This window comes from Colletes latitarsis, unplaced genomic scaffold (genome assembly GCF_051014445.1).
Source record: "Colletes latitarsis isolate SP2378_abdomen unplaced genomic scaffold, iyColLati1 scaffold0025, whole genome shotgun sequence".
Classification (NCBI taxonomy): Eukaryota; Metazoa; Arthropoda; class Insecta; order Hymenoptera; family Colletidae; genus Colletes; species Colletes latitarsis.
Window position 1 is genome coordinate 4742668 of NW_027488375.1, and position 72089 is coordinate 4814756.

The window sequence follows — 72089 nt, forward strand, 5'->3', positions numbered from 1 at the left end:
GGCGGAACGCCCGTCTGCAGCTCCTGTTGGAGGAGGAGCGACAGGGGAGGAGGAGGGCAGAGGCGCTGTGGAACAGCGCGGCCCTCCCTCCCATCCTCCCTCCTCCTCCACCGCCGCGTCCCTCGGCGGAGGTAAATAAGCGGAGTGCGGCGGCAGTGGTGCGGGGCACCGCGGGCCCCTCCACCCGCACTCCGCCCGTGAAGAAGTCCCCGTCCTCCTCAGAAGACGATCTTCTGAGGAGGATTGGGGACATGATTGATGGCAAGCTGGCCGCCTTCCGGGAGGAGCTCCTCGCCGGAAGAGCGGTCAGCAGGAAGGCGGTGCCTCCCCGACCTGTTCCGGTACAGTCGGGGAAGGCAAAGAAGGGCGGAGTGAAGGCTCCGCCCAGCGTTGCGGCACCAGGGCCCCGGGTCGCGACCCCCAAGGGGGGTGGTGTACCCGTGGTCGCGGTGGTCGCGTCCTCCACAGCACCCTCCCAAGGGGGGGTGGCGTGGAGTGAGGTGGTGGGGCGGAAGGCGAAGCGGGCGGCGAGGAAGGCCTCGCAACCGCGGCCTCCGCCTCCGCCGCCGGCGGCCAAGGTAAAGGCCGCGAAGGTCGGGAAGGCACGACCAGGTCGTCCCCCAAAAACGGCAGCGGTGACGCTGACCGTTGCGCAGGGGGGCGACCTGACCCTCGCGGAGGCGATGCGGCTCGCCAGGGAGAATATCTCCCTGGAAGAGCTGGGCATCGCCTCCGTGAGGGCGAAGAGGGCCGTGACCGGGGGTCTCTTGCTGGAGATCCCCGGTGCAGAAGGCGGCGCGAAGGCGGATCGTCTCGCCCAGAGGCTCCGGGAGCAGCTGGGCGAGCGAGGTGTCCGGGTCGCCCGGCCCACGAAGCGCACGGAGATGCGCGTTTGTGGGCTGGACGACTCGGTCAGCGCACAGGATGTGTCCCGTGCCCTTGCGAGGGCGGGGGACTGTCCTGTGGAGGACCTGCGGATCGGAGAGATCCGCAGGTCGCCCTCCGGCCTCGGGTCGGTGTGGGCCCGGTGCCCCCTCTCCGCCGCCCGTAAGGTGGCGGAATCCGGGAGGGTGTTGGTGGGGTGGGTTTCGGCGCGAGTAGAAATCCTCGCGCCGCGCCCGCTCCAGTGTCACCGCTGCCTCGAATTGGGGCACGTGAGGCAGTGGTGCACCTCGCCGGTGGACCGCAGCGGTCAGTGTTACCGCTGCGGTGCCAAAGAGCACCGTGCGAGCCAGTGCTCGGCGGCCCCCCACTGCCCGCTGTGTGCGGACATGGGGAGGCCAGCCGATCACAGGGTGGGGAGCAAGAAGTGCTCCCCCCCCTCTCGGAAGGAGAGGAAGAGGCGGGCTTCACCGGCTCCGGTGCCGAGGGCGGTGGCATCGTCCTCCATGGAGGTGGACGGTGCTACGGGGACGGACGGCCGGGAGGAGGCTGGCGCGGCCATTAATTAATGCCGCCCCGCCTCCTCCTCCAGGCCAACCTCAACCACTGCCGCGCGGCACAGGACTTGATGTCCCAAGTCCTCGCGGAGTGGGGGGTTGGCCTGGCGGTCGCCGCCGAGCCGTACCGCGTCCCTGATCACCCTCATTGGGTGGGCGACGCGGACGGCTTGGTGGCGACGGTATGGGGAGGGGGCGACGGGTCCCCACCGTTCTCCTTGTTGGAGCGCGGTCGGGGATTCGTCGCCGTGGACTGGGGGGGAGTCGCTGTGGTGGGGTGCTACATTTCGCCCCGTAGCGGTCACGCTGCGTTCGAGCTGTACTTGGCCGAGGTCGCGGCATGCGTGCAGCGCTACGCGGCCCGGCCGGTGCTGGTCCTGGGGGATTTTAATGCCAAGTCGGTGGCTTGGGGATCCCCCAGGGCCTCCGTTCGCGGCGGGATCCTGGGCGATTGGGCGGCGGGGCTCGACCTCCGGGTATTGAACCGGGGGTCGGAGCACACATGCGTACGGCGATATGGGGGGTCAATCGTGGATGTTGGATTCGCGACCCCCAACGCCGTGCGCATGGTGTCGGGTTGGCACGTGGTCGCGGGGGCAGAGACACTCTCCGATCACCGGTACATCCGGATGGAGGTCTCTGCCGCCGCGAGTGCATCCCGACACGGCCGCCTGCGTGGCACCCCACCACGCCGCTGGGCGCTTCGGCGCCTGGACAAGGACGCCCTGATGGCAGCTGCCCTCGCTGCAACTTGGCCGCAGGGAGCGGCCGAGTTGCCGAGCATAGAGGAGGAGGTCGCCCGGCTCGGAGCATTGGTCGCGGGTATTTGCGACGCGGCGATGCCTCGGGTCGGGCGGGCTTCTCCTCGCCGGGCGGTGTACTGGTGGTCGGACGCGATCGCGGAGTTGCGAGTCGCGACTGTCCGCGCCCGACGCCAGTACACCCGCGCGCGCCGTCGTCAACGTACAGGCGACGGCGTGGCGCGATCGAGGGCAGCTGATGACCTGTATGGAGCATACCGCGTGGCGCGGGTTGCTCTGCAGGTCGCCATCAAACGGGCCAAGACCCAGGCATGGAAGGAGCTCCTCCAGACCCTTGATGACGATCCATGGGGGCGCCCATATAAGGTGGTGCTGAATAAGCTCCGCCCGTGGGCGCCCCCCGTCACCGAGGGTCTTGACCCCCGGCTGCTGGAGGACGTGGTCAATACACTCTTCCCAATTGGGGAGAGGGGACCGCGTCCTCCGGCGGCGGCGGCTGTCCCAGTGGAGTGGACGGCCGAGCTGGGGGTCACGCAGGAGGAGCTGGCAGCGGCCATCAGACGGCTCGGGGTTCGTAACACGGCCCCGGGTCCGGATGGTGTGCCCGGCCGGGTTTGGGTCTTGACCCAGGGCGTCCTTGGGGCCGACCTCAGGCGGTTGTTCGACCGCTGCCTGAGGGACGGGCGATTCCCCCCCAGTTGGAAGGTGGCGAGGATGGTCCTCCTCCGGAAGGAGGGTCGGCCCGCGGAGTCTCCCTCCGCATACCGGCCCATTTGTCTCCTCGACGAGGTGGGCAAGCTCTTCGAGCGTGTGATTGCTGCCCGCCTCGTCGAGCACCTGTCGCGGGGTGATCCCGGTCTGGCCGACTGCCAGTTCGGTTTCCGGGGGGGCCGATCGACTATCGACGCGATAGGTCGTGTGAGGGCCCTCTCGGAGGCGGCCGTCTCCCGGGGAGGGGTGGCATTGGCAATATCCTTGGATATTGCCAATGCCTTTAACACCCTCCCCTGGGAAGGGATAAGGAGGGGGCTCGAATATCATCGAGTCCCCCCTTGTCTCAGGGCGGTCGTCGGGGATTATCTCCGCGGCAGGTGGATCGAGTATCCGGGCCGGGATGGTGATATGCGGAGGGAGGTGTACTGCGGTGTTCCGCAGGGGTCGGTCCTCGGGCCACTCCTGTGGAACATCGCGTACGACTCGGTGTTGCGGGCCGGCCTCCCCGACGGCGTCAGCACGGTGTGTTATGCGGATGACACACTGGTGCTGGCCGTCGGGGCGCACTGGGGGAGGGCCATGCGTCGCGCGGAGGAGGGGTCGCAACGCGTCGTCGACCGGATCAGGGGGATGGGGATGACGGTGGCGGTCCATAAGACCGAGGTGATTGCGTTTCATTCACCTCGGCAGGATCCGCCACCCCCTCTGATTCGGGTGGGTGGGGCTGACATCGAGGTGAAGCCCCAGATCAGGTATCTGGGGCTGATCCTCGATAGCCACTGGCGTTTCGAGAAGCATTTCCGCTGCCTGGTCCCCCGGTTGGAAAGGATGGTTGCGGCTCTGGGCCGGATCCTGCCCAACCTGGGGGGCCCGGCGGGCCGAGTTCGTCGCCTCTATGTGGCAATGGTCCAGTCGGTGGCCCTATACGGGGCCCCCGTCTGGGCGGACGACCTGGCTGCCTCCCGGCGCAGCATGACTATGCTGCGTCGGGTGCAGAGGCGCATGGCGCTCAGGGTCGTCCGCGGGTATCGGACCATGTCACATGAGGCGGCGACGGTTCTAGCGGGGATGCCGCCCATGGACCTGCTCGCGCGGTCGCACGCGGCGATGTACCGGCACCGCGTCGACCGTCGCGCGGGGGTGGGGGCGGTCCCGGGCGGGCAGGAACCTGCTTGGGGCGATTTGAAGCGCCAGGCCCGGCAGTCCGTGTTGCTCGCGTGGCAGGAGCGGCTGGCTCTGCCAACCGCGGGGCACCGGACTGTCGGGGCTGTTCGGCCACTCCTGAAGGAGTGGCTGGACAGAGGCCATGGCAGCCTCACCTACCGGATGGCACAGGTATTTTCCGGGCATGGCAGCTTCGGAAGATACCTGTGCCGGATAGGGAAGGAGCCGACGGCGCGTTGCTGCCACTGCGACGCTGAGCAGGACACGGCGGATCATACCCTGGAGGTATGCCCCGCATGGGAGGGGGAGCGCCGTGTCCTGGTCGGCGTCGTCGGGCGGGATGTCTCGCTGCCGGGCGTGGTGCGCGCCATGCTCGGCAGCGAGGAGAAGTGGAGGGCCGTGGCCTCCTTCTGCGAGAACGTAATGTTGCAGAAGGAGGCCGCGGGGAGGGAGCGCGAGCTTCAGCGGCGCGCTGAAGCTCGCGCTCGTGCGGTGGCCCGAGGTCGTCGCCCGGTCGCGAGGCGTCGCGGGCGGCTGCCTCGGCGTGGCGGATGACCTAGGCTGGGAGGGGGGTCCTGAGGGGACCCTCCTCCCGCCAGGCGGCGCCGGGTCGGACCGGTTGGGGGTAGGAGTGCCTCCCCCTACCGGTCCGACGCAAGGGGAGGCACCCTCGGCGGTCTGGTGCGGCCATGAACGCCCGGCCGCCGAGGGGTGGAAACGGGGTCGCGGGCGGTTGCGAGTTGGGGCTCGCAGCCGCCACTAAACGCGGCCCCGGGACGGATAGCGGCGGGATGGAGTGGCCCCGTCCCGCCGCTATGAGGCAGTGTGTCTACTGGGGGGACCGATTGTCCCCCCGGGGGATGGGCGCGAAAGCGCGGGCACGGGGAGGATACCGGAAGAATGCTTCGAGCGATTCCCGGTATCCTCCCAAAGCGTGCCGAAGGGTCACCGTGGGGTTTTTAGTGGGTAGGTCCCGCGCCTGTCGTTGTACGGGCGCGGGGAATCCCACACACCCCTCCCACCTCTCCCCAAGGAGGTGGGAGGGAGTCTTTCGAAGATTTTCCCCACGACAAAAAAAAAAAAAAAAAAAAAGGGGTCGGTCCTCGGGCCACTCCTGTGGAACATCGCGTACGACTCGGTGTTGCGGGCCGGCCTCCCCGACGGCGTCAGCACGGTGTGTTATGCGGATGACACACTGGTGCTGGCCGTCGGGGCGCACTGGGGGAGGGCCATGCGTCGCGCGGAGCAGGGGTCGCAACGCGTCGTCGACCGGATCAGGGGGATGGGGATGACGGTGGCGGTCCATAAGACCGAGGTGATTGCGTTTCATTCACCTCGGCAGGATCCGCCGCCCCCTCTGATTCGGGTGGGTGGGGCTGACATCGAGGTGAAGCCCCAGATCAGGTATCTGGGGCTGATCCTCGATAGCCACTGGCGTTTCGAGAAGCATTTCCGCTGCCTGGTCCCCCGGTTGGAAAGGATGGTTGCGGCTCTGGGCTGGATCCTGCCCAACCTGGGGGGCCCGGCGGGCCGAGTTCGTCGCCTCTATGTGGCAATGGTCCAGTCGGTGGCCCTATACGGGGCCCCCGTCTGGGCGGACGACCTGGCTGCCTCCCGGCGCAGCATGACTATGCTGCGTCGGGTGCAGAGGCGCATGGCGCTCAGGGTCGTCCGCGGGTATCGGACCATGTCACATGAGGCGGCGACGGTTCTAGCGGGGATGCCGCCCATGGACCTGCTCGCGCGGTCGCACGCGGTGATGTACCGGCACCGCGTCGACCGTCGCGCGGGGGTGGGGGCGGTCCCGGGCGGGCAGGAACCTGCTTGGGGCGATTTGAAGCGCCAGGCCCGGCAGTCCGTGTTGCTCGCGTGGCAGGAGCGGCTGGCTCTGCCAACCGCGGGGCACCGGACTGTCGGGGCTGTTCGGCCACTCCTAAAGGAGTGGCTGGACAGAGGCCATGGCAGCCTCACCTACCGGCTGGCACAGGTATTTTCCGGGCATGGCAGCTTCGGAAGATACCTGTGCCGGATAGGGAAGGAGCCGACGGCGCGTTGCTGCCACTGCGACGCTGAGCAGGACACGGCGGATCATACCCTGGAGGTATGCCCCGCGTGGGAGGGGGAGCGCCGTGTCCTGGTCGGCGTCGTCGGGCGGGATGTCTCGCTGCCGGGCGTGGTGCGCGCCATGCTCGGCAGCGAGGAGAAGTGGAGGGCCGTGGCCTCCTTCTGCGAGAACGTAATGTTGCAGAAGGAGGCCGCGGGGAGGGAGCGCGAGCTTCAGCGGCGCGCTGAAGCTCGCGCTCGTGCGGTGGCCCGAGGTCGTCGCCCGGTCGCGAGGCGTCGCGGGCGGCCGCCTCGGCGTGGCGGATGACCTAGGCTGGGAGGGGGGTCCTGAGGGGACCCTCCTCCCGCCAGGCGGCGCCGGGTCGGACCGGTTGGGGGTAGGAGTGCCTCCCCCTACCGGTCCGACGCAAGGGGAGGCACCCTCGGCGGTCTGGTGCGGCCATGAACGCCCGGCCGCCGAGGGGTGGAAACGGGGTCGCGGGCGGTTGCGAGTTGGGGCTCGCAGCCGCCACTAAACGCGGCCCCGGGACGGATAGCGGCGGGATGGAGTGGCCCCGTCCCGCCGCTATGAGGCAGTGTGTCTACTGGGGGGACCGATTGTCCCCCCGGGGGATGGGCGCGAAAGCGCGGGCACGGGGAGGATACCGGAAGAATGCTTCGAGCGATTCCCGGTATCCTCCCAAAGCGTGCCGAAGGGTCACCGTGGGGTTTTTAGTGGGTAGGTCCCGCGCCTGTCGTTGTACGGGCGCGGGGAATCCCACACACCCCTCCCACCTCTCCCCAAGGAGGTGGGAGGGAGTCTTTCGAAGATTTTCCCCACGACAAAAAAAAAAAAAAAAAAAAAAAAAAAAAAAAAAAAAAAAGATCCTGGCCTTTCTCTGGTTTGGATCACGTAGTAATGCGGTACCACACCGAAACGGTCAATTAAAGCTGGTTGCGATTAATATTTTAGAGGATAACGCTGGTTATGTCTCGGTTAGGTCTGGGATTTGCCCCCATCTGGCTCGTACTTTCGCGTTTTTCTCATAGTTGTTGAACAGATCCTGGGTTTTTTCTGGTTTGGATCCCGTAGTAATGTGGTCCCACACCGAAACAGTCAATTGAACCTGGTTGCGATTAATATTTTAGAGGATAACGCCGGTAATGTCTCGGTTAGGTCTGATATTTACCCTCATCTGGCGCGTACTTTCGCATTTTTCGCATTCTTGTTGGCCAGATCCTGGCCTTTTTCTGGCTTGGACCACGTAGTAGTGTGGTACCACACCGAAACAGTCAATTAAACCTGGATGCGAATAATATTTTAGAGGATAACGCTGGTTATGCCTGGGATAGTTCTGGTATTTGCAATCATCTGGTTCATACTTTCGCGTTTTTCTCATAGTTGTTGGCCAGATCCTGGCCTCTTTCTGGTTTGGATCATCGTAGCAATGCGGTACCACACCGAAACAGTCAATTATACCTGGTTGCGATTAATATTTTAGGGGATAACGCCGGTTACGTTTCGGTTAGGTCTGGGATTTTCCCTCATCTGGCTCGTACTTTCGCATTTTTCGCATTCTTGTTGGCCCGATCCTGGGCTTTTTCTGGCTTGGATCACGTAGTAATGTGGTACCACACTGAAACAGTCATTAAAAGCATGTTCCGATGCGTATTTTAGAGGATAACGCTGGTTATGTCAGGGTTAGTTCTGGTATTTGCAATCACCTGGATCATATATTTGCATTTTTCTCATCCTTGTTGGCCAGATCCTGGCCTTTCTCTGGTTTGGATCACGTAGTAATGCGGTACCACACCGAAACGGTCAATTAAACCTGGTTGCGATTAATATTTTAGGGGATAACGCCGGTTATGTCTGGGTTAGTTCTGGTATTTGCAATCATCTGGCTCATACTTTCGCATTTTTCGCATATTTGTTGGCCAGATCCTGGCCTCTTTCTGGTTTGGATCATCGTAGCAATGCGGTGCCACACCGGAACAGTCAATTATACCTGGTTGCGATTAATATTTTAGAGGATAACGCTGGTTATGTCTCGGTTAGGTCTGGGATTTGCCCCCATCTGGCTCGTACTTTCGCGTTTTTCTCATAGTTGTTGAACAGATCCTGGGTTTTTTCTGGTTTGGATCCCGTAGTAATGTGGTCCCACACCGAAACAGTCAATTGAACCTGGTTGCGATTAATATTTTAGAGGATAACGCCGGTAATGTCTCGGTTAGGTCTGATATTTACCCTCATCTGGCGCGTACTTTCGCATTTTTCGCATTCTTGTTGGCCAGATCCTGGCCTTTTTCTGGCTTGGACCACGTAGTAGTGTGGTACCACACCGAAACAGTCAGTTAAACCTGGATGCGAATAATATTTTAGAGGATAACGCTGGTTATGCCTGGGATAGTTCTGGTATTTGCAATCATCTGGCTCATACTTTCGCGTTTTTCTCATAGTTGTTGGCCAGATCCTGGGTTTTTTCTGGTTTGGATCCCGTAGTAATGTGGTTCCACACCGAAACAGTCAATTGAACCTGGTTGCGATTAATATTTTAGAGGATAACGCCGGTTATGTCTCGGTTAGGTCTGGTATTTGCCCTCATCTGGCTCGGACCTTCGCATTTTTCGCATACTTGTTGGCCAGATCCTGGCCTTCTTCTGGCTTGGACCACGTAGTAAAGTGGCAGCAGACTGAAACAGTCAATTAAACCTGGTTGCGAATAATATTTTAGAGGATAACGCTGGTTATGTCTGGGATAGTGCTAGTATTTGCAATCATCTGGCTCGTACTTTCGCATTTTTCGCATACTTGTTGGCCAGATCCTGGCCTTTTTCTGGTTTGGATCACGTAGTAATGCGGTACCACACCGAAACAGTCAATTAAATCTGGTTGCGATTAATATTTTAGAGGATAATGCCGGTAATGTCTCGGTTAGGTCTGGTATTTGCCCTCATCTGGCGCGTACTTTCGCATTTTTCGCATTCTTGTTGGCCAGATCCTGGCCTTTTTCTGGCTTGGACCACGTAGTAATGTGGTACCACACCGAAACAGTCAATTAAACCTGGTTGCGAATAATATTTTAGAGGATAACGCTGGTTATGCCTGGGATAGTTCTGGTATTTGCAATCATCTGGCTCATACTTTCGCGTTTTTCTCATAGTTGTTGGCCAGATCCTGGGTTTTTTCTGGTTTGGATCCCGTAGTAATGTGGTTCCACACGGAAACAGTCAATTAAACCCGGTTGCGATTAATATTTTAGAGGATAACGCCGACTGTGTCTGGGTTAGTGCTAGTATTTGCAATCATCTGGCTCATACTTTTGCATTTTTCGCATACCTGTTGGCCAGATCCTGGGTTTTCTCTGGTTTGGATCACGTAGTAATGTGTTACCACACTGAAACAGTCAAATAAACCTGGTTGTGATTAATATTTTAGGGGATAACGCCGGTTACGTCTCGGTTGGGCCTGGGATTTTCCCTCGTCTGGTTCGTACTTTCGCATTTTTCGCATTCTTGTTGGCCCGATCCTGGGATGTTTCTGGTTTGGATCACGTTGTAATGTGTTACCACACTGAGACAGTCATTAAAAGCATGTTCCGATTCGTATTTTAGAGGATAACGCTGGTTATGCCTGGGATAGTTCTGGTATTTGCAATCATCTGGCTCATACTTTCGCGTTTTTCTCATAGTTGTTGGCCAGATCCTGGGTTTTTTCTGGTTTGGATCCCGTAGTAATGTGGTTCCACACGGAAACAGTCAACTAAACCCGGTTGCGATTAATATTTTAGAGGATAACGCCGACTATGTCTGGGTTAGTGCAAGTATTTGCAATCATCTGGCTCATACTTTCGCATTTTTCGCATACTTGTTGGCCAGATCCTGGCCTCTTTCTGGTTTGGATCATCGTAGCAATGCGGTACCACAACGAAACAGTCAATTATACCTGGTTGCGATTAATATTTTAGGGGATAACGCCGGTTACGTCTCGGTTAGGTCTGGGATTTTCCCTCATCTGGCTCGTACTTTCGCATTTTTCGCATTCTTGTTGGCCCGATCCTGGGCTTTTTCTGGTTTGGATCACGTAGTAATGTGGTACCACACTGAAACAGTCATTAAAAGCATGTTCCGATGCGTATTTTAGAGGATAACGCTGGTTATGTCAGGGTTAGTTCTGGTATTTGCAATCATCTGGCTCATACATTCGCGTTTTTCGCATACTTGTTGGCCAGATCCTGGGCTTTTTCTGGTTTGGATCACGTAGTAATGTGGTACCACACTGAAACAGTCAATTAAACCTGGTTGGGATTAATATTTTAGAGGATAACGCCGGTTATGTCTCGGGTAGGTCTGGGATTTGCCTAGATCTGGCTCGTACTTTCGCTTTTTTCGCATTCTTGTTGGCCAGATCCTGGCCTCTTTCCGGTTTGGATCACGTAGTAATGCGGTACCACACCGAAACAGTCAATTAAACGTGGTTGCGATTAATATTTTAGAGGATAACGCTGGTTATGTCTCGGTTAGGTCTGGGATTTGCCCCCATCTGGCTCGTACTTTCGCGTTTTTCGCATACCTGTTGGCCAGATCCTGGGTTTTCTCTGGTTTGGATCTCGTAGTAATGTGTTACCACACTGAAACAGTCAATTAAACCTGGTTGCGATTAATATTGTAGTGGCTAACGCCGGTAATGTCTCGGTTAGGTCTGATATTTGCCCTCATCTGGCGCGTACTTTCGCATTTCTCGCATTCTTGTTGGCCAGATCCTGGCCTTTTTCTGGCTTGGACCACGTAGTAATGTGGTACCACACCGAAACAGTCAAATAAACCTGGCTGCGATTAATATCTTAGAGGATAACGCCGGTTATGTCTCGGTTAGGTCTGGGATTTGCCCTCATCTGGCTCGTACTTTCGCATTTTTCGCATACTTGTTGGCAACATCCTGGGCTTTTTCTGATTTGGATCACGTAGTAATGTGGTACCACACTGAAACAGTTAACTAAACCTGGTTGCAATTAATATTTTAGAGGATAACGCCGGTTATGTCTCGGTTAGGTCTGGGATTTGCCCTCATCTGGATCGTTTTTTCGCATTTTTCGCATACTTGTTGGCCAGATCCTGGGTTCTTTCTGGTTTGGATCCCGTAGTAATGTGGTTCCACAAGGAAACAGTCAATTAAACCTGGTTGCGATTAATATTTAGGCGGATAACGTCGGTTATGTCTGGGTTAGGTCTGTGATTTTCCCTCATGTGGCTCGTACTTTCGCGTTTCTCGCATTCTTGTTGGCCCGATCCAGGCAATTTTTCTGGTTTGGATCTCGTAGTAATGTGTTACCATACTGAAACAGTCATTAAAAGCATGTTCCGATTAATATTTTAGAGGATAACGCTGGTTATGTCTCGATTAGGTCTGGGATTTGCCCCCATCAGGCTCGTACTTTCGCGTTTTTCTCATACTTGTTGGCCAGATCCTGGGCTTTTTCTGATTTGGATCACGTAGTAATGTGGTACCACACTGAAACAGTTAACTAAACCTGGTTGCAATTAATATTTTAGAGGATAACGCCGGTTATGTCTCGGTTAGGTCTGGGATTTGCCCTCATCTGGATCGTTCTTTCGCATTTTTCGCATACTTGTTGGCCGGGTCCTGGGTTCTTTCTGGTTTGGATCCCGTAGTAATGTGGTTCCACAACGAAACAGTCAATTAAACCTGGTTATGATTAATATTTTAGAGGATAACGCCGGTTATGTCTCGGTTAGGTCGGGGATTTGCCCTCATCTGGATCGTACTTTCGCATTTTTCGCATACTTGTTGGCCAGATCCTGGGTTTTTTCTGGTTTGGATCATCGTAGCAATACGGTACCACACCGAAACAGTCAATTATACCTGGTTGCGGTTAATATTTTAGGGGATAACGCCGGTTTTGTCTGGGTTAGGTCTGGTATTTGCCCTCATCTGGCTCGAACTTTCGCATTTTTCTCATACTTGTTGGCCAGATCCTGTGCTTTATCTAGTTTGGATTACGTAGTAATGCGTTACCACACCGAAACAGTCAAATAAACCTGGTTGCAATTAATATTTTAGAGGATAACGCCGGTTACGTCTCGGTTAGGTCTGGGATTTTCCCTCATCTGGCTCGTACTTTCGCATTTTTCGCATTCTTGTTGGCCCGATCCTGGGCTTTTTCTGGTTTGGATCACGTAGTAATGTGGTACCACACTGAAACAGTCATTAAAAGCATGTTCCGATGCGTATTTTAGAGGATAACGCTGGTTATGGTATATTATCAGGGTTAGTTCTGGTATTTGCAATCATCTGGATCATATATACGCATTTTTCTGATCCTTGTTGGCCAGATCCTGGCCTTTCTCTGGTTTGGATCACGTAGTAATGCGGTACCACACCGAAACAGTCAATTAAACCTGGTTGCGATTAATATTTTAGGGTATAACGCCGGTTATGTCTGGGTTAGTTCTGGTATTTGCAACCACCTGGCTCATACTTTCGCATTTTTCGCATACTTGTTTGCCAGATTCTGGTCTTTTTCTGGTTTGGATCTCGTAGTAATGCGGTACCACACCGAAACAGTCAATTAAATCTGGTTGCCATTAATATTTTAGAGGATAATGCCGGTAAATGTCTCGGTTAGGTCTGGTATTTGCCCTCATCTGGCGCGTACTTTCGCATTTTTCGCATTCTTGTTGGCCAGATCCTGGCCTTTTTCTGGCTTGGACCACGTAGTAATGTGGTACCACACCGAAACAGTCAATTGAACCTGGTTGCGAATAATATTTTAGAGGATAACGCTGGTTATGTCTGGGCTAGTTCTGGTATTTGCTATCATCTGGCACATACTTCCGCGTTTTTCGCATACTTGTTGGCCAGATCCTGTGCTTTTTCTGTTTTGGATCCCGTAGTAATGAGGTTCCACACCGAAACAGTCAATTAAACCTGGTTGCGATTAATATTTTAGAGGATAACGCCGGTTATGTCTCGGTTAGGTCTGGGATTTGCCCCCATCTGGCTCGTACTTTCGCATTTTTCGCATACTTGTTGGCCAGATCATGGCCTTTTTCTGGTTTGGATCACGTAGTAATGCGGTACCACACCGAAACAGTCAATTAAACCTGGTTGCGATTAATATTTTAGAGGATAACGCCGGTTGTGTCTCGGTTTGGTCTGGGATTTGCCCTCATCTGGTTCGTACTTTCGCATTTTGCGCAAACTTGTTGGCCAGATCCTGGCCTTTTTCTGGTCTGGATCACGTAGTAATGCAGTACCACACTGAAACAGTCAATTAAACCTGGTTGCGATTAATATTTTAGAGGATAACGCCGGTTACGTCTCGGTTAGGTCTGGGATTTTCGCTCATCTGGCTCATACTTTCGCATTTTTCGCATACTTGTTGGCCAGATCCTGGGCTTTTTCTGGTTTGGATCACGTAGTAATGTGGTACCACACTGAAGCAGTCAATTAAACCTGGTTGCGATTAATATTTTAGAGGATAACGCCGGTTATGTCTGGGTTAGGTCTGGGATTTTCCCTCATCTGGCTCATACTTTCGCGTTTCTCGCATTCTTGTTGGCCCGATCCTGGGATTTTTCTGGTTTGGATCCCGTAGTAATGTGGTTCCACACGGAAACAGTCAATTAAACCTGGTTGCGATTAATATTTTAGGGGATAACGCCGGTTATGTCTGGGTTAGTTCTGGGATTTGCCCCCATCTGGCTCGTACTTTCGCATTTTTCGCATACTTGTTGGCCAGATCATGGCCTTTTTCTGGTTTGGATCACGTAGTAATGCGGTACCACACCGAAACAGTCAATTAAACCTGGTTGCGATTAATATTTTAGAGGATAACGCCGGTTGTGTCTCGGTTTGGTCTGGGATTTGCCCTCATCTGGTTCGTACTTTCGCATTTTGCGCAAACTTGTTGGCCAGATCCTGGCCTTTTTCTGGTTTGGATCACGTAGTAATGCGGTACCACACCGAAACAGTCAATTAAACCTGGTTGCAATTAATATTTTAGAGGATAACGCCGGTTATGTCTCGGGTAGGTCTGGGATTTGTCCTCATCTGGCGCGTACTTTCACGTTTTTCGCTTACTTGTTGGCCAGATCCTGGCCTTTTTCTGGTTTGGATCACGTAGTAATGTGGTACCACACTGAAACAGTCAATAGAAACTTGTTCCGATCAGTATTTTAGAGGATAACGCCGGTTATGTCTGGGTTAGTTCTGGTATTTGCCCTCATCTGGCTCGTACTTTCGCATTTTTCGCATACTTCTTGGCCAGATCCTGGCCTTTTTCTGGTTTGGATCACGTAGTAATGCGGTACCACACCGAAACAGTCAATTAAATCTGGTTGCGATTAATATTTTAGAGGATAATGCCGGTAATGTCTCGGTTAGGTCTGGTATTTGCCCTCATCTGGCGCGTACTTTCGCATTTTTCGCATTCTTGTTGGCCAGATCCTGGCCTTTTTCTGGCTTGGACCACGTAGGAATGTGGTACCACACCGAAACAGTCAATTAAACCTGGTTGCGAATAATATTTTAGAGGATACCGCTGGTTATGCTTGGGATAGTTCTGGTATTTGCAATCATCTGGCTCATACTTTCGCGTTTTTCTCATAGTTGTTGGCCAGATCCTGGGTTTTTTCTGCTTTGGATCCCGTAGTAATGTGGTTCCACACGGAAACAGTCAATTAAACCCGGTTGCGACTAATATTTTAGAGGATAACGCCGGTTATGTCTGGGTTAGTGCTAGTATTTGCAATCATCTGGCTCATACTTTCGCATTTTTCGCATACCTGTTGGCCAGATCCTGGGTTTTCTCTGGTTTGGATCACGTAGTAATGTGTTACCACACTGAAACAGTCAATTAAACCTGGTTGCGATTAATATTTTAGGGGATAACATTTTTCGCATTCTTGTTGGCCCGATCCTGGGATGTTTCTGGTTTGGATCAGGTAGTAATGTGGTACCACACTGAAACAGTTATTAAAAGCATGTTCCGATTCGTATTTTAGAGGATAACGCAGGTTATGTCAGGGTTAGTTCTGGTATTTGCAATCATCTTGCTCATACTTTCGCATTTTTCTCATCCTTGTTGGCCAGATCCTGGCCTTTCTCTGGTTTGGATCACGTAGTAATGCGGTATCACACCGAAACAGTCAATTAAACCTGGTTGCGATTAATATTTTAGAGAATAACGCTGGTTATGTCTTGGTTAGTGCTAGTATTTGCAATCATCTGGCTCATACTTTCGCATTTTTCGCATACCTGTTGGCCAGATCCTGGGTTTTCTCTGGTTTGGATCCCGTAGTAATGTGGTTCCACACCGAAACAGCCAATTAAACCTGGTTGCGATTAATATTTTAGGGGATAACGCCGGTTATGTCTGGGTTAGTTCTGGTATTTGCAATCATCTGGCTCATACTTTCGCATTTTTCGCATACTTGTTGGCCAGATCCTGGCCTCTTTCTGGTTTGGATCATCGTAGCAATGCGGTACTACACCGAAACAGTCAATTATACCTGGTTGCGATTAATATTTTATGGGATAACGCCGGTTACGTCTCGGTTAGGTCTGGGATTTGTCCTCATCTGGCTCGTACTTTCACGTTTTTCGCATACTTGTTGGCCAGATCCTGGCCTTTTTCGGGTGTGGATCACGTAGTAATGTGGTACCACACTGAAGCAGTCAATAGAAGCTGGTTCCGATCAGTCTTTTAGAGGATAACGCTGGTTATGTCTGGGTTAGTTCTGGTATTTGCAATCATCTGGCTCATACATTCGCGTTTTTCGCATACTTGTTGGCCAGATCCTGGGCTTTTTCTGATTTGGATCACGTAGTAATGTGGTACCACACTGAAACAGTCAATTAAACCTGGTTGCGATTAATATTTTAGAGGATAACGCCGGTATGTCTCGGGTAGGTCTGGGATTTCCCCACATCTGGCTCGTACTTTCGCTTTTTTCGCATTCTTGTTGGCCAGATCCTGGCCTCATTCTTGTTTGGATCACGTAGTAATGCGGTACCACACCGAAACAGTCAATTAAACCTGGTTGCGATTAATATTTTAGAGGATAACGCTGGTTATGTCACGGTTAGGTCTGGGATTTGCCCCCATCTGGCTCGTACTTTCGCGTTTTTCTCATAGTTGTTGAACAGAACCTGGGTTTTTTTCTGGTTTGGATCCCGTAGTAATGTGGTTCCACACCGAAACAGTCAATTGAACCTGGTTGCGATTAATATTTTAGTGGATAACGCCGGTAATGTCTCGGTTAGGTCTGATATTTACCCTCATCTCGCGCGAACTTTCGCATTTCTCGCATTCTTGTTGGCCAGATCCTGGGCTTTTTCTGATTTGGATCACGTAGTAATGTGGTACCACACTGAAACAGTTAATTAAACCTGGTTGCAATTAATATTTTGGAGGATAACGCCGGTTATGTCTCGGTTGGGTATGGGATTTTCCCTCATGTGGCTCGTACTTTCGCATTTTTCGCATACTTGTTTGCCAGATCCTGGCCTTTTTCATGCTTGGACCACGTAGTAATGTGGTACCACACTGAAACAGTCAAATAAACCTGGTTGTGATTAATATTTTAGAGGATAACGCCGGTTATGTCTCGGTTAGGTCTGGGATTTGCCCTCATCTGGCTCGAACTTTCGCATTTTTCTGATACTTGTTGGTCAGATCCTGGGCTTGATCTGGTTTGGATCACGCAGTAATGCGTTACCACACCGAAACAGTCAAATAAACCTGGTTGCAATTAATATTTTGGAGGATAGCGCCGGTTATGTCTCGGTTAGTTCTGGGGTTTGCCCTCAGCTGGATCGTTCTTTCGCATTTTTCGCATACTTGTTGGCCAGATCCTGGGTTCTTTCTGGTTTGGATCCCGTAGTATTGTGGTTCCACAACGAAACAGTCAATTAAACCTGGTTGCGATTAATATTTTAGCGGATAACGTCGGTTATGTCTGGGTTAGGTCTGGGATTTTCCCTCATGTGGCTCGTACTTTCGCGTTTCTCGCATTCTTGTTGGCCCGACCCTGGGATTTTTCTGGCTTGGATCTCGTAGTAATGTGTTACCACACTGAAACAGTCATTAAAAGCACGTTCCGATTCGTATTTTAGAGGATAACGCCGGTTATGTCAGGCATAGTTCTGGTATTTGCAATCATCTGGCTCATACTTTCGCATTTTTCGCATACTTGTTAGCCAGATCATGGCCTTTTTCTGGTTTGGATCACGTAGTAATGCGGTACCACACCAAAACAGTCAATTAAACCTGGTTGCGATAAATATTTTAGAGGATAACGCCGGTTATGTCTCGGTTAGGTCTGGGATTTGCCCTCATCTGGATCGTACTTTCGCATTTTTCGCATACTTGTTCGCCAGATCCTGGGCTTTTTCTGATTTGGATCACGTAGTAATGTGGTACCACACTGAAACAGTTAAGTAAACCTGGTTGCAATTAATATTTTAGAGGATAACGCCGGTTATGTCTCGGTTAGGTCTGGGATTTGCCCTCATCTGGATCGTTCTTTCGCATTTTTCGCATACTTGTTGGCCAGATCCTGGGTTCTTTCAGGTTTGGATCCCGTAGTAATGTGGTTCCACAACGTAACAGTCAATTAAACCTGGTTGCGATTAATATTTTAGCGGATAACGCCGGTTATGTCTGGGTTAGGTCTGGGATTTTCCCTCATGTGGCTCGTACTTTCGCGTTTCTCGCATTCTTGTTGTCCCGATCCGGGGATTTTTCTGGTTTGGATCTGGTAGTAATGTGTTATCACACTGAAACAGTCATCAAAAGCATGTTCCGATTCGTATTTTAGAGGATAACGCTGGTTATGCCAGGCATAGTTCTGGTATTTGCAATCATCTGGCTCATACTTTCGCATTTTTCGCATTCTTGTTGGCCAGATCCTGGTCTTTTTCTGGCTTGGACCACGTAGTAATGTGGTACCACACCGAAACAGTCAAATAAACCTGGTTGCGATTAATATCTTAGAGGAAAACGCCGGTTATGTCTCGGTTGGGTCTGGGATTTTCCCTCATGTGGCTCGTAATTTCGCATTTTTCGCATACTTGTTGGCCAGATCCTGGTCTTTTTCTGGCTTGGACCACGTAGTAATGTGGTACCACACAGAAACAGTCAAATAAACCTAGTTGCGATTAATATTTTAGAGGATAACGCCGGTTATGTCTCGGTTAGGTCTGGGATTTGCCCTCATCTGGCTCGAACTTTCGCATTTTTCTGATACTTGTTGGTCAGATCCTGGGCTTTATCTGGTTTGGATCACGCAGTAATGCGTTACCACACCGAAACAGTCAAATAAACCTGGTTGCGATTAATATTTTAGAGGATAACGCCGGTTATGTCTCGGGTAGGTCTGGGATTTGCCCTCATCTGGCTCGTACTTTCGCGTTTTTCGCATACTTGTTGGCCAGATCCTGGCCTTTTTCTGGTCTGGATCACGTAGTAATGCAGTACCACACCGAAACAGTCAATTAAACCTGGATGCGGTTAATATTTTAGAGGATAACGCCGGTTATGTCTGGGTTAGGTCTGGGATTTTCCCTCATGTGGCTCGTACTTTCGCATTTTGCGCATACTTGTTGGCCAGATCCTGGGTTCTTTCTGGTTTGGATCCCGTAGTAATGTGGTTCCACAACGAAACAGTCAATTAAACCTGGTTGCGATTAATATTTTAGCGGATAACGCCGGTTATGTCTGGGTTAGGTCTGGGATTTTCCCTCATGTGGCTCGTACTTTCGCGTTTCTCGCATTCTTGTTGTCCCGATCCTGGGATTTTTCTGGTTTGGATCTCGTAGTAATGTGTTACCACACTGAAACAGTCATTAAAAGCATGTTCCGATTCGTATTTTAGAGGATAACGCTGGTTATGTCAGGCATAGTTCTGGTATTTGCAATCATCTGGGTCATACTTTCGCATTTTTCGCATACTTGTTGGCCAGATCCTGGCCTTTTTCTGGTCTGGATCACGTAGTAATGCAGTACCACACCGAAACAGTCAATTAAACCTGGATGCGGTTAATATTTTAGAGGATAACGCCGGTTATGTCTGGGTTAGGTCTGGGATTTTCCCTCATGTGGCTCGTACTTTCGCATTTTGCGCATACTTGTTGGCCAGATCCTGGGTTCTTTCTGGTTTGGATCCCGTAGTAATGTGGCTCCACAACGAAACAGTCAATTAAACCTGGTTGCGATTAATATCTTAGAGGAAAACGCCGGTTATGTCTCGGTTGGGTCTGGGATTTTCCCTCATGTGGCTCGTAATTTCGCATTTTTCGCATACTTGTTGGCCAGATCCTGGTCTTTTTCTGGCTTGGACCACGTAGTAATGTGGTACCACACAGAAACAGTCAAATAGACCTAGTTGCGATTAATATTTTAGAGGATAACGCCGGTTATGTCTCGGTTAGGTCTGGGATTTGCCCTCATCTGGCTCGAACTTTCGCATTTTTCTGATACTTGTTGGTCAGATCCTGGGCTTTATCTGGTTTGGATCACGCAGTAATGCGTTACCACACCGAAACAGTCAAATAAACCTGGTTGCGATTAATATTTTAGAGGATAACGCCGGTTATGTCTCGGGTAGGTCTGGGATTTGCCCTCATCTGGCTCGTACTTTCGCGTTTTTCGCATACTTGTTGGCCAGATCCTGGCCTTTTTCTGGTCTGGATCACGTAGTAATGCAGTACCACACCGAAACAGTCAATTAAACCTGGATGCGGTTAATATTTTAGAGGATAACGCCGGTTATGTCTGGGTTAGGTCTGGGATTTTCCCTCATGTGGCTCGTACTTTCGCATTTTGCGCATACTTGTTGGCCAGATCCTGGGTTCTTTCTGGTTTGGATCCCGTAGTAATGTGGTTCCACAACGAAACAGTCAATTAAACCTGGTTGCGATTAATATTTTAGCGGATAACGCCGGTTATGTCTGGGTTAGGTCTGGGATTTTCCCTCATGTGGCTCGTACTTTCGCGTTTCTCGCATTCTTGTTGTCCCGATCCTGGGATTTTTCTGGTTTGGATCTCGTAGTAATGTGTTACCACACTGAAACAGTCATTAAAAGCATGTTCCGATTCGTATTTTAGAGGATAACGTTGGATATGTCAGGCATAGTTCTGGTATTTGCAATCATCTGGGTCATACTTTCGCATTTTTCGCATACTTGTTGGCCAGATCCTGGCCTTTTTCTGGTCTGGATCACGTAGTAATGCAGTACCACACCGAAACAGTCAATTAAACCTGGTTGCGATTAATATTTTAGAGGATAACGCCGTTTATGTCTCGGTTTGGTCTGGGATTTGCCCTCATCTGGCTCGTACTTTCGCATTTTGCGCATACTTGTTGGCCAGATCCTGGCCTTTCTCTGGTTTGGATCACGTTGTAATGCGGTACCACACCGAAACAGTCAATTAAACCTGGTTGCGATTAATATTTTAGGGGATAACGCCGGTTATGTCTGGGTTAGTTCTCGTATTTGCAATCATCTGGCTCATACTTTCGCATTTTTCGCATACTTGTTGGCCAGATCCTGGCCTCTTTCTGGTTTGGATCATCGTAGCAATGCGGTACCACACCGAAACAGTCAATTAAACGTGGTTGCGATTAATATTTTAGAGGATAACGCTGGTTATGTCTCGGTTAGGTCTGGGATTTGCCCCCATCTGGCTCGTACTTTCGCGTTTTTCTCATAGTTGTTGAACAGATCCTGGGTTTTTTCTGGTTTGGATCCCGTAGTAATGTGGTTCCACACCGAAACAGTCAATTGAACCTGGTTGCGATTAATATTTTAGAGGATAACGCCGGTTATGTCTCGGTTAGGTCTGGTATTTGCCCTCATCTGGCTCGGACCATCGCATTTTTCGCATACTTGATGGCCAGATCCCGGCCTTCTTCTGGCTTGGTCCACGTAGTAAAGTGGCACCAGACTGAAACAGTCAATTAAACCTGGTTGCGAATAATATTTTAGAGGATAACGCTGTTTATGTCTGGGATAGTTCTGGTATTTGCAATCATCTGGCTCATACTTTCGCTTTTTCGCATAGTTGTTGGCCAGATCCTGGGTTTTTTTCTGGTTTGGATCCCGTAGTAATGCTGTTCCGCAGCGAAACAGTCAATTAAATCTGGTTGCGATTAATATTTTGGCGGATAACGCCGGTTATGTCTGGGTTAGGCCTGGTATTTGCCCTCATCTGGCTCGTACTTTCGCATTTTTCGCATTCTTGTTGGCCAGATCCTGGCCTCTTTCCGGTTTGGATCACGTAGTAATGCGGTACCACACCGAAACAGTCAATTAAACGTGGTTGCGATTAATATTTTAGAGGATAACGCTGGTTATGTCTCGGTTAGGTCTGGGATTTGCCCCCATCTGGCTCGTACTTTCGCGTTTTTCTCATAGTTGTTGAACAGATCCTGGGTTTTTTCTGGTTTGGATCCCGTAGTAATGTGGTTCCACACCGAAACAGTCAATTGAACCTGGTTGCGATTAATATTTTAGAGGATAACGCCGGTAATGTCTCGGTTAGGTCTAATATTTGCCCTCATCTGGCGCCAACTTTCGCATTTTTCGTATTCTTGTTGGCCAGATCCTGGCCTTTTTCTCTCTTGGACCACGTAGTAATGTGGTACCACACCGAAACAGTCAATTAAACTTGGATGCGAATAATATTTTAGAGGATAACGTTGGTTATGCCTGGGATAGTTCTGGTATTTGCAATCATCTGGCTCATACTTTCGCGTTTTTCTCATAGTTGTTGGCCAGATCCTGGGTTTTTTCTGGTCTGGACCCCGTAGTAATGTGGTTCCACACCGAAACAGTCAATTGAACCTGGTTGCGATTAATATTTTGGAGGATAACGCCGGTTATGTCTCGGTTAGGTCTGGTATTTGCCCTCATCTGGCTCGGACCATCGCATTTTTCGCATACTTGATGGCCAGATCCCGGCCTTCTTCTGGCTTGGTCCACGTAGTAAAGTGGCACCAGACTGAAACAGTCAATTAAACCTGGTTGCGAATAATATTTTAGAGGATAACGCTGTTTATGTCTGGGATAGTTCTGGTATTTGCAATCATCTGGCTCATACTTTCGCTTTTTCGCATAGTTGTTGGCCAGATCCTGGGTTTTTTTCTGGTTTGGATCCCGTAGTAATGCTGTTCCGCAGCGAAACAGTCAATTAAATCTGGTTGCGATTAATATTTTGGCGGATAACGCCGGTTATGTCTGGGTTAGGCCTGGTATTTGCCCTCATCTGGCTCGTACTTTCGCATTTTTCACATACTTGTTGGCCAGATCCTGGCCTTTTTCTGGTTTGGATTATGTAGTAATGTGGTACCACACCGAAACAGTCAATTAAACCTGGTTGCGAATAATATTTTAGAGGATAACGCTGTTTATGCCTGGGATAGTTCTGGTATTTGCAATCATCTGGCTCATACTTTCGCGTTTTTCTCATAGTTATGGCCAGATCCTGGGTTTTTTCTGGTTTGGATACCGTAGTAATGTGGTTCCACACGGAAACAGTCAATTAAACCCGGTTGCGATTAATATTTTAGAGGATAACGCCGGTTATGTCTGTGTTAAGTCTGGTATTTGCCCTCCCCTGGCTCATACTATCGCATTTTTCGAATACTTGTCGGCCAGATCCTGAGTTTTTTCTGGTTTGGATCCCGTAGTAATGTGGTTCCACACCGAAACAGTCAATTAAACCTGGTTGCGATTAATATATTAGGGGATAACGCCGGTTACGTCTCGGTTAGGTCTGGGATTTTCCCTCATCTGGTTCGTACTTTCGCATTTTTCGCATTCTTGTTGGCCCGATCCTGGGATGTTTCTGGTTTGGACCACGTAGTAATGTATTACCACACTGAAACAGTCATTAAAAGCATGTTCCGATTCGTATTTTAGAGGATAACGCTGGTTATGTCAGGGTTAGTTCTGGTATTTGCAATCATCATGCTCATACTTTCGCATTTTTCTCATCCTTGTTGGCCAGATCCTGGCCTTTCTCTGGTTTGGATCACGTGGTAATGCGGTACCACACCGAAACAGTCAATTAAACCTGGTTGCGATTAATATTTTAGAGGATAACGCCGGTTATGTCTGGGTTAGGTCTGGTGTTTGCCCTCATCTGGCTCGTACTTTCGCATGTTTCGCATACTTTTTGGCCAGATCCTGGCCTTTTTCTGGTTTGGATCACGTAGTGATGTGGTACCACACTGAAACAGTCATTAAAAACATGTTCTGATTCGTGTTTTAGAGGATAACGCTGTTTATGTCAGGCATAGTTCTGGTATTTGCAATCATCTGGCTCATAATTTCGCATTTTTCGGATACTTGCTGGCCAGATCCTGGCCTTTTTCTGGTTTGGATCACGTAGTAATGCGGTACCACACCGAAACAGTCAATTAAACCTGGTTGCGATTAATATTTTGGAGGATAACGCCGGTTATGTCTCGGTTAGGTCTGGGATTTGCCCTCATCTGGATCGTACTTTCGCATTTTTCGCATACTTGTTGGAGAGATCCTGCGTTTTTTCTGGTTTCGATCCCGCAGTAATGTGGTTCCACAACGAAACAGTCAATTAAACCTTGTTGCGATTAATATTTTAGAGGATAACGCCGGTTATGTCTCGGTTAGGTCTGGGATTTGCCCTCATCTGGATCGTACTTTCGCATTTTTCGCATACTTGTTAGCCAGATCCTGGCCTCTTTCTGGTTTGGATCATCGTAGCAATGCGGTACCACACCGAAACAGTCAATTATACCTGGTTGCGATTAATATTTTAGGGGATAACGCCGGTTTTGTCTGGGTTAGGTCAGGTACTTGCCCTCATCTGGCTCGAACTTTCGCATTTATCTCATACTTGTTGGCCAGATCCTGGGCTTTATCTGGTTTGGATCACGTAGTAATGAGGTTCCACACCGAAACAGTCAATTAAACTGGTTGCGATCAATATTTTAGAGGATAACGCCGGCTATGTCTCGGCTAGGTCTGGGATTTGTCCTCATCTAACTCGTACTTTCACATTTTTCGCATACTTGTTGGCCAGATCCTGGCCTTTCTCTGGTTTGGATCACGAAGTAATGCGGTACCACACCGAAACAGTCAATTAAACCTGGTTGCGATTAATATTTTAGGGGATAACGCCGGTTACGTCTGGGTTAGTTCTGGTATTTGCAATCATCTGGCTCATGCTTTCGCATTTTTCGCATACTTGTTGGCCAGATCCTGGGTTTTGTCTGGTTTCGATCCCATAGTAATGCGGTTCCACAACGAAACAGTCAATTAAACCTGGTTCAGATTAATATTTTAGAGGATAACGCCGGTTATGTCTCGGGTAGGTCTGGGATTTGTCCTCATCTGGCTCGTACTTTCACGTTTTTCGCATACTTGTTGGCCAGATCCTGGGCTTTTTCCGGTTTGGATCACGTAGCAATGTGGTACCTCACCGAAACAGTCAATTAAACCTGGTTGCGATTAATATTTTACAGGATAACGCCGGTTATGTCTCGGGTAGGTCTGGGATTTGCCCACATCTGGCTCGTACTTTCGCTTTTTTCGCATTCTTGTTGGCCTGATCCTGGCCTCTTTCTGGTTTGGATCACGTAGTAATGCGGTACAACACCGAAACAGTCAATTAAACCTGGTTGCGATTAATATTTTAGAGGATAACGCTGGGTGTGTCTCGGTTAGGTCTAGGATTTGCCCCCATCTGGCTCGTACTTTCGCGTTTTTCTCATAGTTGTTGGCCAGATCCTGGACTTTTTCTGGTTTGGATCACGTAGTAATGCGTCACCACACCGAAACAGTCAATTAAACCTGGTTGCGATTAATATTTTAGAGGATAACGCCGGTTATGTCTCGGTTAGGTCTGGGATTTGCCCTTATCTGGCTCGTACTTTCGCATTTTTCTCATCCTTGTTGGCCAGATCCTGGCCTTTCTCTGGTTTGGATCACGTAGTAATGCGGTACCACACCGAAACAGTCAATTAAACCTGGTTGCGATTAATATTTTAGGGGATAACGCCGGTTACGTCTGGGTTAGTTCTGGTATTTGCAATCATCTGGCTCATGCTTTCGCATTTTTCGCATACTTGTTGGCCAGATCCTGGGTTTTGTCTGGTTTCGATCCCATAGTAATGCGGTTCCACACCGAAACAGTCAATTGAACCTGGTTGCGATTAATATTTTAGAGGATAACGCGGGTTATGTCTCGTTTAGGTCTGGTATTTGCCCTCATCTGGCTGGGACTTTCGCATTTTTCGCATACTTGTTGGCCAGACCCTGGCCCTTTTCTGGTTTGGATCACGTAGTAATGTGGTACCACACTGAAACAGTCAATAGAAGCTGGTTCCGATATGTATTTTAGAGGATAACGCTGGTTATGTCTGGGTTAGTTCTGGTATTTGTTATCATCTGGCACATACTTTCGCTTTTTTCGCATACTTGTTGGCCTGATCCTGGCCTCTTTCTGGTTTGGATCACGTAGTAATGCGGTACAACACCGAAACAGTCAATTAAACCTGGTTGCGATTAATATTTTAGAGGATAACGCCGGTAATGTCTGGGCTAGGTCTGGTATTTGCCCTCATCTGGCTCGTACTTTCGCATTTTTCGCATACTTGTTGGCCAGATCTTGGACTTTTTCTGGTTTGGATCACGTAGTAATGCGTCACCACACCGAAACAGTCAATTAAACCTGGTTGCGATTAATATTTTAGAGGATAACGCCGGTTATGTCTCGGTTAGGTCTGGGATTTGCCCTTATCTGGCTCGTACTTTCGCATTTTTCTCATCCTTGTTGGCCAGATCCTGGCCTTTCTCTGGTTTGGATCACGTAGTAATGCGGTACCACACCGAAACAGTCAATTAAACCTGGTTGCGATTAATATTTTAGAGGATAACGCTGGTTATGTCTGGGTTAGTTCTGGTATTTGCAACCATCTGGCTCATGCTTTCGCATTTTTCGCATACCTGTTGGCCAGATCATGGGTTTTCTCTGTTTTGGATCCCGTAGTAATGAGGTTCCACACCGAAACAGTCAATTCAACCTGGTTGCGATTAATATTTTATCGGATAACGCCGGTTATGTCTGGGTTAGGTCTGGTATTTGCCCTCATCTGGCTCGTACTTTCGCATTTTTCGCATACTTTTTGGCCAGATCCTGGCCTTTGTCTGGTTTGTATCACGTAGTAATGCGGTACCACACCGAAACAGTCCATTAAACCTGGTTGCGATTAATATTTTACAGGATAACGCCGGTTATGTCTCGGTTTGGTCTGGGATTTGCACTCATCTGGCTCGTACTTTCGCGTTTTTCTCATAGTTGTTGGCCAGATCCTGGGTTTTTTCTGGTTTGGATCCCGTAGTGATGCGGTACCACACCGAAACAGTCAATTAAATCTGGTTGCGATTAATATTTTAGAGGATAATGCCGGTAATGTCTCGGTTAGGTCCTGGTATTTGCCCTCATCTGGCGCGTACTTTCGCAATTTTCGCATTCTTGTTGGCCAGATCCTGGCCTTTTTCTGGCTTGGACCACGTAGTGATGTGGTACCACACCGACACAGTCAATTAAACCTGGTTGCGAATAATATTTTAGAGGGTAACGCTGGTTATGCCTGGGATAGTTCTGGTATTTGCAATCATCTGGCTCATACTTTCGCGTTTTACTCATAGTTGTTGGCCAGATCCTGGGTTTTTTCTGGTTTGGATCCCGTAGTAATGTGGTTCCACACGGAACCAGTCAATTAAACCCGGTTGCGAATAATATTTTAGAGGATAACGCCGGTAATGTCTGTGTTAAGTCTGGTATTTGCCCTCCCCTGGCTCATACTATCGCATTTTTCGAGTACTTGTCGGCCAGATCCTGGGTTTTTTCTGGTTTGGATCCCGTAGTAATATGGTTCCACACCGAAACAGTCAATTAAACCTGGTTGCGATTAATATTTTAGGGGATAACGCCGGTTACGTCTCGGTTAGTTCTAGTATTTGCAATCATCTGGCTCATACTTTCGCATTTTTCGCATACCTGTTGGCCAGATCCTGGGTTTCCTCTGGTTTGGATCCCGTAGTAATGTGGTTCCACACCGAAACAGTCAATTAAACCTGGTTGCGATTAATATTTTACAGGATAACGCCGGTTATGTCTCGGTTAGGTCTGGGATTTGCACTCATCTGGCTCGTACTTTCGCATTTTTCGCATACTTGTTCGCCAGATCCTGGGTTTTTTCTGGTTTGGATCCCGCAGTAATGTGGTTCCACAACGAAACAGTCAATTAAACCTTGTTGCGATTAATATTTTGGCGGATAACGCCGGTTATGTCTGGGTTAGTTCTGGTATTTGCTATCATCTGCCACATACTTCCGCGTTTTTCGCATACTTGTTGGCCAGATCCTGTGCTTTTTCTGTTTTGGATCCCGTAGTAATGAGGTTCCACACCGAAACAGTCAATTGAACCTGGTTGCGATTAATATTTTGGAGGATAACGCCGGTTATGTCTCGGTTAGGTCTGGTATTTGCCCTCATCTGGCTCGGACCTTCGCATTTTTCGCATACTTGTTGGCCAGATCCCGGCCTTCTTCTGGCTTGGTCCACGTAGTAAAGTGGCACCAGACTGAAACAGTCAATTAAACCTGGTTGCGAATAATATTTTAGAGGATAACGCTAGTTATGTCTGGGATAGTTCTGGTATTTGCAATCATCTGGCTCATACTTTCGCTTTTTCTCATAGTTGTTGGCCAGATCCTGGGTTTTTTTCTGGTTTGGATCCCGTAGTAATGCGGTACCATACCGAAACAGTCAATTAAATCTGTTTGCGATTAATATTTTAGAGGATAATGCCGGTAATGTCTCGGTTAGGTCTGGTATTTGCCCTCATCTGCCGCGTACTTTCGCATTTTTCGCATTCTTGTTGGCCAGATCCTGGCCTTTTTCTGGCTTGGACCACGTAGTAATGTGTTACCACACTGAAACAGTCATTAAAAGCATGTTCCGATTCGTATTTTAGAGGATAACGCTGGTTATGTCAGAGTTAGTTCTGGTATTTGCAATCATCATGCTCATACTTTCGCATTTTTCTCATCCTTGTTGGCCAGATCCTGGCCTTTCTCTGGTTTGGATCACGTAGTAATGCGGTACCACACCGAAACAGTCAATTAAACCTGGTTGCGATTAATATTTTACAGGATAACGCCGGTTATGTCTCGGTTTGGTCTGGGATTTGCACTCATCTGGCTCGTACTTTCGCATTTTTCGCATACTTGTTAGCCAGATCCTGGCCTCTTTCTGGTTTGGATCATCGTAGCAATGCGGTACCACACCGAAACAGTCAATTAAACCTGGATGCGAATAATATTTTAGAGGATAACGCTGGTTATGCCTGGGATAGTTCTGGTATTTGCAATCATCTGGCTCACACTTTCGCGTTTTTCTCATAGTTGTTGGCCAGATCCTGGCCATTTTCTGGTTTGGATCACGTAGTAATGTGTCACCACACTGAAACAGTCATTAAAAGCATGTTGCGATTCGTATTTTAGAGGATAACGCTGGTTATGTCAGAGTTAGTTCTGGTATTTGCAATCATCATGCTCATACTTTCGCATTTTTCTCATCCTTGTTGGCCAGATCCTGGCCTTTCTCTGGTTTGGATCACGTAGTAATGCGGTACCACACCGAAACAGTCAATTAAACCTGGTTGCGATTAATATTTTACAGGATAACGCCGGTTATGTCTCGGTTTGGTCTGGGATTTGCACTCATCTGACTCGTACTTTCGCATTTTTCGCATACTTGTTAGCCAGATCCTGGCCTCTTTCTGGTTTGGATCATCGTAGCAATGCGGTACCACACCGAAACAGTCAATTAAACCTGGATGCGAATAATATTTTAGAGGATAACGCTGGTTATGCCTGGGATAGTTCTGGTATTTGCAATCATCTGGCTCATACTTTCGCGTTTTTCTCATAGTTGTTGGCCAGATCCTGGGTTTTTTCTGGTTTGGATCCCGTAGTAATGCGGTACCACACCGAAACAGTCAATTAAATCTGTTTGCGATTAATATTTTAGAGGATAATGCCGGTAATGTCTCGGTTAGGTCTGGTATTTGCCCTCATCTGCCGCGTACTTTCGCATTTTTCGCATTCTTGTTGGCCAGATCCTGGCCTTTTTCTGGCTTGGACCACGTAGTAATGTGGTGCCACAACGAAACAGTCAATTAAACCTGGTTGAGAATAATATTTTAGAGGATAACGCTGCTTATGCCTGGGATAGTTCTGGTATTTGCAATCATCTGGCTCATACTTTCGCATTTTTCGCATTCTTGTTGGCCAGATCCTGGCCTTTTTCTGGCTTGGACCACGTAGTGATGTGGTACCACACCGAAACAGTCAATTAAACCTGGTTGCTAATAATATTTTAGAGGATAACGCTGGTTATGCCTGGGATAGTTCTGGTATTTGCAATCATCTGGATCATATATTCGCATTTTTCTCATCCTTGTTGGCCAGATCCTGGCCTTTCTCTGGTTTGGATCACGTTGTAATGCGGTACCACACCGAAACAGTCAATTAAACCTGGTTGCGATTAATATTTTAGGGGATAACGCCGGTTATGTCTGGGTTAGTTCTCGTATTTGCAATCATCTGGCTCATACTTTCGCATTTTTCGCATACTTGTTGGCCAGATCCTGGCCTCTTTCTGGTTTGGATCATCGTAGCAATGCGGTACCACACCGAAACAGTCAATTAAACCTGGTTGCGATTAATATTTTAGAGGATAACGCCGGTTATGTCTAGGGTAGGTCTGGGATTTGCCCACATCTGGCTCGTACTTTCGCTTTTTTCGCATTCTTGTTGGCCAGATCCTGGCCTCTTTCCGGTTTGGATCACGTAGTAATGCGGTACCACACCGAAACAGTCAATTAAACGTGGTTGCGATTAATATTTTAGAGGATAACGCTGGTTATGTCTCGGTTAGGTCTGGGATTTGCCCCCATCTGGCTCGTACTTTCGCGTTTTTCTCATAGTTGTTGAACAGATCCTGGGTTTTTTCTGGTTTGGATCCCGTAGTAATGTGGTTCCACACCGAAACAGTCAATTGAACCTGGTTGCGATTAATATTTTAGAGGATAACGCCGGTAATGTCTCGGTTAGGTCTAATATTTGCCCTCATCTGGCGCCAACTTTCGCATTTTTCGTATTCTTGTTGGCCAGATCCTGGCCTTTTTCTCTCTTGGACCACGTAGTAATGTGGTACCACACCGAAACAGTCAATTAAACTTGGATGCGAATAATATTTTAGAGGATAACGTTGGTTATGCCTGGGATAGTTCTGGTATTTGCAATCATCTGGCTCATACTTTCGCGTTTTTCTCATAGTTGTTGGCCAGATCCTGGGTTTTTTCTGGTCTGGACCCCGTAGTAATGTGGTTCCACACCGAAACAGTCAATTGAACCTGGTTGCGATTAATATTTTGGAGGATAACGCCGGTTATGTCTCGGTTAGGTCTGGTATTTGCCCTCATCTGGCTCGGACCATCGCATTTTTCGCATACTTGATGGCCAGATCCCGGCCTTCTTCTGGCTTGGTCCACGTAGTAAAGTGGCACCAGACTGAAACAGTCAATTAAACCTGGTTGCGAATAATATTTTAGAGGATAACGCTGTTTATGTCTGGGATAGTTCTGGTATTTGCAATCATCTGGCTCATACTTTCGCTTTTTCGCATAGTTGTTGGCCAGATCCTGGGTTTTTTTCTGGTTTGGATCCCGTAGTAATGCTGTTCCGCAGCGAAACAGTCAATTAAATCTGGTTGCGATTAATATTTTGGCGGATAACGCCGGTTATGTCTGGGTTAGGCCTGGTATTTGCCCTCATCTGGCTCGTACTTTCGCATTTTTCACATACTTGTTGGCCAGATCCTGGCCTTTTTCTGGTTTGGATCATGTAGTAATGTGGTACCACACCGAAACAGTCAATTAAACCTGGTTGCGAATAATATTTTAGAGGATAACGCTGTTTATGCCTGGGATAGTTCTGGTATTTGCAATCATCTGGCTCATACTTTCGCGTTTTTCTCATAGTTATGGCCAGATCCTGGGTTTTTTCTGGTTTGGATACCGTAGTAATGTGGTTCCACACGGAAACAGTCAATTAAACCCGGTTGCGATTAATATTTTAGAGGATAACGCCGGTTATGTCTGTGTTAAGTCTGGTATTTGCCCTCCCCTGGCTCATACTATCGCATTTTTCGAATACTTGTCGGCCAGATCCTGAGTTTTTTCTGGTTTGGATCCCGTAGTAATGTGGTTCCACACCGAAACAGTCAATTAAACCTGGTTGCGATTAATATATTAGGGGATAACGCCGGTTACGTCTCGGTTAGGTCTGGGATTTTCCCTCATCTGGTTCGTACTTTCGCATTTTTCGCATTCTTGTTGGCCCGATCCTGGGATGTTTCTGGTTTGGACCACGTAGTAATGTATTACCACACTGAAACAGTCATTAAAAGCATGTTCCGATTCGTATTTTAGAGGATAACGCTGGTTATGTCAGGGTTAGTTCTGGTATTTGCAATCATCATGCTCATACTTTCGCATTTTTCTCATCCTTGTTGGCCAGATCCTGGCCTTTCTCTGGTTTGGATCACGTGGTAATGCGGTACCACACCGAAACAGTCAATTAAACCTGGTTGCGATTAATATTTTAGAGGATAACGCCGGTTATGTCTGGGTTAGGTCTGGTGTTTGCCCTCATCTGGCTCGTACTTTCGCATGTTTCGCATACTTTTTGGCCAGATCCTGGCCTTTTTCTGGTTTGGATCACGTAGTGATGTGGTACCACACTGAAACAGTCATTAAAAACATGTTCTGATTCGTGTTTTAGAGGATAACGCTGTTTATGTCAGGCATAGTTCTGGTATTTGCAATCATCTGGCTCATAATTTCGCATTTTTCGGATACTTGCTGGCCAGATCCTGGCCTTTTTCTGGTTTGGATCACGTAGTAATGCGGTACCACACCGAAACAGTCAATTAAACCTGGTTGCGATTAATATTTTCGAGGATAACGCCGGTTATGTCTCGGTTAGGTCTGGGATTTGCCCTCATCTGGATCGTACTTTCGCATTTTTCGCATACTTGTTGGAGAGATCCTGCGTTTTTTCTGGTTTCGATCCCGCAGTAATGTGGTTCCACAACGAAACAGTCAATTAAACCTTGTTGCGATTAATATTTTAGAGGATAACGCCGGTTATGTCTCGGTTAGGTCTGGGATTTGCCCTCATCTGGATCGTACTTTCGCATTTTTCGCATACTTGTTAGCCAGATCCTGGCCTCTTTCTGGTTTGGATCATCGTAGCAATGCGGTACCACACCGAAACAGTCAATTATACCTGGTTGCGATTAATATTTTAGGGGATAACGCCGGTTTTGTCTGGGTTAGGTCAGGTACTTGCCCTCATCTGGCTCGAACTTTCGCATTTATCTCATACTTGTTGGCCAGATCCTGGGCTTTATCTGGTTTGGATCACGTAGTAATGAGGTTCCACACCGAAACAGTCAATTAAACTGGTTGCGATCAATATTTTAGAGGATAACGCCGGCTATGTCTCGGCTAGGTCTGGGATTTGTCCTCATCTAACTCGTACTTTCACATTTTTCGCATACTTGTTGGCCAGATCCTGGCCTTTCTCTGGTTTGGATCACGAAGTAATGCGGTACCACACCGAAACAGTCAATTAAACCTGGTTGCGATTAATATTTTAGGGGATAACGCCGGTTACGTCTGGGTTAGTTCTGGTATTTGCAATCATCTGGCTCATGCTTTCGCATTTTTCGCATACTTGTTGGCCAGATCCTGGGTTTTGTCTGGTTTCGATCCCATAGTAATGCGGTTCCACAACGAAACAGTCAATTAAACCTGGTTCAGATTAATATTTTAGAGGATAACGCCGGTTATGTCTCGGGTAGGTCTGGGATTTGTCCTCATCTGGCTCGTACTTTCACGTTTTTCGCATACTTGTTGGCCAGATCCTGGGCTTTTTCCGGTTTGGATCACGTAGCAATGTGGTACCTCACCGAAACAGTCAATTAAACCTGGTTGCGATTAATATTTTACAGGATAACGCCGGTTATGTCTCGGGTAGGTCTGGGATTTGCCCACATCTGGCTCGTACTTTCGCTTTTTTCGCATTCTTGTTGGCCTGATCCTGGCCTCTTTCTGGTTTGGATCACGTAGTAATGCGGTACAACACCGAAACAGTCAATTAAACCTGGTTGCGATTAATATTTTAGAGGATAACGCTGGGTGTGTCTCGGTTAGGTCTAGGATTTGCCCCCATCTGGCTCGTACTTTCGCGTTTTTCTCATAGTTGTTGGCCAGATCCTGGACTTTTTCTGGTTTGGATCACGTAGTAATGCGTCACCACACCGAAACAGTCAATTAAACCTGGTTGCGATTAATATTTTAGAGGATAACGCCGGTTATGTCTCGGTTAGGTCTGGGATTTGCCCTTATCTGGCTCGTACTTTCGCATTTTTCTCATCCTTGTTGGCCAGATCCTGGGTTTTGTCTGGTTTCGATCCCATAGTAATGCGGTTCCACACCGAAACAGTCAATTGAACCTGGTTGCGATTAATATTTTAGAGGATAACGCGGGTTATGTCTCGTTTAGGTCTGGTATTTGCCCTCATCTGGCTGGGACTTTCGCATTTTTCGCATACTTGTTGGCCAGACCCTGGCCCTTTTCTGGTTTGGATCACGTAGTAATGTGGTACCACACTGAAACAGTCAATAGAAGCTGGTTCCGATATGTATTTTAGAGGATAACGCTGGTTATGTCTGGGTTAGTTCTGGTATTTGTTATCATCTGGCACATACTTTCGCTTTTTTCGCATACTTGTTGGCCTGATCCTGGCCTCTTTCTGGTTTGGATCACGTAGTAATGCGGTACAACACCGAAACAGTCAATTAAACCTGGTTGCGATTAATATTTTAGAGGATAACGCCGGTAATGTCTGGGCTAGGTCTGGTATTTGCCCTCATCTGGCTCGTACTTTCGCATTTTTCGCATACTTGTTGGCCAGATCTTGGACTTTTTCTGGTTTGGATCACGTAGTAATGCGTCACCACACCGAAACAGTCAATTAAACCTGGTTGCGATTAATATTTTAGAGGATAACGCCGGTTATGTCTCGGTTAGGTCTGGGATTTGCCCTTATCTGGCTCGTACTTTCGCATTTTTCTCATCCTTGTTGGCCAGATCCTGGCCTTTCTCTGGTTTGGATCACGTAGTAATGCGGTACCACACCGAAACAGTCAATTAAACCTGGTTGCGATTAATATTTTAGAGGATAACGCTGGTTATGTCTGGGTTAGTTCTGGTATTTGCAACCATCTGGCTCATGCTTTCGCATTTTTCGCATACCTGTTGGCCAGATCATGGGTTTTCTCTGTTTTGGATCCCGTAGTAATGAGGTTCCACACCGAAACAGTCAATTCAACCTGGTTGCGATTAATATTTTATCGGATAACGCCGGTTATGTCTGGGTTAGGTCTGGTATTTGCCCTCATCTGGCTCGTACTTTCGCATTTTTCGCATACTTTTTGGCCAGATCCTGGCCTTTGTCTGGTTTGTATCACGTAGTAATGCGGTACCACACCGAAACAGTCCATTAAACCTGGTTGCGATTAATATTTTACAGGATAACGCCGGTTATGTCTCGGTTTGGTCTGGGATTTGCACTCATCTGGCTCGTACTTTCGCGTTTTTCTCATAGTTGTTGGCCAGATCCTGGGTTTTTTCTGGTTTGGATCCCGTAGTGATGCGGTACCACACCGAAACAGTCAATTAAATCTGGTTGCGATTAATATTTTAGAGGATAATGCCGGTAATGTCTCGGTTAGGTCCTGGTATTTGCCCTCATCTGGCGCGTACTTTCGCAATTTTCGCATTCTTGTTGGCCAGATCCTGGCCTTTTTCTGGCTTGGACCACGTAGTGATGTGGTACCACACCGACACAGTCAATTAAACCTGGTTGCGAATAATATTTTAGAGGGTAACGCTGGTTATGCCTGGGATAGTTCTGGTATTTGCAATCATCTGGCTCATACTTTCGCGTTTTACTCATAGTTGTTGGCCAGATCCTGGGTTTTTTCTGGTTTGGATCCCGTAGTAATGTGGTTCCACACGGAACCAGTCAATTAAACCCGGTTGCGAATAATATTTTAGAGGATAACGCCGGTAATGTCTGTGTTAAGTCTGGTATTTGCCCTCCCCTGGCTCATACTATCGCATTTTTCGAGTACTTGTCGGCCAGATCCTGGGTTTTTTCTGGTTTGGATCCCGTAGTAATATGGTTCCACACCGAAACAGTCAATTAAACCTGGTTGCGATTAATATTTTAGGGGATAACGCCGGTTACGTCTCGGTTAGTTCTAGTATTTGCAATCATCTGGCTCATACTTTCGCATTTTTCGCATACCTGTTGGCCAGATCCTGGGTTTCCTCTGGTTTGGATCCCGTAGTAATGTGGTTCCACACCGAAACAGTCAATTAAACCTGGTTGCGACTAATATTTTACAGGATAACGCCGGTTATGTCTCGGTTAGGTCTGGGATTTGCACTCATCTGGCTCGTACTTTCGCATTTTTCGCATACTTGTTCGCCAGATCCTGGGTTTTTTCTGGTTTGGATCCCGCAGTAATGTGGTTCCACAACGAAACAGTCAATTAAACCTTGTTGCGATTAATATTTTGGCGGATAACGCCGGTTATGTCTGGGTTAGTTCTGGTATTTGCTATCATCTGCCACATACTTCCGCGTTTTTCGCATACTTGTTGGCCAGATCCTGTGCTTTTTCTGTTTTGGATCCCGTAGTAATGAGGTTCCACACCGAAACAGTCAATTGAACCTGGTTGCGATTAATATTTTGGAGGATAACGCCGGTTATGTCTCGGTTAGGTCTGGTATTTGCCCTCATCTGGCTCGGACCTTCGCATTTTTCGCATACTTGTTGGCCAGATCCCGGCCTTCTTCTGGCTTGGTCCACGTAGTAAAGTGGCACCAGACTGAAACAGTCAATTAAACCTGGTTGCGAATAATATTTTAGAGGATAACGCTAGTTATGTCTGGGATAGTTCTGGTATTTGCAATCATCTGGCTCATACTTTCGCTTTTTCTCATAGTTGTTGGCCAGATCCTGGGTTTTTTTCTGGTTTGGATCCCGTAGTAATGCGGTACCATACCGAAACAGTCAATTAAATCTGTTTGCGATTAATATTTTAGAGGATAATGCCGGTAATGTCTCGGTTAGGTCTGGTATTTGCCCTCATCTGCCGCGTACTTTCGCATTTTTCGCATTCTTGTTGGCCAGATCCTGGCCTTTTTCTGGCTTGGACCACGTATTAATGTGTTACCACACTGAAACAGTCATTAAAAGCATGTTCCGATTCGTATTTTAGAGGATAACGCTGGTTATGTCAGAGTTAGTTCTGGTATTTGCAATCATCATGCTCATACTTTCGCATTTTTCTCATCCTTGTTGGCCAGATCCTGGCCTTTCTCTGGTTTGGATCACGTAGTAATGCGGTACCACACCGAAACAGTCAATTAAACCTGGTTGCGATTAATATTTTACAGGATAACGCCGGTTATGTCTCGGTTTGGTCTGGGATTTGCACTCATCTGGCTCGTACTTTCGCATTTTTCGCATACTTGTTAGCCAGATCCTGGCCTCTTTCTGGTTTGGATCATCGTAGCAATGCGGTACCACACCGAAACAGTCAATTAAACCTGGATGCGAATAATATTTTAGAGGATAACGCTGGTTATGCCTGGGATAGTTCTGGTATTTGCAATCATCTGGCTCACACTTTCGCGTTTTTCTCATAGTTGTTGGCCAGATCCTGGCCATTTTCTGGTTTGGATCACGTAGTAATGTGTCACCACACTGAAACAGTCATTAAAAGCATGTTGCGATTCGTATTTTAGAGGATAACGCTGGTTATGTCAGAGTTAGTTCTGGTATTTGCAATCATCATGCTCATACTTTCGCATTTTTCTCATCCTTGTTGGCCAGATCCTGGCCTTTCTCTGGTTTGGATCACGTAGTAATGCGGTACCACACCGAAACAGTCAATTAAACCTGGTTGCGATTAATATTTTACAGGATAACGCCGGTTATGTCTCGGTTTGGTCTGGGATTTGCACTCATCTGACTCGTACTTTCGCATTTTTCGCATACTTGTTAGCCAGATCCTGGCCTCTTTCTGGTTTGGATCATCGTAGCAATGCGGTACCACACCGAAACAGTCAATTAAACCTGGATGCGAATAATATTTTAGAGGATAACGCTGGTTATGCCTGGGATAGTTCTGGTATTTGCAATCATCTGGCTCATACTTTCGCGTTTTTCTCATAGTTGTTGGCCAGATCCTGGGTTTTTTCTGGTTTGGATCCCGTAGTAATGCGGTACCACACCGAAACAGTCAATTAAATCTGTTTGCGATTAATATTTTAGAGGATAATGCCGGTAATGTCTCGGTTAGGTCTGGTATTTGCCCTCATCTGCCGCGTACTTTCGCATTTTTCGCATTCTTGTTGGCCAGATCCTGGCCTTTTTCTGGCTTGGACCACGTAGTAATGTGGTGCCACAACGAAACAGTCAATTAAACCTGGTTGAGAATAATATTTTAGAGGATAACGCTGCTTATGCCTGGGATAGTTCTGGTATTTGCAATCATCTGGCTCATACTTTCGCATTTTTCGCATTCTTGTTGGCCAGATCCTGGCCTTTTTCTGGCTTGGACCACGTAGTGATGTGGTACCACACCGAAACAGTCAATTAAACCTGGTTGCTAATAATATTTTAGAGGATAACGCTGGTTATGCCTGGGATAGTTCTGGTATTTGCAATCATCTGGCTCATACTTTCGCGTTTTACTCATAGTTGTTGGCCAGATCCTGGGTTTTTTCTGGTTTGGATCCCGTAGTAATGTGGTTCCACACGGAAACAGTCAATTAAACCCGGTTGCGATTAATATTTTAGAGGATAACGCCGGTTATGTCTGTGTTAAGTCTGGTATTTGCCCTCCCCTGGCTCATACTATCGCATTTTTCGAATACTTGTCGGCCAGATCCTGGGTTTTTTCTGGTTTGGATCCCGTAGTAATGTGGTTCCACACCGAAACAGTCAATTAAACCTGGTTGCGATTAATATTTTAGGGGATAATGCCGGTTACGTCTCGGTTAGTTCTAGTATTTGCAATCATCTGGCTCATACTTTCGCATTTTTCGCATTCCCGTTGGCCAGATCCTGGCTTTCCTCTGGTTTCGATCCCGTAGTAATGTGGTTCCACACCGAAACAGTCAATTAAACCTGGTTGCGATTAATATTTTACAGGATAACGCCGGTTATTTCTCGGTTTGGTCTGGGATTTGCACTCATCTGGCTCGTACTTTCGCATTTTTCGCATACTTGTTCGCCAGATCCTGGGTTTTTTCTGGTTTGGATCCCGCAGTAATGTGGTTCCACAACGAAACAGTCAATTAAACCTGGTTGCGATTAATATTTTGGCGGATAACGCCGGTTATGTCTGGGTTAGGTCTGGTGTTTGCCCTCATCTGGCTCGTACTTTCGCATGTTTCGCATACTTTTTGGCCAGATCCTGGCCTTTTTCTGGTTTGGATCACGTAGTGATGTGGCACCACACTGAAACAGTCATTAAAAACATGTTCTGATTCGTACTTTAGAGGATAACGCTGTTTATGTCAGGCATAGTTCTGGTATTTGCAATCATCTGGCTCATAATTTCGCATTTTTCGGATACTTGTTGGCCTGATCCTGGCCTTTCTCTGGTTTGGATCACGTAGTAATGCGGTACCACACCGAAACAGTCAATTAAACCTGGTTGCGATTAATATTTTACAGGATAACGCCGGTTATGTCTCGGTTTGGTCTGGGATTTGCACTCATCTGGCTCGTACTTTCGCATTTTTCGCATACTTGTTAGCCAGATCCTGGCCTCTTTCTGGTTTGGATCATCGTAGCAATGCGGTACCACACCGAAACAGTCAATTAAACCTGGATGCGAATAATATTTTAGAGGATAACGCTGGTCATGCCTGTGATAGTTCTGGTATTTGCAATCATCTGGCTCATACTTTCGCGTTTTTCTCATAGTTGTTGGCCAGATCCTGGCCTCTTTCTGGCATGGACCACGTAGTAATGTGGTGCCACACCGAAACAGTCAATTAAACCTGGTTGCGAATAATATGTTAGAGGATAACGCTGCTTATGCCTGGGATAGTTCTGGTATTTGCAATCATCTGGCTCACACTTTCGCGTTTTTCTCATAGTTGTTGGCCAGATCCTGGCCATTTTCTGGTTTGGATCACGTAGTAATGTGTCACCACACTGAAACAGTCGTTAAAAGCATGTTGCGATTCGTATTTTAGAGGATAACGCTGGTTATGTCAGAGTTAGTTCTGGTATTTGCAATCATCATGCTCATACTTTCGCATTTTTCTCATCCTTGTTGGCCAGATCCTGGCCTTTCTCTGGTTTGGATCACGTAGTAATGCGGTACCACACCGAAACAGTCAATTAACCCTGGTTGCGATTAATATTTTACAGGATAACGCCGGTTATGTCTCGGTTTGGTCTGGGATTTGCACTCATCTGACTCGTACTTTCGCATTTTTCGCATACTTGTTAGCCAGATCCTGGCCTCTTTCTGGTTTGGATCATCGTAGCAATGCGGTACCACACCGAAACAGTCAATTAAACCTGGATGCGAATAATATTTTAGAGGATAACGCTGGTTATGCCTGGGATAGTTCTGGTATTTGCAATCATCTGGCTCATACTTTCGCGTTTTTCTCATAGTTGTTGGCCAGATCCTGGGTTTTTTCTGGTTTGGATCCCGTAGTAATGCGGTACCACACCGAAACAGTCAATTAAATCTGTTTGCGATTAATATTTTAGAGGATAATGCCGGTAATGTCTCGGTTAGGTCTGGTATTTGCCCTCATCTGCCGCGTACTTTCGCATTTTTCGCATTCTTGTTGGCCAGATCCTGGCCTTTTTCTGGCTTGGACCACGTAGTAATGTGGTGCCACACCGAAACAGTCAATTAAACCTGGTTGCGAATAATATTTTAGAGGATAACGCTGCTTATGCCTGAGATAGTTCTGGTATTTGCAATCATCTGGCTCATACTTTCGCATTTTTCGCATTCTTGTTGGCCAGATCCTGGCCTTTTTCTGGCTTGGACCACGTAGTGATGTGGTACCACACCGAAACAGTCAATTAAACCTGGTTGCTAATAATATTTTAGAGGATAACGCTGGTTATGCCTGGGATAGTTCTGGTATTTGCAATCATCTGGCTCATACTTTCGCGTTTTACTCATAGTTGTTGGCCAGATCCTGGGTTTTTTCTGGTTTGGATCCCGTAGTAATGTGGTTCCACACGGAAACAGTCAATTAAACCCGGTTGCGATTAATATTTTAGAGGATAACGCCGGTTATGTCTGTGTTAAGTCTGGTATTTGCCCTCCCCTGGCTCATACTATCGCATTTTTCGAATACTTGTCGGCCAGATCCTGGGTTTTTTCTGGTTTGGATCCCGTAGTAATGTGGTTCCACACCGAAACAGTCAATTAAACCTGGTTGCGATTAATATTTTAGGGGATAATGCCGGTTACGTCTCGGTTAGTTCTAGTATTTGCAATCATCTGGCTCATACTTTCGCATTTTTCGCATTCCCGTTGGCCAGATCCTGGCTTTCCTCTGGTTTGGATCCCGTAGTAATGTGGTTCCACACCGAAACAGTCAATTAAACCTGGTTGCGATTAATATTTTACAGGATAACGCCGGTTATTTCTCGGTTTGGTCTGGGATTTGCACTCATCTGGCTCGTACTTTCGCATTTTTCGCATACTTGTTCGCCAGATCCTGGGTTTTTTCTGGTTTGGATCCCGCAGTAATGTGGTTCCACAACGAAACAGTCAATTAAACCTGGTTGCGATTAATATTTTGGCGGATAACGCCGGTTATGTCTGGGTTAGGTCTGGTGTTTGCCCTCATCTGGCTCGTACTTTCGCATGTTTCGCATACTTTTTGGCCAGATCCTGGCCTTTTTCTGGTTTGGATCACGTAGTGATGTGGCACCACACTGAAACAGTCATTAAAAACATGTTCTGATTCGTACTTTAGAGGATAACGCTGTTTATGTCAGGCATAGTTCTGGTATTTGCAATCATCTGGCTCATAATTTCGCATTTTTCGGATACTTGTTGGCCAGATCCTGGCCATTTTCTGGTTTGGATCACGTAGTAATGCGGTACCACAGCGAAACAGCCAATTAAACCTGGTTGCGATTAATATTCTAGAGGATAACGCCGGTTATGTCTCGGTTAGGTCTGGGATTTGCCCTCATCTGGATCGTACTTTCGCATTTTTCGCATACTTGTTGGCAAGATCCTGCGTTTTTTCTGGTTTGGATCCCGCAGTAATGTGGTTCCACAACGAAACAGTCAATTAAACCTGGTTGCGATTAATATTTTAGAGGATAACGCCGGTTATGTCTCGGTTAGGTCTGGGATTTGCCCTCATCTGGATCGTACTTTCGCATTTTTCGCATACTTGTTAGCCAGATCCTGGCCTCTTTCTGGTTTGGATCATCGTAGCAATGCGGTACCACACGGAAACAGTCAATTAAACCCGGTTGCGATTAATATTTTAGAGGATAACGCCGGTTATGTCTGTGTTAAGTCTGGTATTTGCCCTCCCCTGGCTCATACTATCGCATTTTTCGAATACTTGTCGGCCAGATCCTGGGCTTTATCTGGTTTGGATCACGTAGTAATGTGGTTCCACAACGAAACAGTCAATTAAACCTGGTTGAGATTAATATTTTAGAGGATAACGCCGGTTATGTCTCGGTTAGGTCTGGGATTTGCCCTCATCTGGCTCGTACTTTCGCATTTATCGCATACTTGTTCGCCAGATCCTGGGCTTTTTCTGATTTGGATCACGTAGTAATGTGGTACCACACTGAAACAGTTAACTAAACCTGGTTGCAATTAATATTTTAGAGGATAACGCCGGTTATGTCTCGGTTAGGTCTGGGATTTGCCCTCATCTGGATCGTTCTTTCGCATTTTTCGCATACTTGTTGGCCAGATCCTGGGTTCTTTCTGGTTTGGATCCCGTAGTAATGTGGTTCCACAACGAAACAGTCAATTAAACCTGGTTGCGATTAATATTTTAGCGGATAACGCCGGTTATGTCTGGGTTAGGTCTGGGATTTTCCCTCATGTGGCTCGTACTTTCGCGTTTCTCGCATTCTTGTTGTCCCGATCCTGGGATTTTTCTGGTTTGGATCTCGTAGTAATGTGTTACCACACTGAAACAGTCATTAAAAGCATGTTCCGATTCGTATTTTAGAGGATAACGCTGGTTATGTCGGGCATAGTTCTGGTATTTGCAATCATCTGGCTCATACTTTCGCATTTTTCGCATACTTGTTGGACAGGTCCTGGCCTTTTTCTGGTCTGGATCACGTAGTAATGCAGTACCACACCGAAACAGTCAATTAAACCTGGTTGCGATTAATATTTTAGAGGATAACGCCGTTTATGTCTCGGTTTGGTCTGGGATTTGCCCTCATCTGGCTCGTACTTTTGCATTTTTCGCAAACTTGTTGGCCAGATCCTGGCCTCTTTCTGGTTTGGATCATCGTAGCAATGCGGTACCACACCGAAACAGTCAATTATACCTCGTTGCGATTAATATTTTAGGGGATAACGCCGGTTACGTCTCGGTTAGGTCTGGGATTTTCCCTCATCTGGCTCGTACTTTCGCATTTTTCGCATTCTTGTTGGCCAGATCCTGGGTTCTTTCTGGTTTGGATCACGTAGTAATGTGGTGCCACACTGAAACAGTCATTAAAAGCATGTTCCGATGCGTATTTTAGAGGATAACGCTGGTTATGTCAGGGTTAGTTCTGGTATTTGCAATCATCTGGATCATATATTTGCATTTTTCTCATCCTTGTTGGCCAGATCCTGGCCTTTCTCTGGTTTGGATCACGTAGTAATGCGGTACCACACCGAAACAGTCAATTAAACCTGGTTGCGATTAATATTTTAGGGGATAACGCCGGTTATGTCTGGGTTAGTTCTGGTATTTGCAATCATCTGGCTCATACTTTCGCATTTTTCGCATACTTGTTGGCCAGATCCTGGCCTCTTTCTGGTTTGGATCATCGTAGTAATGCGGTACCACACCGAAACAGTCAATTAAACGTGGTTGCGATTAATATTTTAGAGGATAACGCTGGTTATGTCTCGGTTAGGTCTGGGATTTGCCCCCATCTGGTTCGTACTTTCGCGTTTTTCTTATAGTTGTTGAACAGATCCTGGGTTTTTTCTGGTTTGGATCCCGTAGTAATGTGGTTCCACACCGAAACAGTCAATTGAACCTGGTTGCGATTAATATTTTAGAGGATAACGCCGGTAATGTCTCGGTTAGGTCTAATATTTGCCCTCATCTGGCGCATACTTTCGCATTTTTCGTATTCTTGTTGGCCAGATCCTGGCCTTTTTCTCTCTTGGACCACGTAGTAATGTGGTACCACACCGAAACAGTCAATTAAACCTGGATGCGAATAATATTTTAGAGGATAACGCTGGTTATGCCTGGGATAGTTCTGGTATTTGCAATCATCTGGCTCATACTTTCGCGTTTTTCTCATAGTTGTTGGCCAGAGCCTGGGTTTTTTCTGGTTTGGATCCCGTAGTAATGTGGTTCCACACCGAAACAGTCAATTGAACCTGGTTGCGATTAATATTTTGGAGGATAACGCCGGTTATGTCTCGGTTAGGTCTGGTATTTGCCCTCATCTGGTTCGGACCTTCGCATTTTTCGCATACTTGATGGCCAGATCCCGGCCTTCTTCTGGCTTGGTCCACGTAGTAAAGTGGCTCCAGACTGAAACAGTCAATTAAACCTGGTTGCGAATAATATTTTAGAGGATAACGCTGTTTATGTCTGGGATAGTTCTGGTATTTGCAATCATCTGGCTCATACTTTCGCTTTTTCGCATAGTTGTTGGCCAGATCCTGGCCTTTTTCTGGTTTGGATCACGTAGTAATGCGGTACCACACCGAAACAGTCAATTAAATCTGGTTGCGATTAATATTTTAGAGGATAATGCCGGTAATGTCTCGGTTAGGTCTGGTATTTGCCCTCATCTGGCGCGTACTTTCGCAATTTTCGCATTCTTGTTCGCCAGATCCTGGCCTTTTTCTGGCTTGGACCACGTAGTAATGTGGTACCACACCGAAACAGTCAATTAAACCTGGTTGCGAATAATATTTTAGAGGATAACGCTGTTTATGCCTGGGATAGTTCTGGTATTTGCAATCATCTGGCTCATACTTTCGCGTTTTTCTCATAGTTGTTGGCCAGATCCTGGGTTTTTTCTGGTTTGGATCCCGTAGTAATGTGGTTCCACACGGAAACAGTCAATTAAACCCGGTTGCGATTAATATTTTAGAGGATAACGCAGGTTATGTCTGTGTTAAGTCTGGTATTTGCCCTCCCCTGGCTCATACTATCGCATTTTTCGAATACTTGTCGGCCAGATCCTGAGTTTTTTCTGGTTTGGATCCCGTAGTAATGTGGTTCCACACCGAAACAGTCAATTAAACCTGGTTGCGAATAATATGTTAGAGGATAACGCTGCTTATGCCTGGGATAGTTCTGGTATTTGCAATCATCTGGCTCACACTTTCGCGTTTTTCTCATAGTTGTTGGCCAGATCCTGGCCATTTTCTGGTTTGGATCACGTAGTAATGTGTCACCACACTGAAACAGTCGTTAAAAGCATGTTGCGATTCGTATTTTAGAGGATAACGCTGGTTATGTCAGAGTTAGTTCTGGTATTTGCAATCATCATGCTCATACTTTCGCATTTTTCTCATCCTTGTTGGCCAGATCCTGGCCTTTCTCTGGTTTGGATCACGTAGTAATGCGGTACCACACCGAAACAGTCAATTAACCCTGGTTGCGATTAATATTTTACAGGATAACGCCGGTTATGTCTCGGTTTGGTCTGGGATTTGCACTCATCTGACTCGTACTTTCGCATTTTTCGCATACTTGTTAGCCAGATCCTGGCCTCTTTCTGGTTTGGATCATCGTAGCAATGCGGTACCACACCGAAACAGTCAATTAAACCTGGATGCGAATAATATTTTAGAGGATAACGCTGGTTATGCCTGGGATAGTTCTGGTATTTGCAATCATCTGGCTCATACTTTCGCGTTTTTCTCATAGTTGTTGGCCAGATCCTGGGTTTTTTCTGGTTTGGATCCCGTAGTAATGCGGTACCACACCGAAACAGTCAATTAAATCTGTTTGCGATTAATATTTTAGAGGATAATGCCGGTAATGTCTCGGTTAGGTCTGGTATTTGCCCTCATCTGCCGCGTACTTTCGCATTTTTCGCATTCTTGTTGGCCAGATCCTGGCCTTTTTCTGGCTTGGACCACGTAGTAATGTGGTGCCACACCGAAACAGTCAATTAAACCTGGTTGCGAATAATATTTTAGAGGATAACGCTGCTTATGCCTGAGATAGTTCTGGTATTTGCAATCATCTGGCTCATACTTTCGCATTTTTCGCATTCTTGTTGGCCAGATCCTGGCCTTTTTCTGGCTTGGACCACGTAGTGATGTGGTACCACACCGAAACAGTCAATTAAACCTGGTTGCTAATAATATTTTAGAGGATAACGCTGGTTATGCCTGGGATAGTTCTGGTATTTGCAATCATCTGGCTCATACTTTCGCGTTTTACTCATAGTTGTTGGCCAGATCCTGGGTTTTTTCTGGTTTGGATCCCGTAGTAATGTGGTTCCACACGGAAACAGTCAATTAAACCCGGTTGCGATTAATATTTTAGAGGATAACGCCGGTTATGTCTGTGTTAAGTCTGGTATTTGCCCTCCCCTGGCTCATACTATCGCATTTTTCGAATACTTGTCGGCCAGATCCTGGGTTTTTTCTGGTTTGGATCCCGTAGTAATGTGGTTCCACACCGAAACAGTCAATTAAACCTGGTTGCGATTAATATTTTAGGGGATAATGCCGGTTACGTCTCGGTTAGTTCTAGTATTTGCAATCATCTGGCTCATACTTTCGCATTTTTCGCATTCCCGTTGGCCAGATCCTGGCTTTCCTCTGGTTTGGATCCCGTAGTAATGTGGTTCCACACCGAAACAGTCAATTAAACCTGGTTGCGATTAATATTTTACAGGATAACGCCGGTTATTTCTCGGTTTGGTCTGGGATTTGCACTCATCTGGCTCGTACTTTCGCATTTTTCGCATACTTGTTCGCCAGATCCTGGGTTTTTTCTGGTTTGGATCCCGCAGTAATGTGGTTCCACAACGAAACAGTCAATTAAACCTGGTTGCGATTAATATTTTGGCGGATAACGCCGGTTATGTCTGGGTTAGGTCTGGTGTTTGCCCTCATCTGGCTCGTACTTTCGCATGTTTCGCATACTTTTTGGCCAGATCCTGGCCTTTTTCTGGTTTGGATCACGTAGTGATGTGGCACCACACTGAAACAGTCATTAAAAACATGTTCTGATTCGTACTTTAGAGGATAACGCTGTTTATGTCAGGCATAGTTCTGGTATTTGCAATCATCTGGCTCATAATTTCGCATTTTTCGGATACTTGTTGGCCAGATCCTGGCCATTTTCTGGTTTGGATCACGTAGTAATGCGGTACCACAGCGAAACAGCCAATTAAACCTGGTTGCGATTAATATTCTAGAGGATAACGCCGGTTATGTCTCGGTTAGGTCTGGGATTTGCCCTCATCTGGATCGTACTTTCGCATTTTTCGCATACTTGTTGGCAAGATCCTGCGTTTTTTCTGGTTTGGATCCCGCAGTAATGTGGTTCCACAACGAAACAGTCAATTAAACCTGGTTGCGATTAATATTTTAGAGGATAACGCCGGTTATGTCTCGGTTAGGTCTGGGATTTGCCCTCATCTGGATCGTACTTTCGCATTTTTCGCATACTTGTTAGCCAGATCCTGGCCTCTTTCTGGTTTGGATCATCGTAGCAATGCGGTACCACACGGAAACAGTCAATTAAACCCGGTTGCGATTAATATTTTAGAGGATAACGCCGGTTATGTCTGTGTTAAGTCTGGTATTTGCCCTCCCCTGGCTCATACTATCGCATTTTTCGAATACTTGTCGGCCAGATCCTGGGCTTTATCTGGTTTGGATCACGTAGTAATGTGGTTCCACAACGAAACAGTCAATTAAACCTGGTTGAGATTAATATTTTAGAGGATAACGCCGGTTATGTCTCGGTTAGGTCTGGGATTTGCCCTCATCTGGCTCGTACTTTCGCATTTATCGCATACTTGTTCGCCAGATCCTGGGCTTTTTCTGATTTGGATCACGTAGTAATGTGGTACCACACTGAAACAGTTAACTAAACCTGGTTGCAATTAATATTTTAGAGGATAACGCCGGTTATGTCTCGGTTAGGTCTGGGATTTGCCCTCATCTGGATCGTTCTTTCGCATTTTTCGCATACTTGTTGGCCAGATCCTGGGTTCTTTCTGGTTTGGATCCCGTAGTAATGTGGTTCCACAACGAAACAGTCAATTAAACCTGGTTGCGATTAATATTTTAGCGGATAACGCCGGTTATGTCTGGGTTAGGTCTGGGATTTTCCCTCATGTGGCTCGTACTTTCGCGTTTCTCGCATTCTTGTTGTCCCGATCCTGGGATTTTTCTGGTTTGGATCTCGTAGTAATGTGTTACCACACTGAAACAGTCATTAAAAGCATGTTCCGATTCGTATTTTAGAGGATAACGCTGGTTATGTCGGGCATAGTTCTGGTATTTGCAATCATCTGGCTCATACTTTCGCATTTTTCGCATACTTGTTGGACAGGTCCTGGCCTTTTTCTGGTCTGGATCACGTAGTAATGCAGTACCACACCGAAACAGTCAATTAAACCTGGTTGCGATTAATATTTTAGAGGATAACGCCGTTTATGTCTCGGTTTGGTCTGGGATTTGCCCTCATCTGGCTCGTACTTTTGCATTTTTCGCAAACTTGTTGGCCAGATCCTGGCCTCTTTCTGGTTTGGATCATCGTAGCAATGCGGTACCACACCGAAACAGTCAATTATACCTCGTTGCGATTAATATTTTAGGGGATAACGCCGGTTACGTCTCGGTTAGGTCTGGGATTTTCCCTCATCTGGCTCGTACTTTCGCATTTTTCGCATTCTTGTTGGCCAGATCCTGGGTTCTTTCTGGTTTGGATCACGTAGTAATGTGGTGCCACACTGAAACAGTCATTAAAAGCATGTTCCGATGCGTATTTTAGAGGATAACGCTGGTTATGTCAGGGTTAGTTCTGGTATTTGCAATCATCTGGATCATATATTTGCATTTTTCTCATCCTTGTTGGCCAGATCCTGGCCTTTCTCTGGTTTGGATCACGTAGTAATGCGGTACCACACCGAAACAGTCAATTAAACCTGGTTGCGATTAATATTTTAGGGGATAACGCCGGTTATGTCTGGGTTAGTTCTGGTATTTGCAATCATCTGGCTCATACTTTCGCATTTTTCGCATACTTGTTGGCCAGATCCTGGCCTCTTTCTGGTTTGGATCATCGTAGTAATGCGGTACCACACCGAAACAGTCAATTAAACGTGGTTGCGATTAATATTTTAGAGGATAACGCTGGTTATGTCTCGGTTAGGTCTGGGATTTGCCCCCATCTGGTTCGTACTTTCGCGTTTTTCTTATAGTTGTTGAACAGATCCTGGGTTTTTTCTGGTTTGGATCCCGTAGTAATGTGGTTCCACACCGAAACAGTCAATTGAACCTGGTTGCGATTAATATTTTAGAGGATAACGCCGGTAATGTCTCGGTTAGGTCTAATATTTGCCCTCATCTGGCGCATACTTTCGCATTTTTCGTATTCTTGTTGGCCAGATCCTGGCCTTTTTCTCTCTTGGACCACGTAGTAATGTGGTACCACACCGAAACAGTCAATTAAACCTGGATGCGAATAATATTTTAGAGGATAACGCTGGTTATGCCTGGGATAGTTCTGGTATTTGCAATCATCTGGCTCATACTTTCGCGTTTTTCTCATAGTTGTTGGCCAGAGCCTGGGTTTTTTCTGGTTTGGATCCCGTAGTAATGTGGTTCCACACCGAAACAGTCAATTGAACCTGGTTGCGATTAATATTTTGGAGGATAACGCCGGTTATGTCTCGGTTAGGTCTGGTATTTGCCCTCATCTGGTTCGGACCTTCGCATTTTTCGCATACTTGATGGCCAGATCCCGGCCTTCTTCTGGCTTGGTCCACGTAGTAAAGTGGCTCCAGACTGAAACAGTCAATTAAACCTGGTTGCGAATAATATTTTAGAGGATAACGCTGTTTATGTCTGGGATAGTTCTGGTATTTGCAATCATCTGGCTCATACTTTCGCTTTTTCGCATAGTTGTTGGCCAGATCCTGGCCTTTTTCTGGTTTGGATCACGTAGTAATGCGGTACCACACCGAAACAGTCAATTAAATCTGGTTGCGATTAATATTTTAGAGGATAATGCCGGTAATGTCTCGGTTAGGTCTGGTATTTGCCCTCATCTGGCGCGTACTTTCGCAATTTTCGCATTCTTGTTCGCCAGATCCTGGCCTTTTTCTGGCTTGGACCACGTAGTAATGTGGTACCACACCGAAACAGTCAATTAAACCTGGTTGCGAATAATATTTTAGAGGATAACGCTGTTTATGCCTGGGATAGTTCTGGTATTTGCAATCATCTGGCTCATACTTTCGCGTTTTTCTCATAGTTGTTGGCCAGATCCTGGGTTTTTTCTGGTTTGGATCCCGTAGTAATGTGGTTCCACACGGAAACAGTCAATTAAACCCGGTTGCGATTAATATTTTAGAGGATAACGCAGGTTATGTCTGTGTTAAGTCTGGTATTTGCCCTCCCCTGGCTCATACTATCGCATTTTTCGAATACTTGTCGGCCAGATCCTGAGTTTTTTCTGGTTTGGATCCCGTAGTAATGTGGTTCCACACCGAAACAGTCAATTAAACCTGGTTGCGATTAATATTTTAGGGGATAACGCCGGTTACGTCTCGGTTAGGTCTCAGATTTCCCTCATCTGGTTCGTACTTTCGCATTTTTCGCATTCTTGTTGGCCCGATCCTGGGATGTTTCTGGTTTGGATCACGTAGTAATGTGTTACCACACTGAAACAGTCATTAAAAGCATGTTCCGATTCGTATTTTAGAGGATAACGCTGGTTATGTCAGGGTTAGTTCTGGTATTTGCAATCATCATGCTTATACTTTCGCATTTTTCTCATCCTTGTTGGCCAGATCCTGGCCTTTCTCTGGTTTGGATCACGTAGTAATGCGGTACCACACCGAAACAGTCAATAAAACCTGGTTGCGATTAATATTTTAGAGGATAACGCCGGTTATGTCTCGGTTAGGTCTGGGATTTGCCCTCATCTGGATCGTACTTTCGCATTTTTCGCATACTTGTTAGCCAGATCCTGGCCTCTTTCTGGTTTGGATCATCGTAGCAATGCGGTACCACACCGAAACAGTCAATTATAACTGGTTGCGATTAATATTTTAGGGGATAACGCCGGTTTTGTCTGGGTTAGGTCTGGTACTTGCCCTCATCTGGCTCGAACTTTCGCATTTTTCTCATACTTGTTGGCCAGATCCTGGGCTTTATCTGGTTTGGATCACGTAGTAATGAGGTTCCACACCGAAACAGTCAATTAAACTGGTTGCGATCAATATCTTAGAGGATAACGCCGGTTATGTCTCGGCTAGGTCTGGGATTTGTCCTCGTCTGACTCGCAGTTTCACGTTTTTCGCAGACTTGTCGGCCAGATCCTGTCCTTTCTCTGGTTTGGATCACGAAGTAATGCGGTACCACGCCTAAACAGTCAATTAAACCTGGTTGCGATTAATATTTTAGGGGATAACGCCGGTAACGTCTGGGTTAGTTCTGGTATATGCAATCATCTGGCTCATACTTTCGCATCTTTCGCATACCTGTTGGCCAGATCCTGGGTTTTGTCTGGTTTCGATCCCGTAGTAATGTGGTTCCACAACGAAACAGTCAATTAAACCTGGTTGAGATTAATATTTTAGAGGATAACGCCGGTTATGTCTCGGTTAGGTCTGGGATTTGCCCTCATCTGGCTCGTACTTTCGCATTTATCGCATACTTGTTCGCCAGATCCTGGGCTTTTTCTGATTTGGATCACGTAGTAATGTGGTACCACACTGAAACAGTTAACTAAACCTGGTTGCAATTAATATTTTAGAGGATAACGCCGGTTATGTCTCGGTTAGGTCTGGGATTTGCCCTCATCTGGATCGTTCTTTCGCATTTTTCGCATACTTGTTGGCCAGATCCTGGGTTCTTTCTGGTTTGGATCCCGTAGTAATGTGGTTCCACAACGAAACAGTCAATTAAACCTGGTTGCGATTAATATTTTAGCGGATAACGCCGGTTATGTCTGGGTTAGGTCTGGGATTTTCCCTCATGTGGCTCGTACTTTCGCGTTTCTCGCATTCTTGTTGTCCCGATCCTGGGATTTTTCTGGTTTGCATCTCGTAGTAATGTGTTACCACACTGAAACAGTCATTAAAAGCATGTTCCGATTCGTATTTTAGAGGATAACGCTGGTTATGTCGGGCATAGTTCTGGTATTTGCAATCATCTGGCTCATACTTTCGCATTTTTCGCATACTTGTTGGCCAGGTCCTGGCCTTTTTCTGGTCTGGATCACGTAGTAATGCAGTACCACACCGAAACAGTCAATTAAACCTGGTTGCGATTAATATTTTAGAGGATAACGCCGTTTATGTCTCGGTTTGGTCTGGGATTTGCCCTCATCTGGCTCGTACTTTCGCATTTTGCGCATACTTGTTGGCCAGATCCTGGCCTTTTCCTGGTCTGGATCACGTAGTAATGCAGTACCACACCGAAACAGTCAACTAGACCTGGTTGCGATTAATATTTTAGAGGATAACGCTGGTTATGTCTGGGTTAGTTCTGGTATTTGCAATCATCTGGCTCATACTTTCGCATTTTTCGCATACTTGTTGGCCAGATCCTGGCCTCTTTCTGGTTTGGATCATCGTAGCAATGCGGTACCACACCGAAACAGTCAATTATACCTCGTTGCGATTAATATTTTAGGGGATAACGCCGGTTACGTCTCGGTTAGGTCTGGGATTTTCCCTCATCTGGCTCGTACTTTCGCATTTTTCGCATTCTTGTTGGCCCGATCCTGGGCTTTTTCTGGTTTGGATCACGTAGTAATGTGGTGCCACACTGAAACAGTCATTAAAAGCATGTTCCGATGCGTATTTTAGAGGATAACGCTGGTTATGTCAGGGTTAGTTCTGGTATTTGCAATCATCTGGATCATATATTCGCATTTTTCTCATCCTTGTTGGCCAGATCCTGGCCTTTCTCTGGTTTGGATCACGTAGTAATGCGGTACCACACCGAAACAGTCAATTAAACCTGGTTGCGATTAATATTTTAGGGGATAACGCCGGTTATGTCTGGGTTAGTTCTGGTATTTGCAATCATCTGGCTCATACTTTCGCATTTTTCGCATACTTGTTGGCCAGATCCTGGCCTCTTTCTGGTTTGGATCATCGTAGCAATGCGGTACCACACCGAAACAGTCAATTAAACCTGGTTGCGATTAATATTTTAGGGGATAACGCCGGTTATGTCTGGGTTAGTTCTGGTATTTGCAATCATCTGGCTCATACTTTCGCATTTTTCGCATACTTGTTGGCCAGATCCTGGCCTCTTTCTGGTTTGGATCATCGTAGTAATGCGGTACCACACCGAAACAGTCAATTAAACGTGGTTGCGATTAATATTTTAGAGGATAACGCTGGTTATGTCTCGGTTAGGTCTGGGATTTGCCCCCATCTGGTTCGTACTTTCGCGTTTTTCTTATAGTTGTTGAATAGATCCTGGGTTTTTTCTGGTTTGGATCCCGTAGTAATGTGGTTCCACACCGAAACAGTCAATTGAACCTGGTTGCGATTAATATTTTAGAGGATAACGCCGGTAATGTCTCGGTTAGGTCTAATATTTGCCCTCATCTGGTTCGGACCTTCGCATTTTTCGCATACTTGATGGCCAGATCCCGGCCTTCTTCTGGCTTGGTCCACGTAGTAAAGTGGCTCCAGGCTGAAACAGTCAATTAAACCTGGTTGCGAATAATATTTTAGAGGATAACGCTGTTTATGTCTGGGATAGTTCTGGTATTTGCAATCATCTGGCTCATACTTTCGCTTTTTCGCATAGTTGTTGGCCAGATCCCGGCCTTCTTCTGGCTTGGTCCACGTAGTAAAGTGGCTCCAGACTGAAACAGTCAATTAAACCTGGTTGCGAATAATATTTTAGAGGATAACGCTGCTTATGCCTGGGATAGTTCTGGTATTTGCAATCATCTGGCTCATACTTTCGCATTTTTCGCATTCTTGTTGGCCAGATCCTGGCCTTTTTCTGGCTTGGACCACGTAGTGATGTGGTACCACACCGAAACAGTCAATTAAACCTGGTTGCTAATAATATTTTAGAGGATAACGCTGGTTATGCCTGGGATAGTTCTGGTATTTGCAATCATCTGGCTCATACTTTCGGGTTTTACTCATAGTTGTTGGCCAGATCCTGGGTTTTTTCTGGTTTGGATCCCGTAGTAATGTGGTTCCACACGGAAACAGTCAATTAAACCCGGTTGCGATTAATATTTTAGAGGATAACGCCGGTTATGTCTGTGTTAAGTCTGGTATTTGCCCTCCCCTGGCTCATACTATCGCATTTTTCGAATACTTGTCGGCCAGATCCTGGGTTTTTTCTGGTTTGGATCCCGTAGTAATGTGGTTCCACACCGAAACAGTCAATTAAACCTGGTTGCGATTAATATTTTAGGGGATAATGCCGGTTACGTCTCGGTTAGTTCTAGTATTTGCAATCATCTGGCTCATACTTTCGCATTTTTCGCATTCCCGTTGGCCAGATCCTGGCTTTCCTCTGGTTTGGATCCCGTAGTAATGTAGTTCCACACCGAAACAGTCAATTAAACCTGGTTGCGATTAATATTTTACAGGATAACGCCGGTTATTTCTCGGTTTGGTCTGGGATTTGCACTCATCTGGCTCGTACTTTCGCATTTTTCGCATACTTGTTCGCCAGATCCTGGGTTTTTTCTGGTTTGGATCCCGCAGTAATGTGGTTCCACAACGAAACAGTCAATTAAACCTGGTTGCGATTAATATTTTGGCGGATAACGCCGGTTATGTCTGGGTTAGGTCTGGTGTTTGCCCTCATCTGGCTCGTACTTTCGCATGTTTCGCATACTTTTTGGCCAGATCCTGGCCTTTTTCTGGTTTGGATCACGTAGTGATGTGGCACCACACTGAAACAGTCATTAAAAACATGTTCTGATTCGTACTTTAGAGGATAACGCTGTTTATGTCAGGCATAGTTCTGGTATTTGCAATCATCTGGCTCATAATTTCGCATTTTTCGGATACCTGTTGGACAGGTCCTGGCCATTTTCTGGTCTGGATCACGTAGTAATGCAGTACCACACCGAAACAGTCAATTAAACCTGGTTGCGATTAATATTTTAGAGGATAACGCCGTTTATGTCTCGGTTAGGTCTGGGATTTGCCCTCATCTGGATCGTACTTTCGCATTTTTCGCATACTTGTTGGCAAGATCCTGCGTTTTTTCTGGTTTGGATCCCGCAGTAATGTGGTTCCACAACGAAACAGTCAATTAAACCTGGTTGCGATTAATATTTTAGAGGATAACGCCGGTTATGTCTCGGTTAGGTCTGGGATTTGCCCTCATCTGGATCGTACTTTCGCATTTTTCGCATACTTGTTAGCCAGATCCTGGCCTCTTTCTGGTTTGGATCATCGTAGCAATGCGGTACCACACGGAAACAGTCAATTAAACCCGGTTGCGATTAATATTTTAGAGGATAACGCCGGTTATGTCTGTGTTAAGCCTGGTATTTGCCCTCCCCTGGCTCATACTATCGCATTTTTCGAATACTTGTCGGCCAGATCCTGGGCTTTATCTGGTTTGGATCACGTAGTAATGTGGTTCCACAACGAAACAGTCAATTAAACCTGGTTGAGATTAATATTTTAGAGGATAACGCCGGTTATGTCTCGGTTAGGTCTGGGATTTGCCCTCATCTGGCTCGTACTTTCGCATTTATCGCATACTTGTTCGCCAGATCCTGGGCTTTTTCTGATTTGGATCACGTAGTAATGTGGTACCACACTGAAACAGTTAACTAAACCTGGTTGCAATTAATATTTTAGAGGATAACGCCGGTTATGTCTCGGTTAGGTCTGGGATTTGCCCTCATCTGGATCGTTCTTTCGCATTTTTCGCATACTTGTTGGCCAGATCCTGGGTTCTTTCTGGTTTGGATCCCGTAGTAATGTGGTTCCACAACGAAACAGTCAATTAAACCTGGTTGCGATTAATATTTTAGCGGATAACGCCGGTTATGTCTGGGTTAGGTCTGGGATTTTCCCTCATGTGGCTCGTACTTTCGCGTTTCTCGCATTCTTGTTGTCCCGATCCTGGGATTTTTCTGGTTTGGATCTCGTAGTAATGTGTTACCACACTGAAACAGTCATTAAAAGCATGTTCCGATTCGTATTTTAGAGGATAACGCTGGTTATGTCGGGCATAGTTCTGGTATTTGCAATCATCTGGCTCATACTTTCGCATTTTTCGCATACTTGTTGGACAGGTCCTGGCCTTTTTCTGGTCTGGATCACGTAGTAATGCAGTACCACACCGAAACAGTCAATTAAACCTGGTTGCGATTAATATTTTAGAGGATAACGCCGTTTATGTCTCGGTTTGGTCTGGGATTTGCCCTCATCTGGCTCGTACTTTCGCATTTTGCGCATACTTGTTGGCCAGATCCTGGCCTTTTCCTGGTCTGGATCACGTAGTAATGCAGTACCACACCGAAACAGTCAATTAGACCTGGTTGCGATTAATATTTTAGAGGATAACGCTGGTTATGTCTGGGTTAGTTCTGGTATTTGCAATCATCTGGCTCATACTTTCGCATTTTTCGCAAACTTGTTGGCCAGATCCTGGCCTCTTTCTGGTTTGGATCATCGTAGCAATGCGGTACCACACCGAAACAGTCAATTATACCTCGTTGCGATTCATATTTTAGGGGATAACGCCGGTTACGTCTCGGTTAGGTCTGGGATTTTCCCTCATCTGGCTCGTACTTTCGCATTTTTCGCATTCTTGTTGGCCCGATCCTGGGCTTTTTCTGGTTTGGATCACGTAGTAATGTGGTGCCACACTGAAACAGTCATTAAAAGCATGTTCCGATGCGTATTTTAGAGGATAACGCTGGTTATGTCAGGGTTAGTTCTGGTATTTGCAATCATCTGGATCATATATTTGCATTTTTCTCATCCTTGTTGGCCAGATCCTGGCCTTTCTCTGGTTTGGATCACGTAGTAATGCGGTACCACACCGAAGCAGTCAATTAAACCTGGTTGCGATTAATATTTTAGGGGATAACGCCGGTAATGTCTGGGTTAGTTCTGGTATTTGCAATCATCTGGCTCATACTTTCGCATTTTTCGCATACTTGTTGGCCAGATCCTGGCCTCTTTCTGGTTTGGATCATCGTAGTAATGCGGTACCACACCGAAACAGTCAATTAAACGTGGTTGCGATTAATATTTTAGAGGATGACGCTGGTTATGTCTCGGTTAGGTCTGGGATTTGCCCCCATCTGGTTCGTACTTTCGCGTTTTTCTTATAGTTGTTGAACAGATCCTGGGTTTTTTCTGGTTTGGATCCCGTAGTAATGTGGTTCCACACCGAAACAGTCAATTGAACCTGGTTGCGATTAATATTTTAGAGGATAACGCCGGTAATGTCTCGGTTAGGTCTAATATTTGCCCTCATCTGGCGCATACTTTCGCATTTTTCGTATTCTTGTTGGCCAGATCCTGGCCTTTTTCTCTCTTGGACCACGTAGTAATGTGGTACCACACCGAAACAGTCAATTAAACCTGGATGCGAATAATATTTTAGAGGATAACGCTGGTTATGCCTGGGATAGTTCTGGTATTTGCAATCATCTGGCTCATACTTTCGCGTTTTTCTCATAGTTGTTGGCCAGAGCCTGGGTTTTTTCTGGTTTGGATCCCGTAGTAATGTAGTTCCACACCGAAACAGTCAATTGAACCTGGTTGCGATTAATATTTTGGAGGATAACGCCGGTTATGTCTCGGTTAGGTCTGGTATTTGCCCTCATCTGGTTCGGACCTTCGCATTTTTCGCATACTTGATGGCCAGATCCCGGCCTTCTTCTGGCTTGGTCCACGTAGTAAAGTGGCTCCAGACTGAAACAGTCAATTAAACCTGGTTGCGAATAATATTTTAGAGGATAACGCTGTTTATGTCTGGGATAGTTCTGGTATTTGCAATCATCTGGCTCATACTTTCGCTTTTTCGCATAGTTGTTGGCCAGATCCTGGCCTTTTTCTGGTTTGGATCACGTAGTAATGCGGTACCACACCGAAACAGTCAATTAAATCTGGTTGCGATTAATATTTTAGAGGATAATGCCGGTAATGTCTCGGTTAGGTCTGGTATTTGCCCTCATCTGGCGCGTACTTTCGCATTTTTCGCATTCTTGTTCGCCAGATCCTGGCCTTTTTCTGGCTTTGACCACGTAGTAATGTGGTACCACACCGAAACAGTCAATTAAACCTGGTTGCGAATAATATTTTAGAGGATGACGCTGTTTATGCCTGGGATAGTTCTGGTATTTGCAATCATCTGGCTCATACTTTCGCGTTTTTCTCATAGTTGTTGGCCAGATCCTGGGTTTTTTCTGGTTTGGATCCCGTAGTAATGTGGTTCCACACGGAAACAGTCAATTAAACCCGGTTGCGATTAATATTTTAGAGGATAACGCAGGTTATGTCTGTGTTAAGTCTGGTATTTGCCCTCCCCTGTCTCATACTATCGCATTTTTCGAATACTTGTCGGCCAGATCCTGAGTTTTTTCTGGTTTGGATCCCGTAGTAATGTGGTTCCACACCGAAACAGTCAATTAAACCTGGTTGCGATTAATATTTTAGGGGATAACGCCGGTTACGTCTCGGTTAGGTCTCAGATTTCCCTCATCTGGTTCGTACTTTCGCATTTTTCGCATTCTTGTTGGCCCGATCCTGGGATGTTTCTGGTTTGGATCACGTAGTAATGTGTTACCACACTGAAACAGTCATTAAAAGCATGTTCCGATTCGTATTTTAGAGGATAACGCTGGTTATGTCAGGGTTAGTTCTGGTATTTGCAATCATCATGCTCATACTTTCGCATTTTTCTCATCCTTGTTGGCCAGATCCTGGCCTTTCTCTGGTTTGGATCACGTAGTAATGCGGTACCACACCGAAACAGTCAATAAAACCTGGTTGCGATTAATATTTTAGAGGATAACGCCGGTTATGTCTCGGTTAGGTCTGGGATTTGCCCTCATCTGGATCGTACTTTCGCATTTTTCGCAAACTTGTTAGCCAGATCCTGGCCTCTTTCTGGTTTGGATCATCGTAGCAATGCGGTACCACACCGAAACAGTCAATTATAACTGGTTGCGATTAATATTTTAGGGGATAACGCCGGTTTTGTCTGGGTTAGGTCTGGTACTTGCCCTCATCTGGCTCGAACTTTCGCATTTTTCTCATACTTGTTGGCCAGATCCTGGGCTTTATCTGGTTTGGATCACGTAATAATGAGGTTCCACACCGAAACAGTCAATTAAACTGGTTGCGATCAATATCTTAGAGGATAACGCCGGTTATGTCTCGGCTAGGTCTGGGATTTGTCCTCGTCTGACTCGTAGTTTCACGTTTTTCGCAGACTTGTCGGCCAGATCCTGTCCTTTCTCTGGTTTGGATCACGAAGTAATGCGGTACCACGCCTAAACAGTCAATTAAACCTGGTTGCGATTAATATTTTAGGGGATAACGCCGGTAACGTCTGGGTTAGTTCTGGTATATGCAATCATCTGGCTCATACTTTCGCATCTTTCGCATACTTGTTGGCCAGATCCTGGGTTTTGTCTGGTTTCGATCCCGTAGTAATGTGGTTCCACAACGAAACAGTCAATTAAACCTGGTTGAGATTAATATTTTAGAGGATAACGCCGGTTATGTCTCGGTTAGGTCTGGGATTTGCCCTCATCTGGATCGTTCTTTCGCATTTTTCGCATACTTGTTGGCCAGATCCTGGGTTCTTTCTGGTTTGGATCCCGTAGTAATGTGGTTCCACAACGAAACAGTCAATTAAACCTGGTTGCGATTAATATTTTAGCGGATAACGCCGGTTATGTCTCGGTTAGGTCTGGGATTTGCCCTCATCTGGATCGTTCTTTCGCATTTTTCGCATACTTGTTGGCCAGATCCTGGGTTCTTTCTGGTTTGGATCCCGTAGTAATGTGGTTCCACAACGAAACAGTCAATTAAACCTGGTTGCGATTAATATTTTAGCGGATAACGCCGGTTATGTCTGGGTTAGGTCTGGGATTTTCCCTCATGTGGCTCGTACTTTCGCGTTTCTCGCATTCTTGTTGTCCCGATCCTGGGATTTTTCTGGTTTGCATCTCGTAGTAATGTGTTACCACACTGAAACAGTCATTAAAAGCATGTTCCGATTCGTATTTTAGAGGATAACGCTGGTTATGTCGGGCATAGTTCTGGTATTTGCAATCATCTGGCTCATACTTTCGCATTTTTCGCATACTTGTTGGCCAGGTCCTGGCCTTTTTCTGGTCTGGATCACGTAGTAATGCAGTACCACACCGAAACAGTCAATTAAACCTGGTTGCGATTAATATTTTAGAGGATAACGCCGTTTATGTCTCGGTTTGGTCTGGGATTTGCCCTCATCTGGCTCGTACTTTCGCATTTTGCGCATACTTGTTGGCCAGATCCTGGCCTTTTCCTGGTCTGGATCACGTAGTAATGCAGTACCACACCGAAACAGTCAACTAGACCTGGTTGCGATTAATATTTTAGAGGATAACGCTGGTTATGTCTGGGTTAGTTCTGGTATTTGCAATCATCTGGCTCATACTTTCGCATTTTTCGCATACTTGTTGGCCAGATCCTGGCCTCTTTCTGGTTTGGATCATCGTAGCAATGCGGTACCACACCGAAACAGTCAATTATACCTCGTTGCGATTAATATTTTAGGGGATAACGCCGGTTACGTCTCGGTTAGGTCTGGGATTTTCCCTCATCTGGCTCGTACTTTCGCATTTTTCGCATTCTTGTTGGCCCGATCCTGGGCTTTTTCTGGTTTGGATCACGTAGTAATGTGGTGCCACACTGAAACAGTCATTAAAAGCATGTTCCGATGCGTATTTTAGAGGATAACGCTGGTTATGTCAGGGTTAGTTCTGGTATTTGCAATCATCTGGATCATATATTCGCATTTTTCTCATCCTTGTTGGCCAGATCCTGGCCTTTCTCTGGTTTGGATCACGTAGTAATGCGGTACCACACCGAAACAGTCAATTAAACCTGGTTGCGATTAATATTTTAGGGGATAACGCCGGTTATGTCTGGGTTAGTTCTGGTATTTGCAATCATCTGGCTCATACTTTCGCATTTTTCGCATACTTGTTGGCCAGATCCTGGCCTCTTTCTGGTTTGGATCATCGTAGCAATGCGGTACCACACCGAAACAGTCAATTAAACCTGGTTGCGATTAATATTTTAGGGGATAACGCCGGTTATGTCTGGGTTAGTTCTGGTATTTGCAATCATCTGGCTCATACTTTCGCATTTTTCGCATACTTGTTGGCCAGATCCTGGCCTCTTTCTGGTTTGGATCATCGTAGTAATGCGGTACCACAGCGAAACAGTCAATTAAACGTGGTTGCGATTAATATTTTAGAGGATAACGCTGGTTATGTCTCGGTTAGGTCTGGGATTTGCCCCCATCTGGTTCGTACTTTCGCGTTTTTCTTATAGTTGTTGAATAGATCCTGGGTTTTTTCTGGTTTGGATCCCGTAGTAATGTGGTTCCACACCGAAACAGTCAATTGAACCTGGTTGCGATTAATATTTTAGAGGATAACGCCGGTAATGTCTCGGTTAGGTCTAATATTCGCCCTCATCTGGCGCATACTTTCGCATTTTTCGTATTCTTGTTGGCCAGATCCTGGCCTTTTTCTCTCTTGGGCCACGTAGTAATGTGGTACCACACCGAAACAGTCAATTAAATCTGGATGCGAATAATATTTTAGAGGATAACGCTGGTTATGCCTGGGATAGTTCTGGTATTTGCAATCATCTGGCTCATACTTTCGCGTTTTTCTCATAGTTGTTGGCCAGAGCCTGGGTTTTTTCTGGTTTGGATCCACTAGTAATGTGGTTCCACACCGAAACAGTCAATTGAACCTGGTTGCGATTAATATTTTGGAGGATAACGCCGGTTATGTCTCGGTTAGGTCTGGTATTTGCCCTCATCTGGTTCGGACCTTCGCATTTTTCGCATACTTGATGGCCAGATCCCGGCCTTCTTCTGGCTTGGTCCACGTAGTAAAGTGGCTCCAGACTGAAACAGTCAATTAAACCTGGTTGCGAATAATATTTTAGAGGATAACGCTGTTTATGTCTGGGATAGTTCTGGTATTTGCAATCATCTGGCTCATACTTTCGCTTTTTCGCATAGTTGTTGGCCAGATCCTGGCCTTTTTCTGGTTTGGATCACGTAGTAATGCGGTACCACACCGAAACAGTCAATTAAATCTGGTTGCGATTAATATTTTAGAGGATAATGCCGGTAATGTCTCGGTTAGGTCTGGTATTTGCCCTCATTTGGCGCGTACTTTCGCATTTTTCGCATTCTTGTTGGCCAGATCCTGGCCTTTTTCTGGCTTGGACCACGTAGTAATGTGGTACCACACCGAAACAGTCAATTAAACCTGGTTGCGAATAATATTTTAGAGGATAACGCTGTTTATGCCTGGGATAGTTCTGGTATTTGCAATCATCTGGCTCATACTTTCGCGTTTTTCTCATAGTTGTTGGCCAGATCCTGGGTTTTTTCTGGTTTGGATCCCGTAGTAATGTGGTTCCACACGGAAACAGTCAATTAAACCCGGTTGCGATTAATATTTTAGAGGATAACGCAGGTTATGTCTGTGTCAAGTCTGGTATTTGCCCTCCTCTGGCTCATACTATCGCATTTTTCGAATACTTGTCGGCCAGATCCTGAGTTTTTTCTGGTTTGGATCCCGTAGTAATGTGGTTACACACCGAAACAGTCAATTAAACCTGGTTGCGATTAATATTTTAGGGGATAACGCCGGTTACGTCTCGGTTAGGTCTCAGATTTCCCTCATCTGGTTCGTAGTTTCGCATTTTTCGCATTCTTGTTGGCCCGATCCTGGGATGTTTCTGGTTTGGATCGCGTAGTAATGTGTTCCCACACTGAAACAGTTATTAAAAGCATGTTCCGATTCGTATTTTAGAGGATAACGCTGGTTATGTCAGGGTTAGTTCTGGTATTTGCAATCATCATGCTCATACTTTCGCATTTTTCTCATCCTTGTTGGCCAGATCCTGGCCTTTCTCTGGTTTGGATCACGTAGTAATGCGGTACCACACCGAAACAGTCAATTAAACCTGGTTGCGATTAATATTTTAGAGGATAACGCCGGTTATGTCTCGGTTAGGTCTGGGATTTGCCGTCATCTGGATCGTACTTTCGCATTTTTCGCATACTTGTTAGCCAGATCCTGGCCTCTTTCTGGTTTGGATCATCGTAGCAATGCGGTACCACACCGAAACAGTCAATTATAACTGGTTGCGATTAATATTTTAGGGGATAACGCCGGTTTTGTCTGGGTTAGGTCTGGTACTTGCCCTCATCTGGCTCGAACTTTCGCATTTTTCTCATACTTGTTGGCCAGATCCTGGGCTTTATCTGGTTTGGATCACGTAGTAATGAGGTTCCACACCGAAACAGTCAATTAAACTGGTTGCGATCATTATCTTAGAGGATAACGCCGGTTATGTCTCGGCTAGGTCTGGGATTTGTCCTCGTCTGACTCGTAGTTTCACGTTTTTCGCAGACTTGTCGGCCAGATCCTGTCCTTTCTCTGGTTTGGATCACGAAGTAATGCGGTACCACGCCTAAACAGTCAATTAAACCTGGTTGCGATTAATATTTTAGGGGATAACGCCGGTTACGTCTGGGTTAGTTCTGGTATATGCAATCATCTGGCTCATACTTTCGCATCTTTCGCATACTTGTTGGCCAGATCCTGGGTTTTGTCTGGTTTCGATCCCGTAGTAATGTGGTTCCACAACGAAACAGTCAATTAAACCTGGTTGAGATTAATATTTTAGAGGATAACGCCGGTTATGTCTCGGTTAGGTCTGGGATTTGCCCTCATCTGGATCGTTCTTTCGCATTTTTCGCATACTTGTTGGCCAGATCCTGGGTTCCTTCTGGTTTGGATCCCGTAGTAATGTGGTTCCACAACGAAACAGTCAATTAAACCTGGTTGCGATTAATATTTTAGCGGATAACGCCGGTTATGTCTGGGTTAGGTCTGGGATTTTCCCTCATGTGGCTCGTACTTTCGCGTTTCTCGCATTCTTGTTGTCCCGATCCTGGGATTTTTCTGGTTTGGATCTCGTAGTAATGTGTTACCACACTGAAACAGTCATTAAAAGCATGTTCCGATTCGTATTTTAGAGGATAACGCTGGTTATGTCGGGCATAGTTCTGGTATTTGCAATCATCTGGCTCATACTTTCGCATTTTTCGCATACTTGTTGGCCAGGTCCTGGCCTTTTTCTGGTCTGGATCACGTAGTAATGCAGTACCACACCGAAACAGTCAATTAAACCTGGTTGCGATTAATATTTTAGAGGATAACGCCGTTTATGTCTCGGTTTGGTCTGGGATTTGCCCCCATCTGGCTCGTACTTTCGCATTTTGCGCATACTTGTTGGCCAGATCGTGGCCTTTTCCTGGTCTGGATCACGTAGTAATGCAGTACCACACCGAAACAGTCAATTAGACCTGGTTGCGATTAATATTTTAGAGGATATCGCTGGTTATGTCTGGGTTAGTTCTGGTATTTGCAATCATCTGGCTCATACTTTCGCATTTTTCGCATACTTGTTGGCCAGATCCTGGCCTCTTTCTGGTTTGGATCATCGTTGCAATGCGGTACCACACCGAAACAGTCAATTATACCTCGTTGCGATTAATATTTTAGGGGATAACGCCGGTTACGTCTCGGTTAGGTCTGGGATTTTCCCTCATCTGGCTCGTACTTTCGCATTTTTCGCATTCTTGTTGGCCCGATCCTGGGCTTTTTCTGGTTTGGATCACGTAGTAATGTGATGCCACACTGAAACAGTCATTAAAAGCATGTTCCGATGCGTATTTTAGAGGATAACGCTGGTTATGTCAGGGTTAGTTCTGGTATTTGCAATCATCTGGATCATATATTCGCATTTTTCTCATCCTTGTTGGCCAGATCCTGGCCTTTCTCTGGTTTGGATCACGTAGTAATGCGGTACCACACCGAAACAGTCAATTAAACCTGGTTGCGATTAATATTTTAGGGGATAACGCCGGTTATGTCTGGGTTAGTTCTGGTATTTGCAATCATCTGGCTCATACTTTCGCATTTTTCGCATACTTGTTGGCCAGATCCTGGCCTCTTTCTGGTTTGGATCATCGTAGCAATGCGGTACCACACCGAAACAGTCAATTAAACCTGATTGCGATTAATATTTTAGGGGATAACGCCGGTTATGTCTGGGTTAGTTCTGGTATTTGCAATCATCTGGCTCATACTTTCGCATTTTTCGCATACTTGTTGGCCAGATCCTGGCCTTTTTCTCTCTTGGACCACGTAGTAATGTGGTACCACACCGAAACAGTCAATTAAACCTGGATGCGAATAATATTTTAGAGGATAACGCTGGTTATGCCTGGGATAGTTCTGGTATTTGCAATCATCTGGCTCATACTTTCGCGTTTTTCTCATAGTTGTTGGCCAGAGCCTGGGTTTTTTCTGGTTTGGATCCCGTAGTAATGTGGTTCCACACCGAAACAGTCAATTGAACCTGGTTGCGATTAATATTTTGCAGGATAACGCCGGTTATGTCTCGGTTAGGTCTGGTATTTGCCCTCATCTGGTTCGGACCTTCGCATTTTTCGCATACTTGATGGCCAGATCCCGGCCTTCTTCTGGCTTGGTCCACGTAGTAAAGTGGCTCCAGACTGAAACAGTCAATTAAACCTGGTTGCGAATAATATTTTAGAGGATAACGCTGTTTATGTCTGGGATAGTTCTGGTATTTGCAATCATCTGGCTCATACTTTCGCTTTTTCGCATAGTTGTTGGCCAGATCCTGGCCTTTTTCTGGTTTGGATCACGTAGTAATGCGGTACCACACCGAAACAGTCAATTAAATCTGGTTGCGATTAATATTTTAGAGGATAATGCCGGTAATGTCTCGGTTAGGTCTGGTATTTGCCCTCATCTGGCGCGTACTTTCGCATTTTTCGCATTCTTGTTGGCCAGATCCTGAGTTTTTTCTGGTTTGGATCCCGTAGTAATGTGGTTCCACACCGAAACAGTCAATTAAACCTGGTTGCGATTAATATTTTAGGGGATAACGCCGGTTACGTCTCGGTTAGGTCTCAGATTTTCCCTCATCTGGTTCGTACTTTCGCATTTTTCGCATTCTTGTTGGCCCGATCCTGGGATGTTTCTGGTTTGGATCACGTAGTAATGTGTTACCACACTGAAACAGTCATTAAAAGCATGTTCCGATTCGTATTTTAGAGGATAACGCTGGTTATGTCAGGGTTAGTTCTGGTATTTGCAATCATCATGCTCATACTTTCGCATTTTTCTCATCCTTGTTGGCCAGATCCTGGCCTTTCTCTGGTTTGGATCACGTAGTAATGCGGTACCACACCGAAACAGTCAATTAAACCTGGTTGCGATTAATATTTTAGAGGATAACGCCGGTTATGTCTGGGTTAGGTCTGGTGTTTGCCCTCATCTGGCTCGTACTTTCGCATGTTTCGCATACTTTTTGGCCAGATCCTGGCCTTTTTCTGGTTTGGATCACGTAGTGATGTGGTACCACACCGAAACAGTCAATTATAACTGGTTGCGATTAATATTTTAGGGGATAACGCCGGTTTTGTCTGGGTTAGGTCTGGTACTTGCCCTCATCTGGCTCGAACTTTCGCATTTTTCTCATACTTGTTGGCCAGATCCTGGGCTTTATCTGGTTTGGATCACGTAGTAATGAGGTTCCACACCGAAACAGTCAATTAAACTGGTTGCGATCAATATCTTAGAGGATAACGCCGGTTATGTCTCGGCTAGGTCTGGGATTTGTCCTCGTCTGACTCGTAGTTTCACGTTTTTCGCAGACTTGTCGGCCAGATCCTGTCCTTTCTCTGGTTTGGATCACGAAGTAATGCGGTACCACGCCTAAACAGTCAATTAAACCTGGTTGCGATTAATATTTTAGGGGATAACGCCGGTAACGTCTGGGTTAGTTCTGGTATATGCAATCATCTGGCTCATACTTTCGCATCTTTCGCATACTTGTTGGCCAGATCCTGGGTTTTGTCTGGTTTCGATCCCGTAGTAATGTGGTTCCACAACGAAACAGTCAATTAAACCTGGTTGAGATTAATATTTTAGAGGATAACGCCGGTTATGTCTCGGTTAGGTCTGGGATTTGCCCTCATCTGGCTCGTACTTTCGCATTTATCGCATACTTGTTCGCCAGATCCTGGGCTTTTTCTGATTTGGATCACGTAGTAATGTGGTACCACACTGAAACAGTTAACTAAACCTGGTTGCAATTAATATTTTAGAGGATAACGCCGGTTATGTCTCGGTTAGGTCTGGGATTTGCCCTCATCTGGATCGTTCTTTCGCATTTTTCGCATACATGTTGGCCAGATCCTGGGTTCTTTCTGGTTTGGATCCCGTAGTAATGTGGTTCCACAACGAAACAGTCAATTAAACCTGGTTGCGATTAATATTTTAGCGGATAACGCCGGTTATGTCTGGGTTAGGTCTGGGATTTTCCCTCATGTGGCTCGTACTTTCGCGTTTCTCGCATTCTTGTTGTCCCGATCCTGGGATTTTTCTGGTTTGGATCTCGTAGTAATGTGTTACCACACTGAAACAGTCATTAAAAGCATGTTCCGATTCGTATTTTAGAGGATAACGCTGGTTATGTCGGGCATAGTTCTGGTATTTGCAATCATCTGGCTCATACTTTCGCATTTTTCGCATACTTGTTGGCCAGGTCGTGGCCTTTTTCTGGTCTGGATCACGTAGTAATGCAGTACCACACCGAAACAGTCAATTATACCTCGTTGCGATTAATATTTTAGGGGATAACGCCGGTTACGTCTCGGTTAGGTCTGGGATTTTCCCTCATCTGGCTCGTACTTTCGCATTTTTCGCATTCTTGTTGGCCCGATCCTGGGCTTTTTCTGGTTTGGATCACGTAGTAATGTGGTGCCACACTGAAACAGTCATTAAAAGCATGTTCCGATGCGTATTTTAGAGGATAACGCTGGTTATGTCAGGGTTAGTTCTGGTATTTGCAATCATCTGGATCATATATTCGCATTTTTCTCATCCTTGTTGGCCAGATCCTGGCCTTTCTCTGGTTTGGATCACGTAGTAATGCGGTACCACACCGAAACAGTCAATTAAACCTGGTTGCGATTAATATTTTAGGGGATAACGCCGGTTATGTCTGGGTTAGTTCTGGTATTTGCAATCATCTGGCTCATACTTTCGCATTTTTCGCATACTTGTTGGCCAGATCCTGGCCTCTTTCTGGTTTGGATCATCGTAGCAATGCGGTACCACACCGAAACAGTCAATTAAACCTGGTTGCGATTAATATTTTAGGGGATAACGCCGGTTATATCTGGGTTAGTTCTGGTATTTGCAATCATCTGGCTCATACTTTCGCATTTTTCGCATACTTGTTGGCCAGATCCTGGCCTCTCTCTGGTTTGGATCATCGTAGTTATGCGGTACCACACCGAAACAGTCAATTAAACGTGGTTGCGATTAATATTTTAGAGGATAACGCTGGTTATGTCTCGGTTAGGTCTGGGATTTGCCCCCATCTGGTTCGTACTTTCGCGTTTTTCTTATAGTTGTTGAACAGATCCTGGGTTTTTTCTGGTTTGGATCCCGTAGTAATGTGGTTCCACACCGAAACAGTCAATTGAACCTGGTTGCGATTAATATTTTAGAGGATAACGCCGGTAATGTCTCGGTTAGGTCTAATATTTGCCCTCATCTGGCGCATACTTTCGCATTTTTCGTATTCTTGTTGGCCAGATCCTGGCCTTTTTCTCTCTTGGACCACGTAGTAATGTGGTACCACACCGAAACAGTCAATTAAACCTGGATGCGAATAATATATTAGAGGATAACGCTGGTTATGCCTGGGATAGTTCTGGTATTTGCAATCATCTGGCTCATACTTTCGCGTTTTTCTCATAGTTGTTGGCCAGAGCCTGGGTTTTTTCTGGTTTGGATCCACTAGTAATGTGGTTCCACACCGAAACAGTCAATTGAACCTGGTTGCGATTAATATTTTGGAGGATAACGCCGGTTATGTCTCGGTTAGGTCTGGTATTTGCCCTCATCTGGTTCGGACCTTCGCATTTTTCGCATACTTGATGACCAGATCCCGGGCTTCTTCTGGCTTGGTCCACGTAGTAAAGTGGCTCCAGACTGAAACAGTCAATTAAACCTGGTTGCGAATAATATTTTAGAGGATAACGCTGTTTATGTCTGGGATAGTTCTGGTATTTGCAATCATCTGGCTCATACTTTCGCTTTTTCGCATAGTTGTTGGCCAGATCCTGGCCTTTTTCTGGTTTGGATCACATAGTAATGCGGTACCACACCGAAACAGTCAATTAAATCTGGTTGCGATTAATATTTTAGAGGATAATGCCGGTAATGTCTCGGTTAGGTCTGGTATTTGCCCTCATCTGGTTCGGACCTTCGCATTTTTCGCATACTTGATGGCCAGATCCCGGCCTTCTTCTGGCTTGGTCCACGTAGTAAAGTGGCTCCAGACTGAAACAGTCAATTAAACCTGGTTGCGAATAATATTTTAGAGGATAACGCTGTTTATGTCTGGGATAGTTCTGGTATTTGCAATCATCTGGCTCATACTTTCGCGTTTTTCTCATAGTTGTTGGCCAGATCCTGGGTTTTTTCTGGTTTGGATCCCGTAGTAATGTGGTTCCACACGGAAACAGTCAATTAAACCCGGTTGCGATTAATATTTTAGAGGATAACGCAGGTTATGTCTGTGTTAAGTCTGGTATTTGCCCTCCCCTGGCTCATACTATCGCATTTTTCGAATACTTGTCGGCCAGATCCTGAGTTTTTTCTGGTTTGGATCCCGTAGTAATGTGGTTCCACACCGAAACAGTCAATTAAACCTGGTTGCGATTAATATTTTAGGGGATAACGCCGGTTACGTCTCGGTTAGGTCTCAGATTTCCCTCATCTGGTTCGTACTTTCGCATTTTTCGCATTCTTGTTGGCCCGATCCTGGGATGTTTCTGGTTTGGATCACGTAGTAATGTGTTCCCACACTGAAACAGTCATTAAAAGCATGTTCCGATTCGTATTTTAGAGGATAACGCTGGTTATGTCAGGGTTAGTTCTGGTATTTGCAATCATCATGCTCATACTTTCGCATTTTTCTCATCCTTGTTGGCCAGATCCTGGCCTTTCTCTGGTTTGGATCACGTAGTAATGCGGTACCACACCGAAACAGTCAATTAAACCTGGTTGCGATTAATATTTTAGAGGATAACGCCGGTTATGTCTCGGTTAGGTCTGGGATTTGCCCTCATCTGGATCGTACTTTCGCATTTTTCGCATACTTGTTAGCCAGATCCTGGCCTCTTTCTGGTTTGGATCATCGTAGCAATGCGGTACCACACCGAAACAGTCAATTATCACTGGTTGCGATTAATATTTTAGGGGATAACGCCGGTTTTGTCTGGGTTAGGTCTGGTACTTGCCCTCATCTGGCTCGAACTTTCGCATTTTTCTCATACTTGTTGGCCAGATCCTGGGCTTTATCTGGTTTGGATCACGTAGTAATGAGGTTCCACACCGAAACAGTCAATTAAACTGGTTGCGATCAATATCTTAGAGGATAACGCCGGTTATGTCTCGGCTAGGTCTGGGATTTGTCCTCGTCTGACTCGTAGTTTCACGTTTTTCGCAGACTTGTCGGCCAGATCCTGTCCTTTCTCTGGTTTGGATCACGAAGTAATGCGGTACCACGCCTAAACAGTCAATTAAACCTGGTTGCGATTAATATTTTAGGGGATAACGCCGGTTACGTCTGGGTTAGTTCTGGTATATGCAATCATCTGGCTCATACTTTCGCATCTTTCGCATACTTGTTGGCCAGATCCTGGGTTTTGTCTGGTTTCGATCCCGTAGTAATGTGGTTCCACAACGAAACAGTCAATTAAACCTGGTTGAGATTAATATTTTAGAGGATAACGCCGGTTATGTCTCGGTTAGGTCTGGGATTTGCCCTCATCTGGCTCGTACTTTCGCATTTATCGCATACTTGTTCGCCAGATCCTGGGCTTTTTCTGATTTGGATCACGTAGTAATGTGGTACCACACTGAAACAGTTAACTAAACCTGGTTGCAATTAATATTTTAGAGGATAACGCCGGTTATGTCTCGGTTAGGTCTGGGATTTGCCCTCATCTGGATCGTTCTTTCGCATTTTTCGCATACTTGTTGGCCAGATCCTGGGTTCTTTCTGGTTTGGATCCCGTAGTAATGTGGTTCCACAACGAAACAGTCAATTAAACCTGGTTGCGATTAATATTTTAGCGGATAACGCCGGTTATGTCTGGGTTAGGTCTGGGATTTTCCCTCATGTGGCTCGTACTTTCGCGTTTCTCGCATTCTTGTTGTCCCGATCCTGGGATTTTTCTGGTTTGGATCTCGTAGTAATGTGTTACCACACTGAAACAGTCATTAAAAGCATGTTCCGATTCGTATTTTAGAGGATAACGCTGGTTATGTCGGGCATAGTTCTGGTATTTGCAATCATCTGGCTCATACTTTCGCATTTTTCGCATACTTGTTGGCCAGGTCCTGGCCTTTTTCTGGTCTGGATCACGTAGTAATGCAGTACCACACCGAAACAGTCAATTAAACCTGGTTGCGATTAATATTTTAGAGGATAACGCCGTTTATGTCTCGGTTTGGTCTGGGATTTGCCCTCATCTGGCTCGTACTTTCGCATTTTGCGCATACTTGTTGGCCAGATCCTGGCCTTTTCCTGGTCTGGATCACGTAGTAATGCAGTACCACACCGAAACAGTCAATTAGACCTGGTTGCGATTAATATTTTAGAGGATAACGCTGGTTATGTCTGGGTTAGTTCTGGTATTTGCAATCATCTGGCTCATACTTTCGCATTTTTCGCATACTTGTTGGCCAGATCCTGGCCTCTTTCTGGTTTGGATCATCGTTGCAATGCGGTACCACACCGAAACAGTCAATTATACCTCGTTGCGATTAATATTTTAGGGGATAACGCCGGTTACGTCTCGGTTAGGTCTGGGATTTTCCCTCATCTGGCTCGTACTTTCGCATTTTTCGCAT